Consider the following 60,936-nt stretch of genomic DNA (forward strand, 5'->3'; position numbering starts at 1 on the left):
TAATACAATGTAGTATCCTTGCCAATAAGTCAACCTTTATCAGAGACTAAATTACTTCATGAAGGTGTTTAGATTGTTACTTCACCGAAATTGAAATAGCTCGTTTTTCTTAATGAAATGTGGACAAACTTTGATCCTTTGATCCAAAATATACAATTGTCCAAAAACTTGAGCCACACGCTTGATCAGATAAAAAAATAATTGGATGTATAGCAATTTGACAAACGCTTATTGTGATTATTGAGAAACTAATTATATTATCATCAGTATAACGTGCCTGAAGTGAGGAGAAAGTAATGATAGGGCATTCAAACTCATATGTCAAAAATAACAACGCAACTAACAAAAATGAAAAAAAACAATAGACAAACAATAGTACAGACAACACAACATAAAAACTAAAGACTTACTAAAACGAATGTCACAAAAAATTTGGTCGATTTCATATGCATCGCAAGGGTAAACCGATTTCACCATATCTGTTAATCGCTTCGTTTTTATTCATGCATGTAGTGAGCAGCAATCCTCCATCAAAGAAACCAAGATAGTAAATACATTCCCTGGAATATCGTACCATATGGAAGATCCCTTAACATGTTCAACTGATGTTGACAGAGTTACCTCCATGGAAGGGTTATAAATCACTTTTAACGTTTGATGTTTGAAATTAATAAAGCTATATGAAATTGAGAATGGAAATTGGGAAGGTGTCAAAGCGACAACAATCCTACATGTATATGTTTGCTTAATGAATTGCAAACCATGAAATTTGAAGTATTTCTTATAGCATCTTCAATTAGCAATACACGAGTCATAAAGCTTTTTAAATGTTTTTGAATTATATATTTTTCCTGCGTTGCTGAACATGATTAATCCTGCATAATTCGTCCGAGGCAATAAATGAATCAACTGTTGTTTCTTGTTTTCTGTTTCAATCTCTTGTTCCATAGCTATATACAAATAAAGTTATCTTACTAAATGATTCAAAATTGATGACTATGTTAAACGCTTGTATCCCATCGAAAGTTGATATAAAGAAAACAACAAATCCAGTTAAGTTAGCCTCATATCTTGACTTACATCTTGAAATTGACATTTAGATGAGGGTCGGTTGAAAACAAAACTTTACGACAAAAAGATAGATTCAGCTTTCCAAATCCGAACTTTCCATTTCTATTTAACAACATTCAAGCAGAACCGGCATTCATGGCATTTATCTCAACTATATATTAACTTTAAGGGCTTGCATTTTCCTATTATGATTTCCATGATAGAGGGGTTTTTTTCTCAGATAAAAGCTGTTAAACCAAATGTGGTGAAGATGACATCAGCCCTTCGTAAATTTGGAGGAAATCATCCCGAGTTTGTTTCTCAGATGATCGCAGATATGTTGTGTGTTTCGATTTTGAATATCTATTTGTTATCTTTCTCTTATTTTTGTTATAACTAGATATAGGTCAAAACAGTGTTTGCCAACAAATATTTTATTAAGAGATGTCAGTGCGGGAAAACTTTCTATTTTGCCTAGTTCTTACTTTATATCAAATGTGACAAATAACTTTATAATTACACGATACATATGTAAATTGAATATTTTACTAAACATATGTTTGTACATTTATATTGAAATAAGTAAATTTCTTCTATAATTATTTGTGGAAACAAAACTATCGAAAAGTTTGAATTTATTCATCTTCCATCATGTCCATGGTGTTTAGTATAGATTGTAAACATACGTGTATTGTCTTTGCAGCATTTTAAAAAAAAACTATTCTAACTGATTTTTAAATCTATTACAACTGATTTTAAAATCTATTATATCTGATTTTAAAATCTATTCTCACTGATTTTTAAATCTATTATATCTAATTTTTAAATCTATTCTCACAAATTTTTGAATCTATTCTGACTTATTTTTTAAATCTATAACATTGATAGTTGACAACATTTTTATTTTCTATGTTTAGTTTCTGATGCGATCGAAGATATACTTTCTTATAGGATGGCCACATGTGTAATCAAATATTTACATGATTATTGATTTACTTGAAATCTTGGTGCACTTGTTTTAAATTTAGAGAAAATACAAATCATGCTATATTGCTAGTCACAGACTTTTCAAGCCAGTTCGCATTGGAAAAGATGAAAAAGAGAAAATATCTTTTCCAAATTTTTCCTTTGCCAATAGAGGTCTCGATGGCGTCAACCTAGGCAATATCCTTCATCATAAATTAGTTCAATCGAAAATACCTCCTTATTTCAAAGACCAGTCTGTACCAATAATTTCTTATACCTATACCAAACCTATTGCAACTAATATTTTCAATTACAAACGCGTTTTGCAGGATCTCGATATTGACGACTTCCAGTCTAAACCTCCTGATTGCACTTGTGCTAGTTCCCAATACACATATAATCCTGCTGGCCACGTTATTACCGGTGACCTTAACATTGTTAATAACACTTCTCTACGAAACGTGTTATCGAAAGGTCCGAAATATCGTGAGCCTAAATCCATCAATTGGAAATACAACTTTAAAATATTGATGGATTCAGTCGAGGATTATGCCAGGCAATGGACTAAGCGCGAGAAAGAAGACGTAGACACTCTATCCGAATGGATTAAGGCAGTGAGGTCGTTAATACAAATCAGAATTAAGAAACTGAATGGGTCCATCAATGCCCATGCTACGTCAATCTTCAAAGATCCAAATGTTGCTAAACACCTATCTGACCTCCATGATAGATATGTTGTTGTCCCCGAAGACAAAGCCCCAAATAACATCGTTTTTGTCTGTAAAAGTCATTACATTAATTGCTTGATAAACGAATTAGGTATAGACAATTCACTTGGAAACCCAACATATACCCTCACGACACTTACCAAAGAGGAAATCCTGGATAATCATAGGTCTGTTCTTTGTTCCTTTGGTATTTCAACCAAAGATGAAGAACTGGATCTTCTATCACTGTATTGGATACCTAAACTACATAAGTGTCCTTACAAACAACGGTATATTGCTGGGTCTTCCAATTGCTCCACGAAACCCCTTTCTAAATTATTAACATCCATTTTATCACCAATCAAAGACGGGCTTCAAAGTTATTGTGAAACTGCCTATTCTAGAGGTGGCGTGAATCAGATGTGGATACTTAAAAATTCCAAAGACCTTTTAGAGTACATACAATCTAACTCTCTTTCATCTTGTAACAGTATTAAAACATTTGACTTTTCTACTCTTTACACAAGTATTCCACATTCCAAACTAAAAAACAAATTAAAAGAGTTGGTATTACTTTGCTTCATAAAATAGAATGGCCAACGTAGATACAAGTATCTTGTCTTAGGGAGGGATAAATCTTACTTTGTAAAGAATCATTCTGATTCAAACAAAAAATTCTCTGAAACCGATATTATCAAGATGCTTGATTTCTTGATTGACGACATATTTGTTACGTTCGGAGGCCGTGTTTTTCAACAGACTGTCGGCATCCCAATGGGAACAAACTGTGCCCCTCTACTTGCTGACTGGTTTCTTTATTATTTTGAGGCTGACTTCATGCAGGTACTTCTTAGAAAGAAAGATAAGAAGTTAGCAATATCCTTCAACTCTACTTTCCGCCATATAGATGACGTTCTTTCACTAAACAATTCAAAATTTGGTGACTATTCGGATCGCATCTATCCCATCGAATTGGAGATAAAGGATACTACAGATACAATTAAGTCGGCTTCATATCTTGACTTACATCTAGAAATTGACAATGAGGGTCGGTTGAAGACAAAACTTTACGACAAAAGAGATGATTTCAGCTTTCCAATTGTGAACTTTCCATTTCTAAGTAGCAACATTCCAGCAGCACCTGCATACGGGGTATATATCTCCAAATTGATACGATATTCCCGTGCTTGCATTTCCTATCATGATTTTCTTGATAGAGGGTGACTGCTTACAAGGAAGCTATTACACCAAGAGTTCCAAATGGTGAAGTTGAAATCATCCCTTCGTAACCGAATTAGACTATTTACCGGATTTGTAATCACATAAGCAGCACGACGGGTGCCGCATGTGATGCAGGATCTGCTTACCCTTCCGGAGCACCTGAGATCACCCCTAGTTTTTGATGGGGTTCGTGTTGTTTATTCTTTAGTTTTCTATGTTGTGTCATGTGTACTATTGTTTTTCTGTTTGTCTTTTTCATTTTTAGCCATGGCGTTGTCAGTTTGTTTTAGATTTACGAGTTTGACTGTCCCTTTTGGTATCTTTCGTTTTTTCGTTTTCTTTGCGTTTCCCTCAGTTTTGGTTTGTTGCCCCGATTTTGTTTTTTGTCCATGGATTTATGAGTTTTGAACAGCGGTATACTACTGTTGCCTTTATTCGTCCCTCTTCTATGAATACGGGAATGGTGAAGTTTTGATCACACTATTTGTTAAGTTTATCTTTTCTTATTGAAAGATAACTACTGTATCAATTATAAGCAATTGTTAATACAATCAATCAACCGACAATTTCGGTCATGTTTATTTATGTGTAGATCTTACATGTCTTATCTGATGATAAATTTACTTGTGTCAAGTTATATATCATTCTTTTTATATATAACTAAAAAAAAATACTGTCTATATCTCAGACAGGAATGATGTCACGAATTTTAGATCATAACATATTTATCGTTTGAAATATTGTTTTTCTTTTTCATTTTTTGAGATATGAGATAAATGTACTCTTTTATGTTTCCTGAATGCTATAGTTCTTACTCATGTCGTTACACAAAACATTGTAGAATAGTTTTGGTAAGAATATGTAGACAGTTGTTCATTCGTTTGAGTTTTCAACGGATATTTTTGTTTTTTTACTACTTTTTTTATATCTGTAATTTTTTTAAAAAGCAAACCATTTTGATTCGTTTGTTCGAGAGTAGAAGACTTAAAAACATTTACTAAAGGCTACGAATATCCTGTCGACGCAGTCAGTGTTGTTCCTATATCTCTTAACGATACCCTAATGATTGTTTGTGTCACCAAATACCTTAACAAAATGTTAAATGTCAACATCAGTAAAATACAGATTGCTGTATGTAAGACTACGGATGACGTCAAGTATATGAAGTAATAACATTCGCCCACATTGAAAGTCAGTCCTAGCTCTATTAGAAAAAGATAGAATATTTGGTATAGTGAACACCCATTGCATGGATGGATGGATTTTATCTGCTCTTTAGTCGGGCTCTTTGACAAATCCCCAATTTCCATACTCAATCGTCTGCATACTCACTTATTAATAATTAGCAACTTACGTTGGGCTAAAACCACGAACAGAAAAGTCGTAAAAAACAGCAATATAAAAATCATAACAGCTGTTGTTTCGATGAATCTCAATATGATAAGCTCAGGATGGCTCTTGGCTGAAATAAATTTAAAAAATATATATTTAAGTGATGAACAATACAATAGTTCTACATGTCCTATAATAAAAAAAAATGTATACAAGCATCCATCTGTCATTTTCACAAATTGATTTACCAAATGTGTGTGTCAATTTGTAATCCCGTCGATGCTCCTTATCGTGTTTCTTTTGAAATTCAAGTGATTCCCTCTAAGTTTGTTTGTCAACATGATTTTTTACCCTTACACATGAAATTAAATACTGTAGCCTTGCTGTAAGTCCTATCATAAACAATTCATAGCATTTATATATTTGGCCCTCCTTTACCATTGATGTACAGCAAAATATTTCAAGATGATACATAATAAAAACAGTTTGTTAATTGTATAAAAAAAATACAAAGATAATTGAGCGTTTGAGACTTAAACATACGTAATCAGTACTTATATGTATAAATGCACTTTGAATTCGAAGCTAAAAAAAAATTGAACATATATAACATGTATAAAATTAATATGAATTTATATTAAAATAATCGACGTACCTTGTACCAGGAACACAATCAGTTCAACCGGAAGAAAGTGAATGATTTCCTTTTAACGTAATTCAAAATGATTTATGATTTATGATTTGTTAAAGTAAATGAGTCAAGATAACAGTTGTGGTTTATCAGAAAATACAGTTTTAAAATAAAAGTTCAATTCAGAAATAAAGTTGAATGCTTGGCAACAGTTTCATGTCCAACGAGAAATGTTGCTACCTATGATATCTTGAATAAATAATTATAAGAAAAGACTTTATGCTTTTATTTTTTAACTGTTTTCCTATATTGAAATACAATTGAGTGGATAGATTGATGATGACTGCAAAAGTGCATATTTTTATTTGTGGGATTTTTTGCTGCATTAAAGACCCATGGATGATATTCGGTTGTTATCTGCTCTTTGGGTCTGTTGTTGCCTCTGTGACATATTCTCAATTTCCATTCTCAATTAAAGTATGAATGCAAAAAGATGTTGGAATAGTTTCAAAAAGACAACTCTATTCTGGAACAAAATGGCGTTAAACGAAACAACGAACTTTATTGTAAGGCGTACTGAAATAAACATTGTTTTTTTTTCAAATTAACAAATTTGTTGTTCAGAGTACATATTGAAAATTAGCTGTCGGACTTTATAACTGTTTTCAAGGGTGGTACAATTTAAACAACAAATCGAGAATATATTTGTACAGGGCGTGTCTGTTGAATCAATGAAAATATACTGCTGGTTAATTGTAGAATCGTGTAAATGGAAACCTTTTTAATGAATCAAATGAATCCTCAAAAGATTTAGGCATATCACAAATTATTTACGGATATGAAATTTGACAATAAAAATGTACAAAAAACTGACTTCCGAGACGTTGCATGTGTAAACCACTATAATTTCAAATGTTTCCTCGGGAATAATCAATCACACGTTTTAAAAATTTCTATTACCATTTGCAAAATGAATGCAATGCGGCACATGTGAATTTATTTTTGAAATAGAATTAAAAACTTACACATATGAAAGATAAATTATCGTTGCCTTAGTATTTTTCTAAATGATTTTCAGTATCTTTTTATTGTTAGTTATTGCTAAACTGATTTGACATCATTGTTGAATACACGTTGGTTAAATATCTTCTCACAATGGTGCATAGATGGTGTGTTTAGTTTCGATGCAAAGACCCTATAAGTGAATCAATATTAAATCCACAATATGCAATCATTTAATGACCTGACACCAGTACCGTAACTATGTCGCATCTTAATAAGTCTATTTAAAGGTTTTATTAGCTTCTGTGGTGAATACTGACTTTTTTGTGCTATATAAAGAATATTACCATAACAGATTGGATGTGAAATACCTGAACGTATAAAAAGTGTGCATGTTGAGATATATACACATGGAAAAAAGTATTGCAACACCAAATTGAAAGTGAAATTAAAAAAAACTCTCTTTATTTTTTTGTAATATAATTGGTTAAAATAGAACAAGTTAAACATTATTTAAGTATCACCTGAGTTTAATCAATAAATTTCGACTCGATAAGTTTGTATCTGCACATGCAGCCACTGTACCCGTAAACAGATGTTTTTATCCTCATTGTTTTCAACACTTTAAATAACCAAGTTTTTAAAGTTATGTGATTGACACCTTGTAATGGGTCATCGACGACTCTTAACTGCAGCAAGATGGCAGATTATGTCGCTGTAACAACTGCACGTATTGTTGGTCATACCCATTCCACGATAAGTCGTTTAGAGAATAAAAATCACGCAATGAACAATGTTAAAGACCTTCCGAGATAAAGAAGACCTCATATACCATTTGCTAGGGAAAATCAATAATAATTAAAGTTGGTCAGAAGAAAACCTATTGCATACAATATAATCCTGAAAAGAAAGGGATGGGCATACAGGAGCCTTTTAATAAGAAGTGTTCGGAATCGACTAGTCGCTACTGGTTATCGTGTGATAAGCCCATTTCGGAGACCTCTGCTTACGAACAGACACACAGTTTTCCATATCCAATGTAGTGCAGAGCTCGCCAAATTTGAAAATAAGCATCGTGGAGGAAGATCCGTTGTTACAATGGAATTCGGTTCATCTTCTTTGGCCCGATCGTAGTCCCGATTTGAACCATATCGAGCATATATGAGACACTATTGGGCGGAAAGTGCGCGAAAGTACATCCCAGTTCAAACACATCATGAAATAAACAATGCCCTTCATCAGAAATGGTTGCTAATGCCTAAGCAACAAACTAGTAGATTTATGGCAGGAATCAGAAGACTTTTAGATGCGCTTAAACTACTAATTATTTGGCGTATAACGATCAACCATGATGTGAACAGTCTTCTGGAGATTAATTTTGAAATGTCTGACATTGTAAAGTTCGACTACAGTAAAAGTTGTAAAATGCATTTTTTGTACAAAAAACACTTCATTTTGTTATTAAAATTGTGGTTATATAAATCATTTTTTTTTCAAACATTTTTTGTTCGTTTCAATGCCAATGTTATCATAAACTATGTTTCGATAATATTATACAAATATTTCATCCAAAAGAGAGGCTGATTTTTCAAGTTTAAAAAAATCAAGGTGTTGCAATACTTTTTTTCCATGTGTATATTTACGAATGCTGTCCTTGTACCGATAATAAAATTTAGTGAATGTTTTGACTAGTTTGTGATATCGAAAACATTGGTGTTATAATTTTTCAGTAATACGTATATTTCTCTCGCTAAAATCTAAAACGTTGTTACAGACACGAGCTAGTCGTACAATACACAAGACTTGATATTCCATAGTCTGGATGTGAAACCAAACCGACAGATTTGATTTTTATACTTTAGTTATAACAAATATATCTATTGATTTAATATAGAGTTGAAAGTTTAGAAAAATAGACCTTAATAAAATCAGAATGGAAATTGGGCATTTGTTGTAGAGACAACAACCCGACCATAAAGCAGACAACAGCCGAATGCAACTTGCGAATGGTTCTTCAATTCAGCGAAAAACTCGTCCATCAGCTGGCCCCTAAACAAATATGTATACTAGTTCAGTGATAATGGACGTCATACTATACTCCGAATTATACACAAGAAACTAAAAATCATACAAGACTAACAAAGGCCAAAGGCTCCTGACATGGTACAGGCGCAAAAATGTGGCTGGGTTAAACTTTTTTTTTTAGATTTAAACCTTCCCCAATGTAGAAAAAACGAACGCAAAAAAATACGCACAGTTTAAATCAGTTTAAGAGAAGTTCGAGTCCGATGTCAGAATAAGCCAAAACATAAAACATATTCCTACGGAAAACTACAAACAGCGGTCTATTCAAAACAAATTAATTAACAACACAACAAGCAAAAGTTACAAATGTATTGAAATACCACCGTCTTTGTTAAATACTTGAAAGTATAATATTTCAGGGCACGAAATAAACCGTTTCTAATCATTTTCAATTTTTTGAATTAGTTGTTAATTTCTATTTTTTTTCAAAATTTGGAACGCATGCAATTTATGTTATTGCCTTTATCAGAATAAAACATGATGATAGACGTTACATTGTATAATATAGATTTCGATAAATAAATGGTAAATCTAATTTAGTCCTCCAAAAATGCTGAAATAATTACATTAAAATAACTTATATACTATCCGATCTGTATTTTTCATTTATTATGCATTCATGATTACAATTTACTTGATAGCATAATTAATAACAACATATATACGAGGAAAATTCAAAAAATTAGAATTTTTATGAAAGATACATGATTACTATTGAATAGAATTCAGAAGGAAAATGGGGAATGTTTCAAAGAGACATCAACCCGAACAAAGAGCAGAAATATGCCTTCAATGCAGCGGGACAATCCCGCATCCGGAGGCGTGTTTCAGCATACACAAAAAACAAAATGTGTACTAGTTTACTGATAATGGAGTGACACCTAACTCCAAAATATCACAATGAACAAAGACAAAAAAGCCAGAGTCTTTTGACTTGCGACAGGCGCAAAATGCAGCGAGTTACACATGATTTTTAAGTACAGCTCTTTGTAAGAACCAGGCAGAGTGCGATACATGAATGTTTCCGATTTTTTCTATAATTGGTCAAGTAGAAGCAATAAATAAAAAATGCTCAAAATATAACTTTCAGTGGGAAAATATAAGTGGTTGTCATGGTAACGGATACTCTATTTTTTGGTTGTTAAGCATGGTAAAATCTTTCAAAAATCAGCCAACTCACCATAATTCAGAGCCTGATTATGAATCAAATCGTACATTTTTCGTTAATTTTCATATGTAACATTGATGGATTTGGTTTAAGCTTTATTTTAGTGAAGATTGCATGTCAACCAAATTTGTAATTTTTTTTTTAATTTTTGTGAAAAAACGCATATTTTCAACTTTTCTGAAAATGGGATTTGTGCTGAACTACCACATATTCTCTGGTCTTTTCAGAAAAGTGCAAATGTGTACAGAATAGTTAGCACTGTAGTTATGAAGTTTGGATACTACTTTACAAAATTTGATAGAAAAATGTGTGTATTTTTTTTTTAGTTTTATCACCAAAGCAATCGATTTTTTTCCTTACAAACGGAGTTTTCATTTGCAGAAAATTGCAGTTTAAGAGCTTAAATGTCCGAAATTTTTCATAACCGATAAGAAAAATACACTAAAGCTAACACAAACTTTAAATTACAATCGTCAAGTGTTGTTGACTTCAATTGTTACCACGGAAACACATATTATCCTAAGCAACAGCCACTCTGAAATTGCATAAATAGAAACTTATGTAAAAAAAAAAAATAGAGGGTGTTTATTTTCAAATTTGAATATGACTGCTTTGCTTCACTTACTGTCTATTCTGTTTATTTTATAAGGTTCAACAAATGCAATATATAATGTAATATTATGGTTGGATGGTTAGAAAAAAAGGGGGGTGTTAGGTTTATTTTTTAAAGATATCATACATGTAGATTCTCGAAAAGATTGTGTTTGGTCTGAGAGCCTGATTATAGATAGAATCTTTTTTTTTCAGAAATTTATATATATAAGATCGATAATCTAAAACTTGGGTTTAGCTTCAGAGGTTAGTTAAGGTACATTGCAGTTCTCTTGCCATGTTTATGATTTTTTGTCAGATTTTCGGAAACCTCAGATTTTATTCATTTGAATGCCTTAAAAAAATGGCATTGACCCCCATTTATCTTTTTATAAACCTTTTACATGTATAATGATAAGCAATCTGTAAAAGTTTTATAAAATTCAAATTAATTTTTTGATGGTTTTGAGAATGTAAACTCGTCAATGAAATAGGTATGAAAAGTCAAGAGACTATTTTCCCGCCAACATTTTAATGGCTAATATCTCGAAATAAAGCACATTGATCTGTATACTTTTTTACTCTTTTGATTCCTTTATTATTCCATATCGATATCCACTTATATCTAAATTGAAAGATCCAAAATAGTGTCATACAATTGTGAAACTCAATCTTTCTGCTTTAAAATGAATTTTTAATAAGGAAACATTTTTTTTTTAAATCTCAGAATATGGTCAAGATTCTTTGATAAAAAGTAATTCAATTCGTAATAATGACGTTTTTTTAAGATGCTTGGATAGCAATCTAAATAGAGAGAACACATTTTATTAATAAAACATCCTTTATCTATATAGATTTCTTGCCAACCTACTTTACACAAACGAGAGCTTACGTTGGTAGTATATTCATATTCGATTATAGTTATATTAGCAGGGTTGATTTGTGTTTTTCCGTATAACCGCCATTTACTCAATTTTATTTGTAATATATATATATATACTAGAAGTAAAGAGGATATTATTTCTGGGGGGCCTTTATAGTTTGTTGATCATGCAGTGTAAGCTAATGCTCCGTGTTGAAAACCGTACTTTGGCCTATGATGGTTTACTTTTAGGAATAGTGACTTAGACACATGTTAGATAAAGAGTTTTCTTATTGGCATTCATACCACATTTTCTTATATTATTCTGCTCATTATTGAAGTCAATGATATGATCTAATTATTCAAGGATTTTACTTTGCAATGACTACAGTTTAGATATGCTTTGACCAAGTGATTCTATGATTGGTTTGTTAATATTATGTTACAGGTCAATTTTGTGATTTATGCTGGTGGAATATTATCTCAGACGGATGTGTCCCATAAGAAATTAAGAATTTTCTTACATTTGTTAAGGCCATATATATCTTGCCTTTACATAAGCCAGGTTGACCCTGCTATTGCAATCCCATGTAGTTCATCATCTGTCAACCTTAAACCAGATGCTCCACAGGGCACAGCTTTATACGACCGCAGAGTTCGATCCCTGAACAGTTGGGGCAATAATGGACACAACATTCCAGCTTGATGCAGCTCTGAATTCAGATTGCAATTAAATAGTTGACACAAAATAGTTTCTGACACAGAATAAATGTGGTCTATGAACTTGAACCTAAAAACTTAAAAATTGGACATTTACCTACTATGGTCCAATATCCAAAATCTAAATACATAGTTAGATTCAGCATATCAAAGAACTCCAAGGAATTCATTTTTTGTTAAAATCAAACTAAGTTTAATTTTGGACCCTTTGGACCTAAATGTAGACCAATTTGAAAACGGGACCAAAAATTAAGAATCTACATTCACAGTTAAGATATAGCATATTAAAAAACCCCAATTATTCCATTTTTGATGAAATCAAACAAAGTTTAGTTTTGACGCTTTTGGTCCCTAATTACTAAACTGTTGGGACCAAAACTCCAAAAATCAATCCTAACCTTCCTTTATGGTCATAAACCTTGTGTTAAAAGTTCATAGATTACCATTTACTTATACTAAAAATTAAGGTGCGAAAACCAAGAAAAATGCTTAATTGGGCCCCTTGTTGGTCCCTAATTCCTAAACTGTTTGGACCTGAACTCCCGAAATCAATCCCAACGTTTCTTTTGTGATCTTAAACATTATGTTTGAATTTTACAGATTTCTATGTAGTTATACTGAAGTTATTGTGTGAAAACAAAGAAAAATTTCTAAATGGACCCTTTTTTGGCCACTAATTCCTAAACTATAGGGACCAAAACTCTCAAAATCAATCCCAACCTTCTTTTTGTGGTAAAGAAGCGTGTGTTTAAATTTTATAGATTTCTATTTACTTACATTAAAGTTAAAGCGGAAAAACAATGTTTCTTCGGACGACGAAACGCAATTATCTTTTCAAGTATCTATTTGTATGCAACATTTATAAAAATTAACTTACCCCCTCCCCCTCCCTTATGTTTTATGACATATTACATTTATTGAACAATCTGAAGAAAAAAAATTCAGACAAGACTGTGAGTAAAGCAAAGAATGAAGTCATATTCCAATTTGAACCCTTTATTTATATATTTTTTTACATAAATTTCTATTTATGCAGTTTTTTAGTAGATGTTGCTAAGGATAATATGTCTTTCCGTGGTAACAGTTGAAGTGAACAACACTTAACGGTTGTTGTTTAAATTTTGCGTTAGATTTTATGTATTTTTCTTATCGGTTATGAAAAATTCAGGACATTTAAGCTCCCAACTGCAATATTCGGCAAATGAAAACTCTGTTTCCAAGGAAAAAATTCGGTTGCTATAGTGATAAAACTAATAAAAATACCACACATTTTTCTATTAAATTTGGTAAAATAGTATCCAAACTTCATAACTACAGTGCTAACGAGTCTGTACACATTTGCACTTTTCTGAAAAAAACACCAGAGAAAATGTGGTAATTCCACAAAAATCCCAATTTCAAAAAAGTTTAAAATATGCATTTTTTTACAAAATTTTACAAAACAATTGCAAAATTGGTTGACATGCAATCGTCACTAAAATGAAGCTTAAACCAGGTTCTATCAATGTTACATATAAAAATTTATGAAAATTGCACTATTCTATTCATAATCAGGCTCTGAATAGTGGTGATTAAGCTGATTTTTGAAAGATTTTACCATGCTTAACAACCAAAAAATTGTGTGTCCGTTACAATGGCAATCACTCATATTTTACCACTGAAAATTATTTTTTGAGCATTTTTCATTTATTGCTTCTACTAGGCCAATTATAGATAAAATCTGACCCCCCCCCCCCCCCCGGATATATCACATGTATATGGCACACTGTCTGGTTCTTATAATGAGCTTTACTTAAGATATCAACCTCCTAAATTGAATAAAAAAAACACACGTTATCCTTTGGCGTTTCGCAAAGTATCTATGATGTCCTAACACTGAATGATGTAAAGTTTGTAAACCAGTCCGTTTAATTGGACGTACACGTGAAATATTTTGATAAAAGAGAACATTGACATAATGATAATATACGTTTCAGAATACATAACACAATAGCTCACTATTTATATCAAATGCTATCTGCATGCGTTTTTATTTTATTAAGTGGAACATCAAATGTAATCAGGTTTATCTGTCGTACTAATGTACTTATAGATACGTCGCCCTTTTCATTATTTCCCGCGTTCTATCTACCGTTACCACATCTAAAGGAAACATATTGGTAAAGAACTATGACTACAGCCAAGCTCCTTTGTTCTTACAGGGGTGATTTGAACCGGATTACCCCTACCAGATCAACTCAGATTGATTTTCTATGTTTTCAATGCTTTCCTTTGTTCTGTAACATCAACCCATACGTAGAACTACAGCAGGACGACTTGATACCAGCCTTCGGTAATTTAACATACTTAAAAGAAGCCAAATATGCTTTTACATGTCATTGGGGCAGACCTTTATTCAGTGGGGTTTAACCTTTTCGATAATAAGTGAGTTGTCAGACTGACTTTTCAATTTGAGTTTAGCCTTTTCAAAAGTGGGGCGAGTCAGTAAACACGAGTGGGGCGATTTTTAATAAAGTGGCGATCTAGTGTGTGCTAATTGGCTGGTGGGGCGAGTTGACAATTTTTATATTCAATCATCGTCTTCGGGGGTCAGAAAGGGTATACATTATATAGCAATATATAAAATATAGTATAATGGTTGTGTGGCGTTCTTAACTTAATTTTATGAATTTTAAATGGGGTTTCGTCTAATCTAAAACAGCTGGAATGTAAAATAATTATCCTATTCGGACTTGGCGTGTCAGTTTAAAATCACCCACTGGCCTCGGGCTAACGGCCATCGCGTCCTCATGGGATAACTATTACTATTTCTTCTCAATTCACTCGTCTCTTATCTTCATCTTTGTTTCCACCTTTTCTATTGATTTTTTTTATATTTACAAGGATTGGGTAAAACGTATGTGAGTGAGTCATCGATAGAAATGTACAAATTTAAAAAGGAAAGCAAAAGACAACTAAAGGTCGGCCTACAGTTTATTAGAATATACCAATGTTCTGATGGTGGCAAGTTAACACAATATGTTAACGTCCAAAAAAATATAAAGATAGAAAATATTTATATTAACAATTTTAATCGAGAGCTATAAAATTTTTATTGGAAACTGCTGTTGAGTTTTTTGTCTTAGTTTATTTTTAAATTAACTTTACGGTCAGGTCCAAACGGTTATTCTATCAAGACACATGAACATGTACACAATGTACATGTTACTGATTGAAAGTTTTTTTTATTTATTAAACTAGATTGTCTCATTCTGTATGTTACAGCTGTTCACATAATTTTAATATGTATTTAAAGAAGTCACCGAACAATAAACCCAATGCTTTAAGTTAAATGTTGGTCTGGTCTATATTTCTACCACTAGGTTATATATGTTGTAATTCTTAGAGTTACTGCCAATGCTTTCCAATCTATGATTCTGCTAAAATGTATTTATTAATCTTGCCTCACTTAAACTCTAACGGTCAGAATGTGACTTAAACAAACACAATTACCGATATCAAGTTAAAAGAACAAATAAGTGTCGTAATCAAGGTATTTTCAAAACTTTCACGTGTATGACATGTATTGTTAATAGTTCCTCCATTGTATAGATAAATTTCGTGAGGACATAATGCAGCTCTAATTGATAGATGTAACTGTATTAATAATTCGATAGTCTAAATGTTGTACACAAGATCAGAGATAACGACATAAACAAACATACATCTGTATCAAACTAGTATGGCGTTCATTATCATTATCACTGAACTAGTATTTATTTGTTTATGGGCTAGCTGAAGGACGCCGTGGGTGCGGGAATTCCTCGCTACATTGAAGACCTGTTGGTGACCTTCTGTTGTTTTTTTTTCTATGGTAGGGTTGTTGTCTCTTTGACACATTCCCCATTTGCATTCTCAATTTTATCTGTATCAAACAGAGATGCCAACTTTATTTTAAATTTAGTGTAGGTTAATCACATGGACTTTTGCACACTTTCTAAATAAAAGCACATTAATAAATTACAAGCGTACAATTCAAATTAGGATGGGTGCACAAAATGATAATAACATTACTATTAATATGTCATGCATCCAAACCTATCAACACAAGAATCCCTTAATCCGCAAAAATTAGATACCAAGCCATGGTAAGTAGCAAACGACCAAAAGGCAATAAGCAAACAAAATCAAATAATGGCAAAACTGCAGAAGTAATAAAACAATTTGCTGTATGAGAGAAACATTGACAAATGTTCAAAAATGAGGCGGATGAAGATGTTTTATTATTATTTAGTTCAAAAATGCTATGTGTATGAGACAAAATCCCATAACTCTCGATTAGTCATAGACAGTACATGATCCATATATCTCAAGGTGAAATTAAATAACAATCTTATCTAATACTCTCTCTCTCTCTCTCTCTCTCTCTCTCTCTCTCTCTCTCTCTCTCTCTCTCTCTCTCTCTATCTATCTCTCTCTCTCTCTCTCTCTCTCTCTCTCTCTCTCTCTCTCTTTCTCTCTCTCTCTCTCTCTCTCATTTTTAAATACACACACACACACACACCACCATCTATCTATATATTTTTACCAATACACCAATTACTATCCCATTTATCCACTCACATAAATAACAACGTTGAGTTCAAGCTCTTTTATTTAACTGTACTTAATATTCATTGAGGTTTTTTTTTAGTTTATTTCTGGTAGTTGACGAACTTTGATTGGATTTATTATTGATTGACGTATGTTTCGTTTATCTGGTCATATTCGTTTGCTCCTGTGTCTCTCCTTAGATCTTGATAGGAAGATACATTTTCCATTCCAACATCGTCATAATGATGCTGATCATGACTGCAAAATAGAAGTCAGGTCAAAAACTCTTCATATTGTTACAAATATTGAATAAGTATTACATGAAATGCATATAAATTATTGGAATATGCACTATTCAATAATTTAAAATTTACAAACAAAAACAAACATGCATCGACAGCATAAATAGCTTGAGAAGCAAAAATATACTTTTCTTAAAACTCAATTCTGATTATTTTTCGCAGACTTGTATGCTTAGAACTTTGTATTTTTTCATTTTATTATACAGATAGTACAAAACATTTATGACATGTGGCAATCCAACACTTTTGATTAAACCAGGTTTAAATTCGAAACAATTTTAATTCTGGTATCTTTGATTAGTTTATATACACATTGACCAACGAAATAAACTTTCACTTAAATGTGTGGGTGCACACGGGGAGCATCGATCATGTTTCAAAACAAAGTTTGACATCAAAGAGATGCTGATTATTTAACACCGACTACAGGTTGTTGCATTGAACTTTCACGAAATTTAACAGTTTAAAGCATATGACGCGAAACGAATTAAGATCATGCCGAAGTGAAGACGAATTCCATTTTCACTTGAATTATATCTTTCGTGTTTCAGACATTTTATCATTCATTCAGAGAATAATCTAAACATATTATCAACTATTAATAACAAACATACCTCTGTGTTTTCTTTGACACATTATATTTGCCTATAACCATAGTAAATAACATGAAACTGTTAGTATGTATGTATGTATAGTATGTATGTATGTATAGTATGTAATACAGTATCAAATGATATTAATATTTAATTCAAGACATTGCATATATATTTCAAAGAAGGGAAGACCATGCAGTGCTTAGCATTTAATCGATTTTTCATATATATTCTTACCTCAATCCGAATAGATACATATATCTTTTATCAATTTTTATCATTTAATGGAAATCGATTAAATTGTCATTGTCCCCAAAAAGACATACATGTTGTTTACGATCGAGTCGGAAATTTATAATATATTGGTCTCTGGAGGATCGCATGCAATATCTTTCAGAAAAAAGAAAACGATGATATTTGATTCTTGTATACAGAAGTGATATTTACAGCTTAAGATAAAAACACCAAATATGCCAGGCCTTCAATTTGGTAAGTTAAACGCTCGCAATTATCTACCTGTACCTCCTCGGTGACACTAGAATCAACAGTTGAAAGCAACTCAGGTACGAAGTTGATGATAAGTCGGTAATATTATTTTACAGTTTTCAAGTCAAACCCAATATATTTTTAGTTTCAATGGTATTATTACATTTGTCATTTCGGGGTGACTCCTTGCTTGCTATGCTGTATGAGTTTTTTACATTGTTAAAGTTTGAAGTATCGACATTGGTAATCATATCAGATCTTCTTCATTTAATATTGACAGAGATATTGGCCACTAACAAAAATTAAATATCCTAAAGAAGTTAAATACACAATAATTATGTCGGGTGTTTTGGCGTCATTTAATTAGTTTATCTGCAACATTTCTTACTTTGCTCTTTCGGTAGTTGCCGATTTTTCTTAATAACAAAACACACGAAAACTGTTATAAGAATGCCTAGAAGAATTCCTCCAATGACAATTCCAATCCGAGTAGTTACTTCGTCGTCATCGCTTCCTGCTGTGTTTATAGATACTGAAATGCAAAGGATAAAAACATACAGAGTTCATATAATATATGTTATATTTTCACAAATAACAGCAAATGAAATATTACACAGTTGTGTCCATTTCATGGTTTTATTCAGCGTGATCATGGCTTTATTTTCTTTTTATCTTTGAAATCGATTTTTAACATTTCAACATCAGTACTATTTTTTACATGTTTCTGTGTATCGAAAAGTAGTATTAGCAACATTAAATTATTTTTTGTTTCATGTTCAGGTAGAAGCTAGGGGTTGTGCAAAATTGTCAGATTTTGTAAACACTCATTATTCATTTGGAAGTATAATACTTAGTCCCCCTTCCAAAAAAATTACAGTATAACCATACCATATATTGGTGACACTGTTTTCGATGATAACCAATTATTACAGTAAGGTGAGTTGTTGTTTTTCACAATACATATATGCATCAAAATTGTATGTCTAAAAATTACTTACACTTGTTACAAAAGTCTCCTGTTCGTCTTTCCTTGCAACCATCGGTACAAATACCGGTAAATTTATTGCAATAATCATTTAAACAGTAATCAGTTTTACATCCAAAAATGCAAGACCCATTTCCAGGGTAGCAATGTCGTTCCGTGCAATATTCGGAACACACTTTTTCGCAGTTACTTCCCCAAAAACCTTTTTGGCAACCTGAAAAGCAAAAAAAATCTATTATTCACATGAATGGGTTACAAGAGCGCAACACTAGTTTATAACAATTTTAACGCTAGTAATGAAAACATTGAACATAGAAAATGAATCTGTATGATATTCCAGAGCTTACATTTTCTATCATGAATTCCTATTAAAGCGATCGAAGCTATTTAACCAAGTTATCCATGTGGCGAATTTCTCACATAACATTTCAATGCAAATAACAATCATCGAAAGTTACCCAATTAAAGGTCACCTCTTTTTTTATCTGTGTACTAGCTGTAGTAAAAAAAGTATTTTTTAGTACCCGAAGATGACATGATAGATCTTGGTCTTATCAATCTTGGTTCATTTATTATGACGTAAGTAACATGTCCAGGTCAAAGTGTAAATAGCTGTACAAAGTGAAGCAGACAGGAGGAACACCGATGAAGGCTTTTGTCATACACCTTCACTACGACATTTTTACAGGTGTGTTTCTGTGTGCTGCCTATTTTTGCGTTTGGTTGTGTTATATTTCTGTCATTCAGTGTTATATTTCTTAATATTACCAAATGAGCGGCAGGTTTGGCCAGCCTGAAAACCAGGTTCAACTCACAATGTTTCCTTTTAAATACTTGTACCAAATAAAACATATGGTAGATGTTATAAAAAAAATCGATTCTATGTATGTTGGCGTTTCGGTACTTCCGTTGTATTCCTCGTAGTGTCGATGTTTTTGCCACGGTGTTAGTTTGTAATCCAGATGTGTTTGCTCTCAATTGATTAATTCCTTTTGATCAACATTATACCATTTTTGTCTTTATTTACAGGCTAACCGTTAAAAAATCACGACAAGACAGTGTCAAAAATATTAAGACAAGTTATATATTAGTGTTTATTTTTCTATCATATCTTCAAATTTGTTCGTGTTTGTTAAAAGCTATCTAAAAACAAAATAATAGAACTCTATGATGGTATTCTGAGTTTGTGCAATCTAGCCTCAATCACAAAAACAAAAGCTACTGATCAAAGCCAAGGTATTTTAAACTTTATACTAAGTCCTCATTTAACAAAGAGACTTGAACAATCTAGCAAGCGCACATGAAAGCCTGACATATAGAAACCTTAAAGAACATATATATACATGAAACTTTACTCACCAATAATAGCAACGTAACAAAGTTCAATTATGGGCTGAGTACCATCTTCTCCTGTAGTATCGTAATAAATGACATATCGTCCGAGTTTGTTACATGAAATAGTCTGAGTAATGTTCGGGAGACCTGGATCAGGATCCTCATAACAAAGATAACCAGCAGGTGGAATGACTGATGTATTGGTCACATATAACTTAAATCCATCCATGCGTTTAGACCCTGTAGTAGAATTGCATCAGACATAAGTTTTTAAAGCAGAAAACTGCTTATAAATTTTTTTTAAACAATAAGATAAATTATTATTTGAAGCGAATCCAAAATTTTGCACAGGAAATTTGAAAAAAGTAAATCATTCACGCTTTCAGTTTTATGTTTTTTATATTTCATTAACCAGATTAATATGATCTCGACACTTTAAAGAAGAAGGGTCATGCAGTTGTTGTGTCAACATGCTTTAAAATAAAATGCAATTAGCATGATTTAATAGTATAATCAAAATGGACAATTTTCATCTTGATATTATATGAACTAGATAGATTACAGATAGAACATCCCGTATATAGATATTTTACACTCATGAACATAATATCAAATATCAGGTATTCACGGTGTATTTTTGTCCTTTTTAACTTTTATTTTATTTGAGCTTAACTGATGTGTCTTTTCTAGACGAAACGTGCATCAGTCGCAAAGACAAAATTTCAATCATTGTATCTTCGGTGAGTTTATTAACAACCACTGGGTCGATGCCATTGTAGGTGCAATTTTATTTCTCGAAGGTATCACCAGGCCAGTAGTCAGTACTTATATGTTGACATGAACTATCACGTATTATCGACTCCTAGAACTCGATATTAAGAATTGAACAATGGACAGTTAGCGCGTGAATTTGTCTTGCTACCTGGTTGAAAGATATTACGAGACGTGAATAAGCAAAGTTTATTGATTTGTTAGGACAATCAAAACCTTGTTAATGTCTTATTATCCCGTAGAGAATCGGATTTGTCCTCTCTATTTTAGCAATTAGATTTTGCCTGGTCATTAATCATGTATATTGATTCACAGGTAACTTAGCTTATATCTATCAACAGCCGAATCTTCTGGAGGTTCGTAAACAACAACGTTAAACGATATATTCTATTTCATAGCGTGTGACCGCATGCGGTTATTCCAGTAAACTGAATTAATCTACAAAGCGAGAGCACTTTCCATTTTCATCAGCTAAGAGTCGACTAGCCCTTTTTGAAAGGCTAATGCTTGTATGATCTTAATTATGAATTTTCTGTTGATAAAACTAAAAATAAAAGAAAAAGCAAAGTTATTCAGACCTCAGGAATAGATTACTTTAGCTGCATTTGGCAAAGCTTCTAGGAATGTTGGTCCTTTATGCTCTTGAAGTTCGTTATTTATTTCGCTTTTTAAACTTTTTTGGATTCGAGCGTTACTGACGAATTTTTTGTAGACGAAGTCTGTGGCAAATTTAAATTTTTATTCTGGTATCTAGATGCGTATATTTGATATCTTTTTGTCTAAAGACCTTTTTCAATTTTTATATGTTAAGATATCATAAAAAAAATATATGCTCGAAAAATTTATTAAGAAAGGAAATGATTCGTCTTATAAAAGTTTCGAATTAAGGACAACGTTGTTACGACACCATTTCATATGTACATGGTTTCTTTATTTTTATCTTTTCCCGTCATATTTATGTTACTTTTGCACAACATTTATGATCGAAAATTACGAAAGGAACGAACGGATGTACTAAAAGCTCAAATAAAATTATCGAACTCCGGTGGAAATTCAAAACATAACATCTATAATCAAATGCATGGAGATATCAAAATCTTAAACACATAAAATGTTGGATAACAACTGTCATATTTCTGACTTAGAGTTATTTCGTCTCAAAATTAACATACTCCTAAGCTTTGTTGAGTGCGTTAAATTATTTTATTAATAAATGGTTTTACTCTAAAATGTCTTCATACAATGCGTTCTGTCTTGCAAATATAACCGTCATTTGGAATTCTTTGTTAATCTAATCTGTCAAATATAACCCCTATCCATATATGCGTAGCCCTACATGTACTTCTAATTGATGACTTTTGGCCTTAGGCTGCCAATTCAACTTGAAACCATCTCATTCGTTTGAATTGAAGTCTATTTTAGAGGTTTAAATGTTTTTCTGTGGTTAATTATTGCTTTCTCTATGCATAACGTTTCAATTACTCCAAATACATTCAGTTTTTTTTTTCTTCATATGTATACATGCCAATAGAACGCGCGAACGATACCGACGAAACATTTACACGAATAAGTTGAAAACTTACTGAAACTGATATGGAGCGAAAGTGCACCTGTCATGTTTTATGAAAGTACACATGTTTTTCAATGTGAAGGTTCAATCTTGTTAATTTCTTTATTGACCTTGCATTCTTACTTGATTGTTTTAATGCTCTTTACACTGCTGAGTCGTTCAGATACGCATGCGAGTTTAATTTAGTTGTTTATAACTCTTTTTTCTTTTATGATATAGCCACAATTTCTGATTTTGGAAATATCTATGTTTCGTAATTAGTAGGGGAAAATATTAATGTCCGTTCTCGAGTGAGATAATATTTTCGATTGTCAGCTCTAAACAGGCAATGACATGCATTTTCCCCTTTTATTTTCGTCTATCAATATATTCAAAATAGTGTTTACATTCCAACCAGAACTACCTTGTGCTTAAGAAAGGGGTGAAGAAACAGAGGGAAATTCAAAGATCGAAAATAAACTGGCAACGCCATGGCTGAAACAAAACGGACAAACAATAGTCTACATAATTATCAATGGTACCAAGCTTATAATTAAATTCGTTAGGCGCACGTTTTGTCTACATAAACTCATCAGTGACGCTTAGATCGAAATAGTTAAAAAAACAAACAAGTACAAAGTTGGAGAGCAGTTATGACTTCAATTAAAAAAATTGCGCCAAAAATGGTGAAGGATATCTTTGCCTAGAAAGAAAAATCCTCGGTATTTCGAATAATTCATTCTTTTGCAAACAGTAAATTTATAAAAATGAACATATAATGATATTCATGTCAACACCGAGGTGCTGACCACTAGGCTAGTGATACCCTCGGGGACAAACTTTTTTTTATTTGAGCTTCAGTGATGTGTCTTTTCTAGACGAAACGTGCGTCCGTCGTATATGCAAAATTTCCATTATTGTATCTTTTGTAATTTTATTAACAACCATTCGTTCGATGCCACTGTTGGTGCAATTTAATTCCTCGAATGTATCACCAGCCCAGTAGTAAGTACTTAAGGGGGCTCGCGGATCTAAATGAATTTTTTTGTTTAATATTAGATATCTCTATATTTTTCTATGAATGAACTTTATCTTATCCTTAATAACAAAAAGAAATAAAAAAATGGGGTCACCGTTCATTTACGCTCACAATCTGCCGTCAAAAAATGCATACATTTTTGTTAATGTCCTTTTTTTCTGTTGAACTAATAGGAGAAATAGCGGTAATATCGAAATAAAAAAAGAACTAAATTACAGAAATCGCTTAAATTTTACAATTATTTACTTCATGTACAGCTCATTAGAAAACAACAATAAAAAATATAGGTCACCGATGAGTTAAAAAAGATATTTCAATTTTAATGCCAAAAAAGGGCATTTATGAACCAAAGGGAGATAATTTAGAGCTTTTCCAGTGATATCGACATTTTAAAAGTCACCTGGGGTCAACACGAATTGATTTTTTGGAATAATTTTTGTACCATAAGATAAAGTAACAACTACTGAAGGTAATTAATAGAATTTGTAGTGTAAAATAATTTTTTTTTTTTTTTCTAAAAATCTTATACCCGCGAGCCTCCTTAAGTGTTGAAATGAACTATCACTTAATATCATCGAAATAATTATGAATTTTCTGTTGATAAAACTAAAACAAATTCATTCCGACCAAAGTTATAAATTACCTTAGCTATATTTGGCAAAACTTCTAGGAATTTTGGTCCGCAATGCTCTTCAAGTTCATAATTTATTTTTTCAGATAAAAAAAAGTAAAAAAAACCAAACAAGTTCAAAGTTGGAGAGCAGTTATGGCCAAAATTCAAAACAGTTGCGCCAAATAAGGTGAAGGATATCTTTGGCTAGAAAGAAAAATCTTCAGTATTTTGAATACTTCATTCATTTGCACACAGGAAATTTATAAATATTACCATATAATTGATACATGTATTCATATCAGCATCGACTACTAGGCTTGTGATACCATCGAGGAAAAAATGTCCATCAGCAGTTTTTTCGGTACCAGACTTATAGGTTGATATGCCAGACGCGCTTTTCGTCTACATAAGACTCACCAATGACGCTCAGATCAAAAAAGTAAGAATATCAAACAAGTAAAAAGTTGAAGCGCATTTAAAACAAAAGAAATAACATAGATAACTAATGACTAAGTAGCACGAAACCCACTTAAAGTTACAGGTTATATCAGATGCTCCGAAAGGGTAAGCAGATCGTGCTCCACCTGTGACACCCTTTTGTTGTTAGTGCAACTGCAACCCGGTAAATGTTCTAATTATGTAGTCACATTCGTGAAAAAAGGAACTGGATTTTAGGTACGGCATAAGGAACATATCCGATATTATCTGTGAAACGGATATCATATATCGGTCAACCAACTCGTGATTAATAAAATTTACGTCGGGGTTATGTCAACTTCACCATTTGAAACTCTCGATTTAATAGCTACCGTGTGAGCAGCAAACCGCTATCATGGAAATCATAATAGACAATTCAAACACAAGACACCCTTGTGGATTTCGAAAAAGAGTAGGATAATGCCGCTACAAGGCAGAACTCGCACCCGCAGAGTGGAAAGGGATAAATATAAGTTACAAAACTTGTTTCCCAATCCACTATAAATAAATATGATTAAACTTATTCAAAGACAGGAATATCGTATCGATTTGACTTTTGTGTACTTCGTATTCGTATTCGGGCGCTGGTGGAATGTTGCTACATGAAATAAAAAGTTAACAGTTGCGCGCCTGAAATTATCTCTTTTTTCGTAAAGTCTTGTTTTCAACTGACCCTCATTCTCAATTTTTTTATGTAAGTCAAGATATGAGGCTGACTTAACTTTCGATGTTGTTTGTTATCTTTATTTCTAGTTCAATGGGATAAATGCGAAACCAAATATTAAATCATTTAGTGATTGCTAATTTTCATTTTACTTGGGATAATTGTTTAAATAGCTGTACTTTTTTCACGTTTTTCATTTGAAAATGAAACCTTTTTAAAACATAGTAACAAATAAATGATTTTATAACAATCAACTTTACTCTTTAGTAGTACAACAAAACTAACGTTACGCTTGGTGATATTCCTTGCAAAATAAATTTGTCTTAAAGATAAGCATATCAAGGTGAAAATAGTATCGTATTGCACAATCATTTCAAATGTATTTGATGTCTTTACTTACATCTTTCCCTGTAGTAGATTGTGATATCTGTGATGTAAACAGTTCCAATTGAGAATTGAAACATCCACCAAGCTGGTCTTGTATTGCCTGTGTGTGAACAATTACCATAGGAAAACACATTTGATACAGGGGGTTTTATGGCATTTTGAGGAATACCACCCTTATACGTAGAACTCTGAGTAGCTGTGCCAAACGGTGTCAGGTTATCTGTGAAGTACATACTGAATCAAAATAAAAGAAGACGATATTTCTGTAAATTATACAAATGTTGCCTTCCTTTCTAGATTATTGTTAAACATATGATAACGCAGAAATGTTTTGTTTCTATAATGTACCACTGTAAAAGTCCGGAGGTGTTTTATCAAGTTATGATCATTTGGTTCTTTAGTTGTGTCAATAACACGTGTAACGACATTATAATTGCATTTAACAAAACACATTTTTAAACATTGTGCTAATGCACATTGTATTAATTATTATGTAACATTCCAAGCTTTTTACGTATTTTTGTGAAATCCTAATAAATTGAAGGAGAGCAAAAATATATCACGAACCTTTTTTAGGGTGAGATAAGTTTGAATTAGTAATGAACAAACATTATATGATTACATTCTTATTACTGAGGTGAACATACGTTGGGCTACAACTCTCAATAGTAAAGCTGTGTGACTGAATAAAAGTAATAGCATATCAGCTGTAGTTAATTCATACACCCAGCAGGTACCATAACAGTTAATGATTCGCTAAAATTAATGAAAAAAGCGTTATGAGTTAGGTATAATTTAGTAGGATATATGTTCACCTTGAAGGCATGCATTTTGTACGACCTGACTTAAATTGTCTCATTGGCAATTATACCACAACTTCTTATTTTACAGCAATCTAGTAATATGCTGTTTTTTCTATTTTCTGAATAGTTGTAGAGTTAGGTATGTTATTTCAGTTGGTACGCATTATGTGTTCCCTTGTTAATTCACTGACTGAGATTCAAAAAGTAGATTAAATATATAAAGAAATATACTTTTTTCACAAAAGATGCTTGTAAATGTCTGAAGTCATTTCATATTTATATCATGGTTATATTATAGCTTAAGTTTCGCTGGGATACAATTTGAGAACTTGATTATTTCATTATGTTGGTAACTACTAATCTTATTTAGAATATCATTTGATTCCCTAATTTTCTATCTGCAATTTAGGAAATATGTTTCATTTCAATATACATTTTGCACCTGTCCTAAGTCAGGAATCTGATGTACAGTAGTCGTCGTCTGTTTATGTAGAATTGTTATCTGGATGGAGAGTTGTCTCAATGGCACTCATACCACATCTTCCTATATATATTTGTATATGTAAATATTTTTATATAATTCATCGTCGACATTCAATACAATACACGCAAAATATAAATGGATGTTTAGCAGGATAGTTTCAATTCTCTTATAAAAAGATAATAAATATCTTTATTTGTATCTTCTTCTTTTATCATGTTTTGTTTTCTATGTGTTTTCAAAAACTTTTTTCTTTTTATCAGTTCTGTAAATACTTCTACAGATTCCAACTGCAATGCATTGCAACTATATTGTTTTAAATGCTAAAAATTTTGAAGTGCACGTGTGGTCTGAACATGTGTCTATTGTTTGAAATATGAGTAAAATGCAAAGTAGAACAATTATATTGTGAGATTCTATTCTAAATTTCAAATGGAATATACTCATTGCGATAACTAAACCGTTCATACATGTATTGTTAACGATATTCGAAATATAGATAATGCTTTATTGTATTGATGTCTGATGAACAAATATCACAAGGCATCTTTTATGTGTGCCTATCTAAATGATTTTCGTTCAAAATAAAAAAACATGAAGCCATAAACTAAATTATAATTTGATACTTTCATATATGACCTGGATCATGTGTGAGAATACAGAGTATTCGGTAAATAGAAAGTTGGTGAACAATGACATTACAAAGACATAGCACAACGTACTGAACACGTGTAACGTTTGATATATATAAAAATTTGAAAATCTCTATTTGACATAAAATTCCTAAGAATAAACATCGACGAAAACAGTGAAAACATAAACCGGGGTACGGAAAAAACTTCCTATTTTGAACTAATCATTATACAGATATATTTATTATCGTTATCATCATTGCTTAATACCAGAGACGGCCTCATTATGTAAAGTAACAAGATAAACAGTTGGAAATTGTTTCTCAAACTAGTGTGTTTCCAGTATGTCTGCCTTAACTGCCGACCTGCAAGTTTTGCAGCAGAAGCGGAATTTCAATATTCTTAAAGGAGTTCATATAACTGTAGTAATTATTTTATTTAAATACGAAATATTGCATCATGTAAACAACTTCAAAATAATTTTTAAAAAACCAACAAATGCTCATTTTGAATTTGCGTTTTAGAGCAAACTGCAGACATAATTTGCTATTGCTAAAGCCTCTGTGTGTATATCTAGAATACTTTTGTGCATGTGTGCTTTTTATCACTCTTACAAAAATCTTACGAAAATTGAATAAGGAAAGCATATTTTAACAAATTTACTACATGAAATTCCGTAAAATAAATTTAAAAAATTACCTTGTATATCATGTATATGGACAACTATCATCTTTAATACAAGTTAAACATGACGTTAGACATTCATGATGTCTAAGGATATAACATTAATTTCAAAATCCGGTTACTGGTTAACCGCATGTTTTAAATTAAGATTTGCCCTTGATAAGTACCTTTTAAAATGACTATTTAGTAAACAAAGCACTTTTTAACTGATGTTTATCTTGTGTTATTATTACTTTCACCGTTTTCAATTGAAAAGTTTCATACAATTTATGTCAGGTTTTTTCATAGCTGACTACATATACTGTTCCGTTTTTTTCTCAATGTTGAATAAAACTGTTAAAATCAACTTCATTTTAATGTTGATGGATAGTTGTCGTATTTGCGATTATAACACATGTCTATGTTTGTATAAAGATATCGTAAACCACAAATGAGTGATAATTACGTTAGTGTGTTACAAGAGAATTACAAAAATATCTGTTACCTCACAATATGAGAAACTGTACATTTAGAAATTTTAATTTCAAAAGGAAATTTATAATAGAAATAGAAATCATTTATAATTTCAAAGATTATATTTGTTAGTTTGATTGAACCTGTATTCCTAATCAAATGGGATGAATAAGTGACTAATCCAATTTTGAATTTATTTGTTTTATTTATTGAACACATGTTCCACATACATGATAGAAGCCACAAACCACAACATACATGTACATTGAAACTTGCAACAATTAAAAACAAAACAAATGAAATAACGGGATGATCTCATATGCTCAGTACGGGTAATAAGCAGATTCTGCTCCATATGCTCAGTAAGGGTAATAATCAGATTCTGCTCCATATGATCCGTAAGGGTAATAATCAGATTCTGCTCCATATGATCCGTAAGGGTAATAATCAGATTCTGCTCCATATGATCCGTAAGGGTAATAAGCAGATTCTGCTCCATATGATCCGTAAGGGTAATAAGCAGATTCTGCTCCATATGATCCGTAAGGGTAATAAGCAGATTCTGCTCCATATGCTCCGTAAGGGTAATAAGGAGACTCTGCTCCATGTGTGACAGTCATCACGTTGCTCGTGTCAGTGCAAAAGTATATATTTAATTGACAAGAAATAAGAACAAATTCTGGTGGGTAAACATGAGAACAAGATAATGTTTACATACTGACAAAATCATTTCAAAACGAGGTTAGCCCCCGAACTTTCGGAAATGTTGTTATTACAATTTCTTCTATGCAAACTGTAGTAGAATATTATTCCTTTTAAATTAGAGCTTAACTTACATCTATTGTGTTAAATATCAACAAAAGAAGCAAGATAATCTTTGCATTAAACATACAATAAATAGGAAATGATCATTCTACTATTGAATTTAATTGCTAAATTGATATGACTTTACAACAATATTTCTTGTTACATACATAAAGGTAGGAATAGATAAAAGTAAGTTTGAAGATCTTTTTATGAATGACCTTACCTTGCATGCTGTTCATAGTCTAATAAGCCTAAAGGTGTTTAATGTTTTTGTTATTACCGAAAATAGCCGTTTTCTATTCGTATTTATGTCATGAATATGTTGATATAATTTGTCGGTTTGTTTTAGATATATGAGTTTGGCTATCTCTTTGATATCTGTCGTCCCTCTTTTGAAAAGTTACAATTATAATTGTCATTTTCTTTATTTTCTTTGGTTACATCTTCTGACATCAGACTCGGACTTTTCTTGAATTGAATTTTAAATGTGCGTATTGTTATGCATTTACGTTTCTACATTGGCTAGATGTATAGGGGAGGGTTGAGATCCCATAAACATGTTTAACCCCGCCGCATTGTTGCGCCTGTCCCAAGTCAGGAGCCTCTGGCCTTTGTTAGTCTTGCATTTTTTATATTTTTAGTTTCCTGTGTACAATTTTGAAATTAGTATGGCGTTCATTATCACTGAACTAGTATATATCTGTTTAGGGCCCAGCTGAATGACGCCTCCGGGTGCGGGAATTTCTCGTTACAATGAAGACCTGTTGGTGACCTTCGGTTGTTGGTTTTTTTCTATGGTCGGTCTGTTGTCTTTTTGACACATTCCCCATTTCCATTCTCAATTTTATAAATTGCTATGATGATTATCCCGACATCTTTTTGTGTATGTGACAGTTCATTATAAGACTTAGCTGTTAATTTCTGTGTCATGTTGGTCTCTAGTGGAAAGTTGTCTCATTGGCAATCATACCACATCTTCTTTTTTATATTAACATCTAGTTTTTACTCACATGTATTGAACAACTAGACGAATGAACATATAAAACAGACACACAATCATGTTAATGAATAATACTTTTCCTGAGAGATCAAGTATCTTTTTCGGTAAATATCTACTAGATTATTACTATGAGGAAGTTTACATATACATTTACCTTTATTTCAAATCACTAAATAAATAAATAAAGCTAAAAGTAGTATAAAGCTGTACGCAAGTCATAAATCGTTTAAGAAGAAACAAATCCGAGTTACAAACTAAATCTGAGGGAAATACACTATATGAACGAATGAATGAATAAATAGTTTATTTGAGTGCAACCTGCATCTATACAATATAATGTACATTGAGTATTGACATAATGATTCAGCCAGCCAAAAAGGCTTATGATGCACTATAAGGGAAAAACCGCGGAAAAATCGAAAAATGAACAGCAACAAAAACAAACGCAAACATACATCGAAACGGTTTATTTTATCACAAATGCCATATTCCTCAATTTGAACAGAACAAGACTACGTGACAGTGGATAGTACGTACATACGAATGGAAACCCAACACAGAAAAAACACTCATAAATAATATAAAAGTAAAAACAGCATGTTATCCGCGATGTAACAACTAACATCTGACATGAATTATCGACTGCACAGGACAACACAAATTAAGCTTCACATATTTAATGAACACAAAAAAGTACTGTATTTTTAAAACGTATTTATTATCAAGGTAATCTTAAAATTCATACAAGTATATGGAACGAGATCCAAACTTCGGTTATTTTAACATTTCAAGTCTATATAATCATTATTATTATAAAAAGGTTGATTTATTTATTTAGACTAAAACAATATTTTATCGATTGATAATAGACATCAACTCGACGATACTGACAAATGAGACATATGAACCGAAAATACAATGTACATTCTCACTAGACAAAACAGTTATCAAATAACATTGTAACATATGTCAAGGTTATTTGTCGTTCAGTGTATGGTTGGTGGTTTAATGTTCTTTTTTTGCTATACTTTTTTGATTGAGTTCAATAGATATTATATAGTGTATCTTTCTGTGTTGTGATGTTACACTATTGATCAGGTTAGGATAACGGTTGTCGCCTGTTAAAACGCTTGAACCCGCTACATTTGTTTGCACCTGTTTTAAATCAAAACATGTTGCTTGGTGGTTGTCGTTTGTTGATGAGGCTCATATGTGTTTCTAGTTTTACGTTTTTTATATAGATTAGACTGTTGGTGTAGCTGCTTTAATTACACCAGTCATTTCTAGGGTCTCTGTACCTTGATGTTTGGTGTGAGCAAGGTATACGTAAATTGACCTAAAATTATTCACTTTTGCATATAGTGACATAGATTGAGCATTATCACATTGGCCCTCACACCACATCTTCTTCTATATATATATATATATATATATCCAGGAATATGTCACTGTTGATGTTTGTCAGACAGGCGACGTAGATAGTTAACCATATTCTAAGGTATGGTAAAAATGTTCTTAGTTAAAAGTAAAAACACAAAAATACTGAACTCCGAGGAAAATGACATATAGACACATCGTATAAATCAATCTATTCGAGATGGTGTTAAAAAAATTTAAGAAATTTCATTTTTTATCGTAGCTCCTCATAACTCTGTTGAAGCAGTTTCTGAACAATGAGCACACTCCGTATATGAAGTACGTGTAGTGTGAACATGAACGTATCAATAAATGCAAAGGGTATTTTTCTGTTGAGAAATCGAAATTGATAATTAGGAAATTTAAGGAAATTTAAGGGAATTTTTTAGGAAAAGACCAATGTGACATTTTAGATTTTAGATCATTTTTAACGAAGTATCAATTTGAAAGTGAATATCTTTTAATATCGTCCGTGTTATATAAGCCCATCGTTGTTCAATATATGCAATTGCGTTTTATACTGTAAATTAACAAAGTCATTTTAGCTACTAACGACTGTGTAATATAAGCCCACTGTGAATAATCAAGAAATTGATCTGCTCCTAACCACAGGAGGAATTTATGGAAAGAAGAAGAAGGTATGAAGCATGTTTAAATATATGCAAGAAATGATTAAATATCAAAATAACTGCAGATGTCGTTAGTGTTTAACGAATTTCTGTGGTTTGACCAGTTGTCATGTTATGTTTGACTTATGATTTTGATTATATATTTGCCTGTCTATCAAAACACCAATGATTATCTAATTGATACAATCCCACAAATCACATCGTGTAGATCAAGCTCCTATAGTTAACTGTACTTAATATCCAATATTTTCCCCTGTTAGATGACGTATTATATGTTTATTTCTCAGTGATTATCGTATGTTGTGCTTATCTGGTCATATTCATTTGCTGCCGTTTCCATTCTGAGATCCTGATAAGTAGATATATTTTCCATTCTAACATCATCATTGTGTTGTGGATCTTGACTACAAAATAAAGCCCGATCAAAAGTATTTATAAATTCTTCATAGTGTTTAAAATATTGAATAATATTTATCAAAGGTACCAGGATTATAATCTAGTACGCAAGACGCGCGTTTCGTCTTCATAATAGATATAGGAAGATGTGATATGAGTGCCAATAAGATAATGGACCAAATCACTAGTTTCCTTAAAAATCGGGACCCGAATTTTTTTTTTTTAAGTGTAATATCACCCCATTCTTGCAATTTGAGACAATTTGAGGCATTAAACATGGAGAAATAAATTTGGAAGGGGTATAAAAGTTTATTGCAAATAACCCACTGTCAACACTAGGGACTATATCTATGAACAACGAAAATCCAGGGATGACACTTGTTGTCTCAGACAAACATACTCATTGACGAAATAAACTGTTTTTATTTACTGATTAATTTGTTAAGAGTTTTTTCCGAGTATTACCACGGGGAACACCAATCACATTACAAAACAAAGTTAAACATCAAATATCTGCTGAATATTTAACACTGACAACAGTTTTTTGCCTTAAAGTTTCAAAAATGCATCTAACTATCACGAAATTGAACAGTTGGAAGCATCTGACACAACACAAAATTAGATCATGCTGAAGTGAAGAATACCGTTTTCACTTGAATTATATCATTCAAGTTTCAAATATTTTATCATTTAGAGAAAGATCCAAATCATTTAATTAATATTAAACATACCTCTGTGTTTTCTTTAAAGTGTTATCTTTGCCTATAATGTAGTTAAAAAAAAAACCTATATGTATGTATATATCATGTGTATAGTATATATTACAGTATCAAATGGTATTAACATTTAACATTCAATATAAAATCTTAGAAGCGAAGATTAAAAGAGTGCTTTACAGTCAATCTTAATTATAAAACAAATAAGATGTGGTATGTTTGCCAATGAGATAACTCTTCAGAAGAGACCAAAATGACTTATTTTTTCCGTAAATATTCTAACACCAATCCAAATGGATACATATTTTTAAGGGAAATCAATCAAAATGTCATTCTCCCAAAGAATGAGAACTTGTGGATTACAGTAGAGTCGGAAATTAATAATTTATTGATTTCTCGATGATAATATGTATAACATATCAAAATAGAAGACGATGATAATTGGTTCTTGATTTACAGTAAGTGATATTTACAGCTAAATATAAAAACACCAGATATGCCAGGCTTACAATTTGGTAAGTTAAACGCTTGCAATTATCTACATATACCTTATCGGTGACACTTTAATCAAAACTTCAAAGCCATTCAATTACGAAGACTCCTTGTTTTCTATACGGTATGAGTTTTGTACATTGTTAAAAGTTGGAGTATCGACATTGGTTATCATATTATAAATTAAAATGGAAATGTGGAATGTGTCAAAGAGACAATACCCCGACCATAGAAAAAAACAACAGCAGAAGGTCACCACCAGGTCTTCAATGTAGCGAAAAATTCCCGCACCTGGAGGCGTCCTTCAGCTGGCACCTAAACAAATATAAACTAGTTCAGTGATTGATAATGAACGCAATATTAATTTCCAAATTGTACACAAGAGACTAAAATTAGAATAATACAAGACTAACAAAGGCCAGAGGCTCCTGACATGGGAGTTAAACATATTTATATGATCTCAACCCTCCCACTATACCTCTAGCCTATGTAGAAAAATTAAACGCATAACAATACGTATTGATTTAAAAGAGGGACGAAAGATGCCAAACGGACAGTCAAACTCGTAAATCTAAAACTAACTGACAACGCCATGGCTAAAAATGAAAAAGACAAACAGAAAAACAATAGTACACATGACACAACATAGAAAACTAAAGAATAAACAACAAGAATCCCACCAAAAACCAGGGGTGATCTCAGGTGCTCCGGAAGGGTAAGCAGATCCTGCTCCACATGCGGCATCCGTCGTGTTGCTTATGTGATTACAAATCCGGTAAATAGTCTAATTCGGTAGGTCAAATTCATGAAAGGGAAGGGGATTGTAGTTACGACGTAAGGAACATATCCGATATCATTTGTGAAACGGTTATTCCATAACGGTCAACTAACTCAAATTATTATCTTCTAAATCTAAAATTGGCAAAGATATTGTACACTAGCGAAAGGTACATAATATATACTAGTATCAAAGTTATCAGGCATCATCTCTTACTTTGTTTTTGCGGTAACTTCCGTTTTCTCCTAATAACAAAACACACAACAACTGTCATTAGAATTCCTAGAAGAACACCTCCCATGAAAATTCCAATAAAAATTCCAATCCGAGTAGTGACTTCGTTATCATTGGTTTCTGCTGTGTTAATAGAAACTGAAATAAAAAGGACAAAAACATACAGAGTTCGTATAATTTATGCTAAAAAAATTAGATATGTTTTACAGCAAACGAAATATTACACAGTTGTAAAGATTTTAAAAAGCTTGATCATTGCTTTATTTGTATGCATTTTACTGTGCATAAAGCAACATAAACTCGTTTTTTTCTGTTTTCGTGTATCAGCTACGGGTTGTGCAATATTATCAGATTTTGTAAAGATTATGCATGGAAAATCAAATTGTGTGTGCTAATGAAATTTCACCAAAGAATATAAAGGTAAAAAAAAGATAGCTGGGTTAATATGCATTAAGATAAAAAGAAAAATGAGGTCAGCGAACTCGTTTCTTCTGCACAATAAGATAGGTAAATTCACAACCCATTACATTATATCTCTTATATCTGAATTATCTCGTCTTTTATCTGAGATACCTCCCATTATACTTCAAAGTTGACTAAAAGTGAATTAAACAACATATTCTGTGTTTTTGGTTTTGTTTTGTTAGGTTATTCAATGCAGCCGTAAAAATGATCAATCGCACGATTTCCACACGAAAAATCTCATACATGAGTTTCATAACACTCGAAGTTTGTATATTTCGTTAAAGATCTAGACCGATTTTTCAAAATCCAAGATGGAAGAAGACATCCCTGTCACCTTAACACTGAAGAGTGCTAAATTCCGACATATTGAAAATATTTTCTCTGATTGATGTACTGTTGTAACTCCCTTAACAACAAACGTTCCGTTTTCTGCTAGAGGCGTTCATTTACCCACCGCTCACATTAATATAAACTGACCGACTTTAGAAACGCAACACTAGATTTTTTTGTGTTAATTTTGAATTAATGCGTCAACGTCAAAAGCAATGACTGTCTGTTACAAGCACCAACATGATTGTCAGAAAGGTCTACAAATTCTGTCTGACATGTTTTGGGTTCTGTTTAACACCTTCTGATTTTGCATTTGTTCAACCCATTAATTGATTTTTGCAATAATGTGGTTGGAACTTGAGGGTTTTAAATGTATTCCTCCAGTCGATTCTTTGGCAATTCAGTTGATGGGAAACATTTATGGCATGAATCTGTGCTCTATGGCACTCGGCAATTGTGTAAGCAGTTGGCGTTGCGGCCGAAAACATGTCTGGCAAATGACGTTGCATAATCAAATTTTGTTGACGTTTCATTGTCGCTACACATTGATCTGTTCATTGATGGCCAGCAACAACTCCTGTCTACTTGTATCGTTGTCGGACGGCCAGTAAGACGAGTTTCTGAAGTCAATACAGTAAGCTTGCAGCACGTTTATGTTTTCATGTTTGCAGTATTTTTTAGGGCTTATTCAGTGTTTATTTCTCAGTCTTGGCAAAATGGAGATGCAACATTTTTGAACTGATTTAAGTGAGGCAAAGGATGAACTGTTTCACAAAGCAAAAAAAACACTGAAACAATCTTTCATGGGTCCAAAATTTCGCTTCAAGGAACTAAACCTAAACAATTTTGGTATGTTCAATACCCACAGGTTATTCAGATTTTGATTTTTTGTCAAGAGAAAGAAGCATGATAAGCATGATAAGTAGTTATAAGAGAATCAAATAAGATTTGGTAAAAAAAAAAATGAGTGTTGCGTTTCTCTAAAGTCGTTCAGAATACATCTCTTCCAATTATTCTTCTCTTGGGAGGATAATACTTCCCGTCAACCTATCCCAACAAAGAAACAGTAGAGTCATACCATATATGGTTCACTTTGTTTCGGATGATGACCAATTATTACAGTCAGGTTAGATGTTTTTCACAATGAATATAGGCAACAAAATTGTATGTCTAAAAAAAACTTACACTTGTTACAAAAGTCTCCGGTTCGTCTTTCCTTGCAACCATCGGTACAAATACCGGTAAATTTATTGCAATTATTATTCAAACAGTAATCAGTATTACATCCAAAAATACAAGACCCATTTCCAGGGTAGCAATGTCGTTCCTGGCAATATTCAGAACACACTTTTTCGCAGTTACTTCCCCAAAAACCCTTTCGGCAACCTGAAAAGCGCAAAAAATTCTGTTATTTACATGCATGGGTGACAAGAGCGCAACACTAGTTTATCCTATTTTAATGCTAGGAATGAAAACATTGATCATAGAAAATAAATCTCTATGATATATTCCAGAGCTTGTAATTTCTATCATTATTTGCTATTAAACCGATTGAAGCTATTTAACAAAGTTATCCATGTGGCGAATTTTAAGTCATCCTCTCAAAATGTTTACTCACGCCATCACGTGTTGGTTGTCCGTTATGGAATATATTTTTTCAGATGCAGCAGATATTTTACAATAGTCGACATAATATTATGTTCTATTTTTTCAAATGTGACAATACCAAACAAGAGGTGTAACATCACAATAGACAATATTCGTGTTCGATGCATTTCCGTCATAAACCCTGGATTTAGTGAACGTCATTTGTGCGTTTAGGGGCGTCGTCATTTCCATTCCAATGTTGAGTGAGTGGTTGGAAAACTATAATTCTATATTGTACGAATTATTCGGCAAATTGAATTCTTGAAATTGACAATCAGCACTGCTGTCATTGGAGAATTGTCATTAACTCTATTATTTCTGGTTTATCCTGCACAATGACGATCACTAAGACGCTTGGTGAACGTTAATAGTGCAGGGATACAGGCAACCCCCTCTATCTGGTAAATGACGTCATAAAGGCGCGTGTAATTGACGAGGTTTTTTTGTGACGAACAAACTCGAAAGTGATCTATTCATTTTCCGCTATTGATAAATATGAACTTTCAAAAAAATGAACAAAATCTATCTTTGTTGCAAATAAAGAAAAATGCTTGGCATTGCATGGCATTAGAAAGTGTTATCCTTCCATTACTATAGAAAAACGTTTCACATAACATTTCTTTGCAAATAATAATCATCGAAAGTTACCCAATTAAATGTCACCTCCTCTTTTTTTTTATCTCTGTACTAGCTGTAGTAAAATCGTCTTTTTTAGACCCGGAACGTGATCTTATCAATGTTGGTTCATTTATTGTGACGTAAGTAACATGTCCGGGTCAAAGTATAAATAGCTGAACAAAGTGATACAGACAGAAGAAACACCGATGATGGTTTTTGCCATACACCTTCCCTTCGACATTTTTACTGGTGTGTTTCTGTGTGCTGCCTTTTTTGCGTTTGTTTGTGTTATATTTCTGTCATTCAGTGTTATATTTCTTAACATTACCAAATGAGCGGCAGGTTTGGCTAGCCTTAAAACCAGGTTCAACTCACAATGTTTCATTTCAAATACTTGTACCAAGTAATTAAAAATTAGGTAGATGTTATAAAAAAAATCGTTTCTATGTATGTTGGCGTTTCATGTACTTCCGTTGTTTTCCTCGTATTGTTGATGTGTTTGCCACGGTATTAGTTTGTAATCCAGATTTGTTTTCTCTCAACTGATAAATTACTTTTCACCAGTATTATACATAAAGGCAACAGTAGTATCACTGGGGTAAAGCTGATGACCGTAACTGCATTCACGGTCATCCCAAGATATCGGATGAAAAATTAGGTCAGGTTTTTTTTATTGTCTGTTAAGGTGTTTCTACATCATTTTCTTTACAAAGCATACTTTGATACGATGTAAATTTATAAAAGAGTCACACGGAAGTCACAAATCTCTACCGAGAAACGTGTATTAAATGGGAATTTGGATTTGAAAAGTTCGCTAGGATGACCGTAACAGGATTAGCGATTCATAACAAAGCTGACCGTAATTGGTTAAAAGATGACCGTAAATTGTTAAGGATGACCGTCAATTCTAAGAAATATTCATATTTGAATTCATAACTGTTTGTCGAGTTTATCTCAATAGGGGTTCGTTAAGCGGTTATAAATATGTTTTATCAATTTCTTTTCAACTATTTGCCGTATTTAGAGTTTATGACAATGATAGTAAATTGCATATTTCTCGTAAATAATTCAATATTTAAGGAAATTCAATGACTGTCATATTTTGTTCTGTCTATGAAGAAATAACAAATAAAAGTTGGTGCACACTGAATAACGCGCGTAGCGGGTTATTTAACAGTGTGCATCACATTTTTTATGTTATTTCGAATATACAGAAAAAATATTAGTCATTTCTTATAATTCAATTCTAAATTCCATTTTAAACCATAGAAAACCATGAAACAACGTTTATGACGTCACGGTCACATGACTAAATTATGTCTATGGTCTCATAACAAAATAACGTCAGCCAATCAGAAGACGCGTTACATCCAAAATTAAATTATTTATTGATAACAACGTTAACATTTGAATACAAATCAAATATTTTATTTTTCCAATCAGGGTCCCAAAGCGGGCATTTATACAATTACCAATAATGAAAGTATATATGCAACAAACATTGAAAATTATATAACGTGACAGATATTATAAGAGACAAATGACAATAAATTTGTTCATCTATATAGGAGAAACCCATTCAAGGGACGGTGCTGTAGGATATTGCGATAGGCAATAACATCAATCCTCCTCGTGTCAGAAGCAGATGAACAAAAATAAATAGAGAAACTGAATCCTGTCACATAAAAAATATTTTTCTTAAATAACAACAATTACTTATTTTGCAAAACATGGAATATAAATCTGCTATTTGCAGTGTTTAAATAAGAATATACACAACTTTTTCCATACAGTTGAGTTCTCACAAGACAGCAGCCGTAGCAATTTCTCTTGGGAATTTAAGTTAATGAAATTGGAGCATGATTCAGATATGATATAAATAGTGTCTGTCTTCGTTATATTTTGTGCAATAAAAGAGAAAATGAACTTCATTTTCAATATTACAAGAATTACATTGCTGACATACGGTCTAAGGTTTGGAGGAGTACCCTGGTATCGTTCTATTTTAATCTGCAAATGGTGAGATGACACCCTCAATTTTGTTAATGATCTCCTACGCTAAAATTTTGTTATGATATTTATATAGATACTTTTCGAAACCATTATTATCCTTAACTGTCACATAAGTGCGGAGCTCTCCTTCTGATTTCTTGTTCAGTTGATCCTTCCAAAATTTGTTTGCACGTCTCTTTTAATTTTTTCTGATGGTATTTTTTGAAATATTTTTCCCATCATTTAGATTTGCAAAACCAGGAAACGTTTTTAAAATATGTTGGAAAAAGCTATACCATGACGATTTATACTGAGAATATAGAGATTTGAATGCTGGTATGCATCTTGTTATAAAGGAAATTATTCTTATTTTTTAGTCTGAGCCAATAATTCAAAACAGACCTCACTAATTAAAAGTACAATGGAAACCGAGTCGATCTAGTTAAAATAAGGCTGCACAATTTGTGTTTTTATTTGTGCCGACCAGAATTAATTTACAAAATTTACTGTGTAGCTTTTCACAAGTTAAATTTGAATACATTTTATCCATGCAAATTAGTTGGTTTTCATATCTAAATTTTGCTATCAAGGGATTGAATGAGCTCCAAATTTCCATCTAGAGGAATAAGCTTAATAGCATGCTCAAAAACATGCACACAGTACTAGTTTTTAAGGATTTAGAGATAATATGTCTATTAATATTTAAATGGTCTAGAGATTTTTCCAAATAGTTGAGAAGGTCATTGATGAAAATCTTAAACAGGTTAGGACTTATGTTATCTCCTTGGATAACTCCAAACTGTGTAGGGAAGAATATAATACAAATTGACAGCGATGCGACGAAAAGTTGAAGAAAAAAAACATTGATTAAGCATAAGAGTATCCAGCGGAATCAGATTAAAATCTTAACATCTGCCTTGAAATATACAAACAGTCCATTGACAACACCGGATCCGATGGAACTGCAAAATTTATTCGGCATTCAGTTGGTTTAACTGAGATTAAACCTTCCGTAACAAATGAAAAGCAATATGTTCAGTAAATATTCCATTAGATAAGGATTTCAATACGGAAATGAAGTTTTCGTATCACCCTATCTCTTTTAGTGTTGCTTCAATATTTGACAATAGTTCATAAATATAAAAAAGATGTGGTATAATTGCTAATTAGACAACTCTCCAAAAGACAATTCAACACTGGAGACCAAAATGACACAAAAATCAACAACTATAGGTCACCGGACGATCTTCATCAATGAGCAAAGTACATACCGCATAGTCAGTATAAAAGACCCCCTAAATAACAATGTAAAAGAAATTCAAACGAGAAAACTAACGACCTAATAAAGTTCATTTTTAATTCCGTTGGACATCCTTTTTGGACATAATCGCCACTGACTTTAAAATTGGAGGAACATCTTTTGAATGCTATAGTTAGTTCTTCTAAATTAATAATTTGGTTTTCACTTGTATAATTAAGATTTTTTACAGGTGCCCTCGAATAATATATATGCAACACTATCGTGCAAAGCAGGTGCAACATATATACACCTGTTTCCTTGGCTTATAAGTTACAGGCAGGTTAAAATGTTTACATAGTAAGCACATTGTCTACAAGATAGCTCATGTTCAAAGCTAGCAAGATTTCTCTTTCATTCGGATACGATTTAATACAGTTGGTGAACTATGTATTTGAAGCAAGTCTTATTTTCTTTTACTTATAGGATAATGCAGTCTTATAAATACGTTTTATACCAACACAATTAATTATTTGATACAAAAAAAGGTAATACAAATACGGATATCTGTTAGAATCGATGGTCATCCTTTATAAATTACGGTCATCCTTTACAAATTACGGTCATCTTTTTACCAATCACGGTCATCCTTGTTTTATGTTACGGTCATCTTGAAAATATTTTACTTACGATTTACGGTCATCTTAGCGATTTTTTCAAATCCAATTTCCTGTTTCATACACATTTCTCGGTAGTAATAATTGATTTCCGTGTGATTCTTTTATACATTTACATCGTACAAATGTATGCTTTGTAAAGAAATTGCTTTAGAAACACTAAAACAGACAATACAAATACTGACCTAATTTTTCATCCGACATCTTACGGTCATCAGCTTTACCCCAGTGAGTATACCGCTGTTCAAAACTCATAAATCCATGGACAAAAAACAAAACCGGGGTAACAAACTAAAACTGAGAGAAACGCATTAAATATAAGAGAAGAACAACGACACAACACCGAAACGCAACACACACAGAAACGGACCAAGCAACATTATACTATTGTTGCCTTTATTTACAGACTAACAGTTAGAGAATCATGACAAGACAATGTTATAAACATTAAGAAAAGTTATATAGTGGTGTGTATTTTTCTATCAATTCTTCAAATGTGTTCGTGATTGTTTAAAAGCTATATAAAAACAAAATATTAAAAACCTATGATGTTATTCTAAGTTTGTGCAATCTAGCCTCAATCACAAAAACATAAGCTACTGATCAAAGCCAAGGTATTCGAAACTTTATACTTAGTCCTTATTCAACAAAGAGACTTGAACAGTCTAGCTAAGCGCACATGAAAGCCTGCAGCTGACATATAGAAACTTTAAAGAAAATATATATAAATGAAACTTTACTCACCATTAATAGCAACGTAACAAAGTTCAATTAAGGGGCCATCACCACCTGATCCTTTATTATCGTAGTATATGACAAATTTCCCAAGTATATTACATGGAATAGTCTGAGTGATGTTTGGGAGACCCGGATCAGGATCCGCATAACAAAGATAACCATCAGGTGGAATGGTGGTTGAATTGGTTACATATAACTTAAATCCATCCATACGTTCGGAAACTGAAGTAAAATAACACCGAACATAACTTTTAAAGCAGAAAACTGATTATAAATTTCGAAAAAAAACACAATAAGATATGTTCAGATTTGAAGCGGATCCAAAATTTTACTCCGAAATTTGAAAAAAGTAAATAATTGACGATTTAAGCTTTGTGTTCATTTTATTACATTCACCAGATAAATATGATCTGGACACTTTAAAGAAGAAGGGTCTTGAAGTTGTTGTGTCGACATGTTTTCATAAACATAAAGCAATTAATATGATTTATTGATTTGATTAAAATTGACAATTTTAATCTAGATATTATGTGAACAAAATAGATAGCAGAAAGAATATCAGAAAGCAGGTTTTCACTGTGTATTTTTGGCCTTTTAATCTTTTTTTATTCGAGCTTTACTGATGTGTCTTTGAAGACGACACGTGCGTCCGTCGCCAATACACAATTACAATCATAGTATCTTGGATGAGTTTATTAACAACCAGTCGGTCGATGCCACTGTTGATTCAATTCTATTCCTCGAAGGTATCACCAGCCCAGTAGTAAGTACTTATGTGTTGGCTTTGTACTTGTTTGGCTTTATAACTATTTTGATATGAGCGTCACTGATGAGTCTTCTGTAGTCGAAACGCGTGTATGGCGTACTAAATTATAATCCTAGTACCTTTGATACCAATTGACATGAAATATCACTTAAATGATCATAATTATGAATTTTCTGTTGATAAAACTGAAGAAAAAAATAAAAAGTCATTCCGACCTCAGGAATAGATAACCTTGGTTGCATTGGCAAAACTTCTAGAAATTTTGCTCCTCAATGGTCTTTCATATGAACATGGTTTCTTTATATTTATCTTTTCCCGTCTCATTTATGTTACTTTTGAATTACATTTATGATTTAAAATTCCTAAAGGAACGAACGGATGTACTAAAAAGTAAAGTAACAAGATTATCGAACTCCGGGGGAAATTCAAAACAGAAAATCTCTTATCAAATGCATAGAAAAATCTAATTTTGAATACATAAAATGTTGGATAACAACTGTCATATTTCTGACTAAGAGTTCTTTCGCCTTAAAAGTTACATACACTTAAACTCTGTTTTGTGAGAAAAATTAAATGATTAATACATGGTTTTAGTCTAAAATGTCTTCATACAATGCGATCTGTATTGCAAATATAACCGTCATTTGGAATTAATTGTTAATCTAATATATATGGCATGTATTACCCCTATAAAACTGTGTCAAAGAGACAACAACCCGACCATAGAACAGACAACAGCAGACTACAGACTAGTTACACAAAACTAACGGCTAACGCTTGATGATGTTCCTTACAAAAGAAACTTGTCTTAAAGATAAGAGTATTAAGTTGAAAATAGTATCGTAGTTCACAATCATTTCAAATGTATTTGATGTCTATACTTACAGCTTTCCCTGTAGTAGATTGTGATATCTGTGATGTAAGCAATTCCAATTGAGAATTGAAACATCCACCAAGCTGGTGTTCTTGTATTGCCTGTGTGTGAACAACTATTAAAGGAAAACACATTTGATACAGGTGGTTTAACAGCATTTTGAGGAAATCCTCTCTCAAACGTAGAACTCTGAGTAGCTGTGCCACACGGTGTCAGGTTATCTGTAAAGTACATACAGAACAAAATAAAAGCAGACGATATTTGTGTAAATTTGTTTCAGTGTTGCTTTACCTTATTTATATATTTATTGTGTAAAAAGAAATGCTTCATTTCTATAATATACCACTGGAAAAATCTAAATGTGTTTTATAATGTAAGATATCATTATAACAGTTTGGCTTGAAACATGTGTAAAGTACGTGGGTACAATAACAACGAAAATAGACATAATTATAATATTATAATTAACAAAATACATTTTTTAACTTTGTGATAATGCATATTGTATTAATTCATCCTGTAACATTTCAAGTGTTTGCATGTCTTTTTGTGTAATTCTAATCAATTGAGTTATGTAAATAGATAAAAAAAAATGAATTTGGCGTGCCCGATGCACCTTTCTGTAAATTGCATTATTGGTATTGTTTTATTTAATTTTAGAAAACAAATAAAACTTGAAATAACAGAACATTAAAAATTGTAGGTATTATGATTTGTCAAATTATTGTACAACACTTTATCTACAAAATTAATTATCTGACTACATTAAAAAATCTCTCTAAGGATATTAATATAGTTTAAACGCCAGGGCCACTGACACAACTACTTCGAATTATCCTACACATATCAGTATGACAAATAAAAGCAACAGTTTTATACCGCTGTTCAAAACTCGTAAATCCATGGACAAAAAACAAAATCGGGGTAACAAACTAAAACTGAGGAAAACGCATTAAATATGAGAGAAGAACAACGACACAACATTAAAATGCACATGATGTAACACATACAGAAATGGACTAAGAATTAGACAAAATCCGATGAAAATAACAAATATAACATCAACATCAAATACATGAATTTGGGATAGAAAAGTACCGTGACACGTCTTATAGTAATATGAACTCACACTCAAATATAAGAGAAAACAAATGACACAATGGAAACACAACTGTAACACACACAGAAACGAACTATAATATAACAATGATCATATTCCTGACTTGGTTACAGGACATTTCTTAAGAAAAAAATGGTGGGTTGAACCTGGTTTTGTGGCATGACAAACCTCGCACTTAAATGGCAACATTAAATATAACATTAAAATGACAACATAATATTAAATGACTACAACACAAATAAATTGGAGAACATATTAGACAACGAGACACATGAATAATAGCTAACAAAAGGCATCAGGATTACAATTCAATACGCCAGAAACGCGCCTCGTCCACACAAGACTTACCAGTGACGCCAAGATATAAAAGTTCGAAAGTCAAAACAAAGTCAAAAACAAGTTGTACAGAACTGAAGATCAAATGTTCAAAAAGGTTGTGCCAAATACGGCTAGGGTTTTCTGCTTGGAATAAGAACGTCCTTATTATTAAAAACAATTTATGCTATTGCGCACAGTAAATTTTATCAAATGAATAAAAAAGATAAACATGATAAAACTTAAGTACTAACTAATTACAGAAAACAAAACCCGGATACATTACATTAACCAACACAAAAAATAGACACACCCGACTTAGTCAAGGCCTTAATGCAAAAAGTGAACAAAGTGACGTCACATGCGAAGTGGTGGAATTGCACAAAAATTACGTCACAATTGAAATTCTGAAACAGCACAAAAATGACGTCACATTTGAATGACTAAAACTATATCTCAAAAATAGATAGATTAAGGATTGATTTAAGATTGTATTTGAACTAAATACTGATATAACATTTGATAACAATGCACATTGCAATACTTATTAATAGCAAACTGAGGTAGCAATTAACTATATTATATAGCTATATCAGCTGGGAACAATAGCAAAATAAACAATTGTGTATTTAGAGTGAAATAAAGCAAGGTTAAAATGTCATATCTGCATTTTATAAACTTTCATATCGTCTGCTCATAATTTATTATTTATTGATTTTAAAAAAATGGAACATGTAACGAAAAGTTATATTCAAACATCCGTTTTTCCCTAAACAAGCAATTCCCAGGACGTATGATATGAGAAAACGAATTACTCATTATATATATGTGATCGGAAACAAATTATAGATAGATATAGGAAGATGTGGTGTGAGTGCCAATGAGACAACTCTCCATCCAAATAACAATTTAAAAATTAAACCATTATAGGTTAAAGTACGGCCTTCAACACGGAGCCTTGGCTCACACCGAACAACAAGCTATAAAGGGCCCCAAAATTACTAGTGTAAAACCATTCAAACGGGAAAACCAACGGTCTAATCTATATAAACAAAACGAGAAACGAGAAACACGTATATGTTACATAAACAAACGACAACTACTGTACATCAATCTATATATGATGATGAAAATATCGTGATGGTGTCTTTTAATTGCAAAACATTTCGTTTTTGAAACAAAAATTGTCAAATAGTACCTTATAAACCCCTGCATATGACAGAATGAATAAAACCCAAATCCGAATTGACCAAGATTGACAGTTAAACTGTGGAAGATCGGGGAATTGATCCTGGAACATCGGCTTCCAAAAAAAATTGGCCGCAACAAACTAACCAAAAGTGTAGAACGTGGCGTTACAACTCATTAATCCAGAAGTGTATCTATGACACAATATCTATAATTATTAATGAATAAAGAATATATTTTTGCTGATATAAAAATTAAGTGTTAATGAACAAATATTTCTAAATTTGGCTAGCTTGGTTACAGACATCTTCGCTAGCCAAGGGAAACAATCCACCCCCGTTCACTTCACCCTTGGCAGATTGAGTTAACATTTGCGATATCAATGTTGCGCCACCTATCGTTAGATGAAAGTCACGCCCATTCCGAAAACATGATAATTGACCAATGGTAGCACTTGCACTCTTCAATTTGGAGGTAAAAACACGATAGCTTCTATATTCTACACACCACTCGGTAAAGCCGGAAACGAAAATATACATCAACATTCATTTATTTGTGCATGAAACATACACAGGAACTTCTATTAGTTGATTAAAACATTCAAGTTGTCACTAAATATAGTCGTATGCTTAGTGATGTAATGACTTGTTGCACAATAGACATGTGGCAATTGTTTGCAAACACTTTCTACATCTACATGTGATCATGTTATATGCTCTTTTGGATTGGATGCAGCGAGTTTCAACTGCAACCAGTTGAAATCCTTACCTTGTGTCTCCGAAATTTTATTTCAATCCGCCAAGGGTGAAGAAAACTGGAGTGGATCGTAACCCTTGGCTAGCGAAGATGGGTTTCAGAGGAAAAAGAACATTCGAAAAAGTTAACGACGAACATTACAGACGCCATTTTTTGGTAAGGGCTAGCATTAACCTTAGATTCAATGTGAGATCAAGCAGAATAAGGAATGTACAAACATTGAACATGCTAAATGTTTCAAATCATTATAGAAATGTACATACTTTGGGCTGTAATTCTCAATATTAAAGCTGTGTGACTGAGTAAAACAAATAACATAGCAGCTGAATTTTAAGTGTACATGCAGCAGTAACCATGGCAGAAACAACACACTGTAATGAACGGGGAAATAACAAAATCAAGATTTATATTGAAAACAATACAATAGTCTTGCATTTTATTGATGTTTTTAGAGTTAGAAATACACCTTGGTATGTGTACACTTGTTTTTCAACTGACTGCTATTGAAAAAGGAAAATTTATACATAAACAATATATTATTTACACAAAAGACGTTCTGAATGTCGGATATAGTAATGTTTTGTTGGGTACCTGATTAGGAAATAATATCACAAATCACCTTTTATACCTGTGAATATTGAATGTATTCTTACCAATTTTACACTTGTGGCCGGACACCATATTTTTTCGACTTTTGATTTGATCTGTTCTAATTTGACCTTTATGATGTGTAATGAGTATACAGTAAACAGGAAGTTCATGAGCTATGAAATAAGTAAGGCATAACACAGTGTTTCCAGCTCGCTTAACGTTCTATATATACATTTATATATATCAGTCTAAAGATTTGCACAACGGTACTGATATAAGGTGTTATTAAACGAAAATGTTGTTATAAAATCGTGTTGACAAATATTTCGGCTCAACAAATGGCCTTCTTCTTGTGTCACAAGTTTTAACAATACTGTAATAAAACTTGTGACACAAGACGAAGGCCATTTGTTGAGCCGAAATATTTGTCAACACGATTTTATAACAACATTTTCGTTTAATAACACCTTATATCAGTACCGTTGTGCAAATCTTTAGACTGATATAATTTTTTCCTTATCTGCATAGTATCGCCTATTCTAGACGATCCGGTACATAGTAAATTTGCCGGTTGGTCCTTTTTATAGACTTTTATACATTTATATATATATATATATAAATTCACGTAGCTCTATATGAGATAAATTCCCGGATAATATTTATCAACCAATATATAGAACAAACAAAAAATTAGACGTGAAGATATATATAAGATGGTATGTCATAATTCTGAGAACAAACATATAAAAAAAAATGTTAACAGCTACGAATGTTTTTGCAAGACAAATATTCATTAAACCTTGAAATGTAATGTGTCTATTATATGTATAGCCTATATAGTGTTGGTCAATTCAGTAGATTCTCTTTACTGTGAATCACACCAACATCCACATATATTTGGTTGGCATTTACACCTGTTGAGATGAAACAATCATTATACAGATACATGTTTATTTATTACCGTAATGACCAGAAACGTGCATTTTTATGTATAGAAACGATATAAATTGTCCCTTCAACTAATGTGTTTCCAGTATGTCTGCCTTAACTGCCGACCATCAAATAGGACCAACTGAGTTCTGCAGCAGAAGCGGAAGTTCATATAGCTGTAATATTTTATTCAAGTACGAAATATTGCATTATGTATACTACTTCATATCAAAATAATTTAAAAAAAAACTGCTCATTTTGAATTTGATTTTTAGAGCGAATTACAGACATAATTTGCTATTGCTAAATCCTCTATGTGTATATCTGGAATACTTTTGTGCAGGTGTGTTTTCGTTACTCTTACAAAAATCATGTAATTATGTACGAAAATTGAATAAGGAAAGCATATTTTAACAAATTTACTACATATTCTACCGTAAAATAAATAAAATAAGACATACCTTTTATATGGACAACTATCCTCTTTAATACAAGTTAAACAGGACGTAATATATTCATCTTGTCTAAAAATATAACATCAGTTTGAAAATCCGGTTATTTGTTAATCGTAGCGTTTTGTGTGTACATGTTTCAAATGTGTAAGTTTTGTTTTAGCTGTAACAAATATTTTTTTAAAGTGTACAGTAATAATTATTTTATTTCTTATTAAGTGCAGTTACAAACTCACACCACCCCTTCTTTTTTCAAACAAAATCAAAAATAAATTTTCAACAAAAATATAATTACAAATTATAACCCTATACTCATAACATATCCTCATAATGTTCATTCATTCCACCCTAAATGTATACACATGTTAGATACCTTAACGTAAGAGCTGTTCACACTACAAAATAATGAAAATAGAAAATATTCAGTACGGTTCAACAATTTTTAAGAAGATTCTAGATATGACATATATTTACATTAAGATTTTCACTTGATAAGTACATCTTAATGACTATTTAGGTTGTAAGATTTAAGTTAATAGAATTTAATAATATAACAGAGCAAAGTGACGGAAACAGTTTTATGGGCATGAGATGGGACTTCGAGGTCTTTAAATTGTTATCAAAGGTACCAGGATTATAATTTAAAACGACGATGTGTTTGCTATTATAAGGTAGATTGATGGAATACCGCCATCTTGGATTGTTCAATCACAGTAAAAAATCGGTCTCGTTATTTGCCTAAATCTGCATATTAAGAGACAGATTTGCAATTCAATAGTTAGACTGTTTTTTTTTCTATTTGAAGAAAACTTGTTAATTAACATGATTAATCGTATTATACAAAATATTACATCAATTTTTTGGTTTTAAAATAATTGTTTTTCAAATGACTCATTAAAGGGGGATAACTCTTTTAGTACGAAATTTATACTAGGCTAATAGGGATTTTTTTATTTTTACTTGTAGCAAGAAAACAAGTTCGGTGACACCATGTTTTTTTTATTTTCTTAAAACATATTATGAAACCTTTCTTCTCACAATTTATTTCAAAGTTCTATCTCATAGATTTTTTTATGCACACTAATGTGTTTTTTTATGAACAAACTAACAAAATGTTGGCAATTGTCAACGACTCATAGCTTGAAAAGTAGCACGGTGACCCATACTTTCTATTAAATTTTTTAAAAGAGCAGAGTAAAATCTTTATTTTTGCAAATTATAAGAAAATTCTGTCTCAAAAATATATATTTCCTGTGATCTACCTTAAATAGAAATTAAAAGGACTGATTGTAAAGGTGACTTATTTCCAACTTTCGGTTGGTTTTTTTTATATATGTGTTTTGGGGGGATTTTTTATGGGATAAGCAAGGAACTTTTTAGCTGGGGTTCATCTTGTGTTATTATTACTCACACCATTTTCTCGGGTCCCCTGGCGGCTAGGTAACTTCAACAATTTTAACCCCAAAATTTTCGGTATGTGCCTATCACACTTCACTTTTTGTTATGTCATTTTTAGCTGACTTTTCGGATTTTTATAACTTGTCTTCTGTTGCACTGTAACACCACTGTCAAAGATACCAGAATTTAAAATGTGTACGCCTCAATATTGTTATGTATACAAAACACTCAGCAGTGATGCTTAAATCTAAACAGTTTCGGAAAGGGTTGTGCATTCCAATATGGTCAATCCCGAAATAGTATACATGTGCATATCCTAAGTCTGGAATCTGTATTTCAGTCATTGTGGTTCTTTTGTGTATGTTATAAAACAAATCACCAACCTTTTTGTGATAGATTGGGCCGTTTGTTATCTCGATTGAATCGTTTTACACAATTCATGTCAGGTTTTTTAGAGCCGACTATATATACTGTTCCTTTTTTTTCTCAATGATGAATAAAACTGTTAAAATCAACTTCATTTTGATTTGATGGATAGTTGACTTATTTGCGATTATAACACATGTCTATGTTTGTATAAAGATATCGTAAACAACAAATGAGTGATCATCACGTAAGTGTGTTACAAGAGAATTACAAAAATATCTGTAACCTCACAATATGAAAAACTGTACATTTAGAAATTTTAATTTTAAAAGGAAAGAAATTTATAATAGAAATAGAAATCATTAATAATTTCAAAGATTATATTTGTTATTTTGATTGAACCTGTATTCCTAATCAAATGGGATAAACAATTGACTAATACGATTTTGAATTTATTTGTTTTATTAATTGAACAAATGTTCCACATACATGATACATGTAGAACTCACAAATCACAATATACATTGAAACTTGCAACAATTAACACAAACTAAATCAAATAACGGGATGATCTCATATCGTCGCTGGGCTTCTAAAATGTCGTATATGATTTTTTGGCTAAAAATATTTTTTGACAGAAATGGTCTGGGCGGGAGGAAATCTTTGGTTTTACAAAAAAGCATACAGTTAGACCAATCAAAACGTTTGTAATAAGACATATTACAAAATTGCCAATGTCAGTTGTTTGTAAAGTTTGCTTCCAAAATATTGTATGAAAATTTGAAAATCGTTGTAGAATGGCTTTGGCCAAATAATTATTGTACATTTCTTTATTTCTGTGAAAATAATTTAAGTTCTTGGATAATCCAGAAATGCCAAAGTTTTTATTTCACTGCTATTTACAAAAATGTTCATGTTCACATACGACATTTTGAAAGCATGCATTTTGTCAAAATTTTCAAAGCCTATTTGTGAGATATTTTTTTCATGAATAAATTGTAATTTACAACATTTTAGAAGTCCAGCGACGATATGCTCCGTAAGGGTTATAAACAGATTCTGCTCCATATGCTTTGTATGGGTAATAATCAGATTCTGCTCCATATGCTCCGTAAGGGTAATAAACAGATTCTGCTCCATATGCTCCGTAAGAGTAATATGCAGATTCTGCTCCATATGCTCCGTAATGGTAATAAGCAGATTCTGCTCCATATGATCCGTAAGGGTAATAAGCAGATTCTGCTCCATATGCTCCGTAAGGGTAATAAGCAGATTCTGCTCCATTTGTGACAGTCATCACGATGCTCATGTAAGTATAAACGTTTATATTTTAGTTGACATGAAGTAAAAACAAATTATGGTGGGTAAACATGAAAACAATATAATGTTGACATACTGACAAATTCATTCCAAAACGATGTAAGCCCCCAAACTTTCGGAAATGTTGTAATTACAATTTCTTCTATGCAAAATGTAGAATATTATTCCTTTTAAATTAGAGCTGGACTTACATCTTTTGTGTTAAATATCAACAAAAGAAGCAAGATAATCTTTGAATTAAAGTAGTAAGCATACAATAAATAGGAAAGTATCATTCTACTATTGAATTTAATTGCTAAATTGATTTGACTTTTCATCATTATTTCTTTTTACATACATTAAGGTAGGAATAGATAAACGTTCGTTTGAAGTTAGGGATAAAATAGTTCACATATATTTTTATGAATGACCTTACCTTGCATGCTTTTCATATATTCATAATCTAATAAGCCTAACGGTGTAGTCTGTATTTGCTGTAAATAGCTGTTTTCTATCAGTATGAATATGTTGATATAATTTGTCGGTTTGTTTTAGATTTATGAGTTTGGCTGTCCCTTTGATATCTTTCGTCCCTCTTTTGAAACGTTACAATTGTCATGATGATTATCCCGACATCTGTTTGTGTATGTGATGTTTCATCACTTAGCTGTTAATTTCTGTGTCATTTTAATCTCTTGTGGAGAATTGTCTCATTCAATTGGTTATCATACCACATCTGCTTTTTTATATTAACATCTATCTTTTACTCACATGTAATGCACAACTAGACGAGTGACCATGTAAAGCAGGCACACAATCACGTTGATGGATAATACTATTCCTTAGAGATCAAGTATCTTTTTCGATAAAAATCTACTAGATTATAAACTAAAGGTACTATGAGGAAAGTTACATATACATTATCTCCCTCGTGCAAAGCTCTGATTCCCTTCACGGATTTGGCTGTACTTTTTTGACCTTTTGGATTATAGCCTTTTATCTTTAATATAAGCCTTGGATTTCAAAAATTTTGGCCACGAACATCACTGAAGAGACATGTATTGTCGAAATGCGCATCTGGTGCAAGAAAAATGGTACCGTTTATTTTATTACCTTTATTTCAAATCACTAAATAAATAAATAAAGCTCAAAGTAGTATACAGCTGTACGCAAGTCATCAATCGGTTAAGAGAAAACAATCTGAGTTACAAACTAAATCCGAGGGAAATACACTATATGAATGTATGAATGAATAAACAGTTTATCAGAGTACAACCTGAATATATACAATATAATGTACATTGAGTATTGACATAGTGATTCAGCCAGCCAAATAGGCTAATGATGCACTATAAGGGAAATACAGCGGAAAAATCGAAAAATGAACAGCAACAAAAACAAACGCCAACATACATCGAAACGGTCTATTTATCACAAATTCTATATTCCTCAATTTGAACAAAATAATACTACGTGACAGAGAATAGTACGTACATACGCAAGAACACCCAGCACAGAGAGAAAATACTCATAATTAATATAACAGTGCATCCATGTAATAGTATGTCAACCGCTTAACAACCCCTGTCAAGACGTCGTAATTATTTAGACTAACAAAATACTTTGTCGGTTGATAATGGAAATCAACTCAACTATACTGATAAATGAGTCATATGTGAAATGTGCCGTAAATACAGAGTTCAAACCAGAAACGATTAGGCATATATATATATATATATATATATCAAATATACTACTGTAATTACATATGATACATCATAACTTAATGCATGAATGTTGGATGTATTAATACCAAGAAACGTCGTAACGCATTTCGAATTCCCACTAGTCAAAACGGTCATTAAATAAATTTTTTTCATATATTAAGTTTATCCGTGGTTCAGTTGGTTTTTTTTTTTTTTTTGGGGCTTTTTTGATTGAGTTCAATAGATATTTTAAAGTGTGTCTTGCTGTGTTGTGATGTTACACACTTATTTCAGGTAAGGATAAAGGTTGTCGCCTGTTAAAACGCTTAAACCCGCTACAATTATTTGCACCTGTTATAAGTCAAAACATGTTGTTTGGTGGTTGTCGTTTGTTGATGAGGTTTATTTGTGTTTCTAGTTTGTTTATCGTTTATTATAAAAATTAGACTGTTGTTTTCCTTTTTATTTATACTGGTCATTTTTAAGGTCTCTATAGGTCTCTATAGGTTCGTGTTCGATGTTTGCAACGGCTCCGTTGTGAAGGCCGTATATGTACATTGACCTTGAATGCTTAACCTTTGCATATTGTTACTTGGATTGAGAATTGTCACATAGGCCCTCACACCACATCTTCCTATATCTATATATCCAGGAATAGGTCACATTTGGTGTTTACTAGACAGACTACGTAGATAGTAAACCACACTTTAAGATGTAGCATAAATGTTGTTAGTTAGATGACACAAAGCCATAGAGTATAATTCAACCCATTCTTGATGGTGTCAATCAATCTCATAAAAATCCGATGTTCTGATACGTTACTGGAGGGTAGCGTATCAGAACATCGGATTTTATTGAGATTGGGTGTCAATAAAATTTACGAAATGATGTTTTTTATCGTTCCTCTTCATAACTCTGTTGAAGCAGTTTCTGCGCAATAAACTCATTCCGGATATACAGTCCGTATAGTGTGCACATGACCGTATCAATAAATGCAAAGGGTATGTTACTATTGAGAAATCAAAAATTGATAATTAAGAAATTAAAATCATCCCGTTTGTTATAGATTTAACCGTGAAATGTTCAATAGTTATCAAAGGTACCCTAACCTGCGGTCCTAACCTTGACAAAAGTTAACTTAGAGTTAACTTGTTGACTGCTTTCTAAGTAAACTTGAGAATTTTTAAGCAGTCAAGCAAGTTAACTTCGTCGTTGGTGGACCAGACCTATCGACAAGTCTGCTCCAGACCAGACCTGTGGACAAGTCTGCTTTTGACCAGTCCCGAGGACAGGTCTGCCTCAGATCAGACCTGTGGACAGGTCTGCTCCTGACCAGACCCGAGGACAGGTCTGCTTTTGACCAGACCTGTGGACAAGTCTGCTATTGACCAGACCTGAGGACAGGTCTGCTTATGACAGTTTATCGTTATAAGAGTTTTCATATCAAACTTTAATTAAAATACATAAACAACATTCGCATTGTTTTTCCACAGATATCATTTATTATTTACTCGCTAGACTTGACTAGATATTTATTTATACAAATTCTCTTCTTTTTTATTTGATATACATGTATTCTTAAATGAATAGAAAAAATGCCTATACAATAACATAGAGTGTTTTTTTTTATTAGAAGGCGGATAGAAAGGTTGTCCAACGCTTCGGAGCAATATTCACGGGATATCAACAACATTGTCGAAGTTGCTTCGTTCCCCGTTTTTTACCTGTCCCTTCCTTAATGTTACTTTATGCATAAATTTGTACATGCATGCATGGATATTTCATTGTTATTCAACTGTTTGCAATGGATTAACTATTCTATTTTCCGAAGAATATTCTAACAGAAATTGCACAGTGTCCGTAGGCATACGGTGTGGTAAAACTATCAACAATCTCGTCAAATTCGTCAGATTGATCAAGAGATTTGTCTTTGCCGATTAATTGAGATATGGGACGCCCCAGAATTATACTCAATACACACTTTAATGAAATAGTTGCCACTTGAGGTTTAACTATAAGCAAAATCAATCAACCGACATAATAGATAAACAGTATACAATTCCCAGAAGAGAACCTCTTTTATTAAATCATTGTAACTAGCTATAGGGTAGTATTTACAATTGAATACACCTTAATATTGCTATTTGTCCGCCATTGCTGGATATCACACAGGTTCCCGTAAAATTTGGATGTCATCAAACAAAATATCTGACGCCACAATTGAAAAGTGATTGTTGTATGCCTCAACATAGGAAGGCGTCCCAGAAAAAAAAATAGCCTTGCCAGACGTCATAATTATTTGGACAATAATCAGAAATGTCAGTGATGATGCCGCATAATAGTTTTGTGTTACACACCATCATGAACTACTATATATGTAGTGACTGTTATTTTGAATAAAGAGATGAAATGCTGACACTCTCATGTTATGCAAAATTTTTGTTGCATTTATATAGTTTACCAATATTATTGATTACATGTACATTTATGGTCCTACTAAAAACTCCTGATATCAAAAACATTGCTGATCAACTATGCAGGTATTTAGATTTACAATTTAAAGTTCACATATGGTCAGTTTTGGTCGATGCAGTCAAATATACTTTTGTTGTAAAGTCAGCATGGAGGTATCAAAACTACTGAAATTTTGTAACATATTTCAATATTTTGAGTAAAAGGAGGACATGCTGGTATCTTAAATTTATGCGAACAAAACTTTGTTGTTATTATATTGCAATATTGCTGTCGATTATAATTATACATTGAATCCCAACATTAAAAATATGGCTGATAAACTAAGCTGGTATATAGATTTACAATTTAAAGTTCACATATGGTCAGTTTTGGTCAATGCGGTCAAATAATTTTGTTGTACAAGTAAGCTTGAGGTATGAAAACTACTGAAAATTTGTTACGTATCAGTATTTTGAGTAAAAAGAGGAAATTCTGGCACCCTAAATTTATGCGAATAAAAATTTGTTCTTATTATATTGGAATATTGCTGTTCATTGTATTATACATTGATTCCTGACATAAAAAATATGGCTGATTTACTATGCGGGTATATAGATTTACAAATTAAAGTGCACATATGGTCAGTTTTGATCAATGCGGTCAAATAATTTTGTTATACAAGTAAGCTTGAGGTATGAAAACTACTGAAAATTTGTTACGTATCAGTATTTTGAGTAAAAGGAGGACATGCTGGTATCTTAAATTTATGCGAACAAAAGTTTGTTCTTATTATATTGGAATATTGCTGTTCATTGTATTATTCATTGAATCCTGACATAAAAAATATGGCTGATTAATATGCGGGTATATAGATTTACAAGTTCAAGTGCACATATGGTCAGTTTTGGTCAATGCGATCAAATAATTTTGTTGTACAAGTAAGCTTGAGGTATCAAAACTACTGAAATTTTGATACGTATCAGTATTTTGAGTAAAAAGAGAACATGCTGGCACCCTAAATTTATGCGAACAAGAATTTTTTCTTATGATATTGCAATACTGCTATCCATTGTATCATACATTGAATCCTGACATAAAAAATATTGCTGATTTACTATGCGGGTATATAGATTTACAAATTAATGTGTTACATCTTTTGACATCGGACTCGGACTTCTCTTGAAATGAATTTTAATGTGCGTACTGTTATTCTTTAACTTTATACATTGGCTAGAGGTATAGGGGAGGGTTGAGATCTCATAAACATGTTTAACCCCGCCGCAATTTTGCGCATCTCCCAAGTCAGGAGCCTCTGGCCTTTGTTAGTCTTGTATGATTTTAAATTTTAATTTCTTGTGTATAATTCGGAGTTTAGTATGACGTCCATTATCACTGGACTCTTATGCATATTTTTAGGGGCCAGCTGAAGGACACTTACGGGTGCGGGAATTCTCACTACATTGAAGACCCATTGGTTGCCTTCGGCTGTTATCTGCTCTATGGTCGGGTTGTTGTCGCTTTGACATATTCACCATTTCCTTTCTCAATTTTACATATGGTCAATTTTGGTCAATGCGGTCAAATAATTTTTATACACAAATCAGCATGAGGTATCAAAGCTACTGAAATTTTGTTACGTATCAATGTTTTGAATAAAAGGAGGACATGCTGGCACCCGAAATTTATCCGAACAAAAATTTGTAGTCATGTGTGTAAATGAAATAAACTATTCCAGATTGTGACTGCATAGTTCAAGGATGTATTACTAACAAGGACGTATACAACTAACATCAAATATACTTCTTTCTAAAGATATACATAATAAAGTGCAAATATGGTTGAATTTGATAGGTATTGGAATATATATATTTAGTGCCCGTTATCATTGTAACCAAGATTGTTTTTATAATTGATAGATTGTCAGATGACAGATAATTTTGTGTTACAAGCGAGTTTTATGCGTACTTAAGTTCAACTAATTCATTTTGTATTTAATACTGTTTATAAAACGGAAGTATTAATTTTACTTTATTTTCGATGTTTACACTACGAAACAAAGATATTAAAAATATTTTTAAAAAAATCGTATAGAGCGGTCCTGGTTACAAGTTAACTTAGTGTTGAGCAGACCAGTCAAAAGTTAACTTGGGAACAGGTCTGCTTTTGATCGGATTTGTCAAAGCAAAAGTTAACTTATGTTAACTTTGTGGCAGGACTGGTTTCGAAGTTAACTTATGTTAACTTTATGACAGGACTGGTTCCGAAGTTAACTTTGTGACAGGACTGGTTCCGAAGTTAACTTATATCAATAGCGGACCTGTTTCCAAGTTAACTTTTTGGCAGACATAAAAACAGTCCTAGGACCAAGTCCGCTTTTCAAGTTAACTAGATTTTGGTCCTAGGACTGGTCAGAGCAGTCCTAAGTTCGGTCACAGGTTAACTTTGACCAGTCCAAATAACTGGTAATCACGTTAACTTGCTGTACAGGTTAGGACTGCATCCATCTGTATGTGAAAACATCCTCGGTATTGCATTACACACCATCAACTGTTATCTGATTTAGTGATAAGTGCCATACCATTGATAAATCTTAAATTGATTTGAAATATAAAAAAGAAGATGTGGTATGATTGCTAATGAGACAACGAAAAACAAATATGTAACACATAAACAAAGGACAACCACTGAATCACAGGCTCCTGACTTGGAACAGGCACATTCATACATAATTTGGCGGGGTTAAACATGTTAGCGGGATTCCAACCCTCCCTTAACCTGGGACAGTGGTATAACAGTACAACATAAGAACGAACCATAAAAATTAGTTGAAAACTGGTTCACATATCGAAGCATCAGAGAAAGGCACTTTAAAAATAGTCTTCCAATTCGGAGCATCTGAAATCATTCCCAATTTTTTCATGTTTTGGTGGATTTTATGTTGCTCAATTTAATGTAATGTTTTGTGTTTTTTATTTGTCGTTTTTCCGACGTAGTCGGTATAGTTTCGGTTGTGCCCTTTGAACGCTTAACTATGGCAACAGAATACGCGTGCTCGAAAATCCTTTCTGTAACAAAATGCTGTCATTTGTGATTTGGTTATGTTTGAAAAAACGTCTCGTTAATTATATCGTGATGGAAAGCTAGTGAAAAAACTATAAATATTTGAACTAGATTTTTCAATAATAGTTTCTCCAACATGTCCAATAGCTCTTTGCATCCATGACAGCTGTTTATTTGGGACAATTATATAATTTATAAAGTAAACTTTGTTTTCTACATTGGTTAGAGGTATAGGGGGAGGGTTGAATTCTCACAAACATGTTTAACCCCGCCGCATTTTTGCGCCTGTCCTAAGTCAGGAGCCTCTGGCCTTTGTTAGTCTTGTATT

The 60,936-nt window shown here is 32.2% G+C and overlaps 2 protein-coding genes across 5 annotated transcripts; both read right to left on the bottom strand.

Annotated features, from left to right (window-relative positions):
* Positions 1 to 16,579: 16,579 nt before the first annotated feature.
* Positions 16,580 to 30,222, bottom strand: LOC139527168 (uncharacterized). 4 transcript variants are annotated; one of them, XM_071322476.1, is made up of 8 exons: positions 28,724 to 28,837; positions 26,756 to 26,864; positions 26,122 to 26,328; positions 20,633 to 20,848; positions 19,287 to 19,487; positions 18,677 to 18,820; positions 17,824 to 17,854; positions 16,580 to 17,165 (listed from the first exon to the last, which is right to left on the bottom strand). In XM_071322476.1, exons 1-8 carry the CDS (start codon positions 28,733 to 28,735, stop codon positions 17,045 to 17,047), a joined length of 1,041 nt encoding a protein of 346 aa, XP_071178577.1. In that variant the 5' UTR covers positions 28,736 to 28,837; the 3' UTR covers positions 16,580 to 17,044. The 4 variants fall into 4 exon arrangements, with proteins under 4 accessions (XP_071178577.1, XP_071178579.1, XP_071178578.1 ...); XM_071322478.1 differs by lacking the exons at positions 26,756 to 26,864; positions 28,724 to 28,837 and adding an exon at positions 30,192 to 30,222; XM_071322477.1 differs by lacking the exon at positions 26,756 to 26,864 and having other exon boundaries at positions 28,724 to 28,845.
* Positions 30,223 to 31,342: 1,120 nt separating this feature from the next.
* Positions 31,343 to 50,445, bottom strand: LOC139527169 (uncharacterized). Its single transcript, XM_071322480.1, has 8 exons — positions 50,335 to 50,445; positions 48,616 to 48,723; positions 44,985 to 45,194; positions 43,340 to 43,555; positions 37,610 to 37,810; positions 35,612 to 35,767; positions 34,141 to 34,171; positions 31,343 to 33,417 (listed from the first exon to the last, which is right to left on the bottom strand). The coding sequence occupies exons 2-8, from the start codon at positions 48,668 to 48,670 to the stop codon at positions 33,297 to 33,299; spliced, it is 990 nt and encodes a 329-aa protein (XP_071178581.1). The 5' UTR covers positions 48,671 to 48,723; positions 50,335 to 50,445; the 3' UTR covers positions 31,343 to 33,296.
* Between the last annotated feature and the right edge of the window lie 10,491 nt (positions 50,446 to 60,936).

The sequence above is a fragment of the Mytilus edulis genome, chromosome 6, assembly GCF_963676685.1.
Source record: "Mytilus edulis chromosome 6, xbMytEdul2.2, whole genome shotgun sequence".
Classification (NCBI taxonomy): domain Eukaryota; kingdom Metazoa; phylum Mollusca; class Bivalvia; order Mytilida; family Mytilidae; genus Mytilus; species Mytilus edulis.

Coding starts and splice junctions, on each gene's coding strand:
- LOC139527168 (XM_071322476.1), bottom strand. Junction 20,849..26,121: donor AATCTACTACAGGGAAAGAT/GTAAGTAAAGAC, acceptor ATTCTACTACAG/GGTCTAAACGCATGGATGGA. Junction 19,488..20,632: donor TTGTTACGTTGCTATTATTG/GTGAGTAAAGTT, acceptor TTTGCTTTTCAG/GTTGCCAAAAAGGTTTTTGG.
- LOC139527169 (XM_071322480.1), bottom strand. CDS start 48,670: ATGTTATTTGTTTTACTCAGTCACACAGCTTTAATATTGAGAATTACA. Junction 37,811..43,339: donor TTGTTACGTTGCTATTAATG/GTGAGTAAAGTT, acceptor TGCGCTTTTCAG/GTTGCCGAAAGGGTTTTTGG. Junction 34,172..35,611: donor GAAGTTACCGCAAAAACAAA/GTAAGAGATGAT, acceptor ACTACATTATAG/GCAAAGATAACACTTTAAAG.